General features: G+C 43.0%; 8 protein-coding genes and 1 non-coding gene across 16 annotated transcripts; 5 read left to right on the top strand and 4 right to left on the bottom strand.

Moving 5' to 3' along the window:
- Positions 1-4634: 4634 nt before the first annotated feature.
- Positions 4635-10530, top strand: LOC120640204 (GDT1-like protein 2, chloroplastic). 6 transcript variants are annotated; one of them, XR_005661755.1, is made up of 12 exons: positions 4635-4897; positions 5807-5963; positions 6054-6228; positions 6739-6786; positions 7756-7852; positions 8041-8201; positions 8383-8448; positions 8562-8612; positions 8702-8806; positions 9561-9681; positions 9863-9945; positions 10037-10530. XR_005661755.1 is itself a non-coding variant. In XM_039916067.1 (10 exons), exons 1-10 carry the CDS (start codon positions 4768-4770, stop codon positions 9624-9626), a joined length of 1041 nt encoding a protein of 346 aa, XP_039772001.1. In that variant the 5' UTR covers positions 4635-4767; the 3' UTR covers positions 9627-9841. The 6 variants fall into 6 exon arrangements, 2 of the variants coding, with proteins under 2 accessions (XP_039772001.1, XP_039772000.1); XR_005661754.1 differs by having other exon boundaries at positions 9854-9945; XR_005661753.1 differs by having other exon boundaries at positions 9847-9945.
- Positions 10531-13978: 3448 nt separating this feature from the next.
- LOC120640202 (vacuolar protein sorting-associated protein 54, chloroplastic-like) lies at positions 13979-27276 on the top strand. 2 transcript variants are annotated; one of them, XM_039916064.1, is made up of 19 exons: positions 13979-14916; positions 15509-15571; positions 15762-15841; positions 17168-17285; positions 17816-17890; positions 19409-19565; positions 19660-19748; positions 20025-20278; positions 20494-20665; positions 20757-20840; positions 21259-21596; positions 21872-22025; positions 23926-24007; positions 24586-24665; positions 24788-24949; positions 25169-25236; positions 25555-25635; positions 25763-26011; positions 26822-27276. In XM_039916064.1, the coding sequence occupies exons 1-18, from the start codon at positions 14143-14145 to the stop codon at positions 25899-25901; spliced, it is 2970 nt and encodes a 989-aa protein (XP_039771998.1). In that variant the 5' UTR covers positions 13979-14142; the 3' UTR covers positions 25902-26011; positions 26822-27276. The 2 variants fall into 2 exon arrangements, with proteins under 2 accessions (XP_039771998.1, XP_039771999.1); XM_039916065.1 differs by lacking the exons at positions 23926-24007; positions 24586-24665; positions 24788-24949; ... (2 more) ...; positions 25763-26011; positions 26822-27276 and adding an exon at positions 22567-22920 and having other exon boundaries at positions 14011-14916.
- Positions 27277-28196: 920 nt separating this feature from the next.
- On the top strand, positions 28197-31401 carry LOC120640199 (thylakoid lumenal 15.0 kDa protein 2, chloroplastic-like). 2 transcript variants are annotated; one of them, XM_039916062.1, is made up of 6 exons: positions 28197-28493; positions 28691-28794; positions 29230-29320; positions 29996-30064; positions 30433-30542; positions 31172-31401. In XM_039916062.1, the coding sequence occupies exons 1-6, from the start codon at positions 28229-28231 to the stop codon at positions 31262-31264; spliced, it is 732 nt and encodes a 243-aa protein (XP_039771996.1). In that variant the 5' UTR covers positions 28197-28228; the 3' UTR covers positions 31265-31401. The 2 variants fall into 2 exon arrangements, 1 of the variants encoding a protein (XP_039771996.1); XR_005661752.1 differs by having other exon boundaries at positions 28246-28493; positions 28985-29320.
- Positions 31402-31503: 102 nt separating this feature from the next.
- Positions 31504-32580, bottom strand: LOC120639967 (putative cyclin-dependent kinase F-2). The gene has a single exon (XM_039915875.1). It carries the CDS (start codon positions 32578-32580, stop codon positions 31504-31506), a length of 1077 nt encoding a protein of 358 aa, XP_039771809.1.
- A 4132-nt stretch (positions 32581-36712) lies between these two features.
- LOC120639966 lies at positions 36713-37570 on the bottom strand. Its single transcript, XM_039915874.1, has 2 exons — positions 37346-37570; positions 36713-37225 (listed from the first exon to the last, which is right to left on the bottom strand). Exons 1-2 carry the CDS (start codon positions 37568-37570, stop codon positions 36713-36715), a joined length of 738 nt encoding a protein of 245 aa, XP_039771808.1.
- Positions 37571-41400: 3830 nt separating this feature from the next.
- Positions 41401-41506, bottom strand: LOC120643300. Its single transcript, XR_005662980.1, has one exon. It is a non-coding gene; the product is annotated as a small nucleolar RNA R71 (small nucleolar RNA).
- A 1374-nt stretch (positions 41507-42880) lies between these two features.
- LOC120642924 (two-component response regulator ORR42-like) lies at positions 42881-43457 on the top strand. The gene is made up of 2 exons (XM_039919499.1): positions 42881-43093; positions 43203-43457. The coding sequence occupies exons 1-2, from the start codon at positions 42881-42883 to the stop codon at positions 43386-43388; spliced, it is 399 nt and encodes a 132-aa protein (XP_039775433.1). The 3' UTR covers positions 43389-43457.
- Positions 43458-55872: 12415 nt separating this feature from the next.
- LOC120640179 (putative UPF0481 protein At3g02645) lies at positions 55873-58041 on the top strand. The gene has a single exon (XM_039916043.1). The coding sequence runs from the start codon at positions 55922-55924 to the stop codon at positions 57629-57631; it is 1710 nt and encodes a 569-aa protein (XP_039771977.1). The 5' UTR covers positions 55873-55921; the 3' UTR covers positions 57632-58041.
- A 4103-nt stretch (positions 58042-62144) lies between these two features.
- LOC120640175 (probable L-ascorbate peroxidase 3, peroxisomal) lies at positions 62145-64819 on the bottom strand. Its single transcript, XM_039916042.1, has 9 exons — positions 64312-64819; positions 64067-64191; positions 63898-63947; positions 63766-63831; positions 63632-63680; positions 63315-63397; positions 63095-63174; positions 62877-62979; positions 62145-62556 (listed from the first exon to the last, which is right to left on the bottom strand). The coding sequence occupies exons 1-9, from the start codon at positions 64737-64739 to the stop codon at positions 62353-62355; spliced, it is 1188 nt and encodes a 395-aa protein (XP_039771976.1). The 5' UTR covers positions 64740-64819; the 3' UTR covers positions 62145-62352.
- Positions 64820-68996: the final 4177 nt, after the last annotated feature.

The raw sequence follows: 68996 nt of genomic DNA, 5'->3' as shown, positions 1-68996 counted from the left end.
ATCAGGCCAGTCTGAAGAAGTCCCCCTTCGAGGCATTGTATGGCAGAAAGTGCAGGACTCCTCTCTATTGGGATCAGATTGGTGAGAAGCAGCTCTTTGGCCCTGAGATCATAGATGATGCAGAGCAGATGGTTCAGGCTGTGCTAGAAAATCTGAGGATTGCACAGAGCCGACAGAAGAGCTATGCTGATGGCAAACGGAGAGACCTGACTTTCAGTGTCGGTGATTATGTGTATCTGAAGGTGTCTCCGATGAGAGGAATCCGCAGATTTAATGTCAAGGGGAAGTTAGCACCTCGGTATGTGGGGCCATTCAAGGTGCTAGAGCGGAAAGGCAAAGTTGCTTATCGCCTGGAGTTACCTCTCAGCCTCTCAGGAGTTTATGATGTCTTCCATATATCTCAACTGAAGAGGTGTTTGCGAGTACCCGAGGAGCAGGCACCACTAGATGGAGTAGATGTGCAGGAAGATCTGACTTATACTGAGCATCCGGTGAAGATTCTGGAGATAACAGAGAGGGTTATCCGGAACAAGCGCATCAAGATGTGCAGAGTTCAGTGGAGTCACCATAGTGAAGCTGAGGCTATTTGGGAGCGAGAAGATGAGTTGAAGAAGACATATCCAGATCTCTTTGCTAGCCAGCCCAGCTAAATCTCGGGGACGAGATTTCTTTAAGGGGGTAGGGTCTGTAACACCCTAGTTTAAATTTCAGCATTTTATAATAAATTTAATTGGCTTTATTTAAATTTCTAAGGTTTAATGTGTTTAGCCTTGCATTTAATTTATTTTTTGTTTCACAAAGTAATTAAAATTGTCTAAGTTTAAAATTTTGATGTTGCATTCATGCTGGTGCATGGTTTTGTTTTGTTTGTTTGTGTAGGAGTTTGAATTCAAATAATTTTGAGTTGAGAGGAAAGGAAAAAGAAATAGAAAAAGAAAGCAAACCCAGCCCAACCCGAAACCAAAACTCAACCCGGCCGGCTCATCCCTCTTTTCCCTTTCCCCCGCGGCCCAGCCAGCAGTGCCACCCCCCCCCCCCAGCCCAGTCCGCTCGGCCCAAGCGCGCGGCCCAGCGCTCAGCGCCCCGCTCGCCCGCACCCCGCTCGGCCCGCGTCGCCCGCTCTCGCTCGCCCTTTCGCTACCAGGCCGGACCCGCCTGTCATCCCCCACCTCCCGCTTACCCCGCGCAACGCCCGGCCGAGTCCTCGCCGTGATCTCCGCGCCGCGTCAGCCCCTGGACCTGCACGCCGAGGCCGGCCTTCCCTTCTTAAACACGCCCTGGCTCTCCCCAGCGCCCCATCTCCCCACGCAGCCGCCATCCCTAACCCTAGCACGCCGCCACCGCCCGCTCCGCCGCGCTAAATCCTCTGCGCCGCCGCAGCCACGCCGCCCCGCCGCACCCCAAACCCTAAAGGTCCCCGCTACGGTTTCTCCTTGGCACCAGGAAGCGCCCCGGAGCCATCCCCTCCGACCCCGACCCGTGTGCGCACCGGATTTCGGCCGAAACCGCCGGAGCAGGTAACTGGCCTTTGAGCAATTGCTCACCGGCATTGGGTCTCCGACCTCTCTGACTTCTGTAGAACCTCTGCAGGAGCCCCGCGAGACCACCCGTGGGGATCAGACGCACGGAAAGTGGCCCTAGCCCCGGACCACGCGAGCTCCGCCACGACCCGCCGCTCGGACCCCGCCGACGCCCACTCTGCGCGACATCCCCGACCCAATCCAAACCTCGGTGAGCCTCAGTACCCCCTTCTCCTCCTTTTGAGCTAGCTGCCATGACTAGTAGGTCCTTCCCGAGCCCCGAACACCGTGCTCCGGCTTTCCCCGCCGCCCAGTCCCGCCATTACCGTCGCGCAGCCACGCCCGGTCCCCATCACACCTCGCAGAGCCCACCAATGGATCACGCGCCCCGCGTAGACCCTCCCCGGCCAAACCGCATGCCAAACCGAGCCCTGGGCGCCGTTTCGGCCTGCTCCGGCGAGCCCTAAGCTGCGCCACCGCGGAACAGGGCACGCCGGCGCGTTCCGCCGCCGCCCGCGCACCCAGAAACCCTTGGCCGTTCGATCTTAGATCGGCGCCCAAGATTAGATCTTGCGTACCCCTTCGCCCAGAGCCGACGGATCGCAATCCAACGGCTCAGATCTAACCATACCGCTTCAGCCTGTAACATTTTTTAAAGAGCCCCTGCATTTTAGTAGATTCAACCCGCAGTCCACCGCCTTTCAAAAATAATTACGCAGAGGTCCTGTTTTTAGCGTTTGACCCCCTGAGCTTCTTTAAAATTGAACCCGCCGTCCAGCACCTGGTCTTTTCCATGCTAGCCCTTAGATTTAATGGTTAATTAAGTCTAGGCCCTCGGTTTTAGCAGAAAAGTCCCTGGAACCCTGTTTTTATCACAAATAAGCCCCCGAACCTTGTTTTTGCCCTAGATTAAGCGTTTTAGCTCCGTTTTAGGCGTTCTTTATGTCCACGCGATCGTTGTAACACGTAGAATAATTTTGGACTAGTTTTATGTGCTGTTTTTATGTATTGATGTACTATTTTTTAGTTTTTATTAGTGTTTGCTTGTATGCTTATTATTGTGCATTGTTTTGGCCATGTGTTCGTGAGTAGACATTGATCCATCTGAGGAGCCCCAGTACCAGTACCCGGATCAGCCGTCTTCCGAGCACTTTGAGCAGCAGCAGGAGCAGTACGAGGAAGGCAAGTATAACATGAACAACCTATCACTTTTAAATATAATTTCATACTGTATTTTAATACTGTATGCCTATAAGGACCTTCCTAGCCACTTTATATCCTTTATATATATCCTTTGGGTTGCATTTTTATTAGTTGTGCTAGGTTGCTGCGCTATAACACATTCTGGTCCTTTTTAATTAATTTGATTAATGGTTTACTTGAACTTAATTCTGAGAGTGGCCCTCTGTGTGGATGAGTGGCTCACGTCTCATTAAAAGATGGTTTTTGTAGAAACATGGTTTAGGGGGCCAGCACGGTGCTTAGTGCTTGGTTGGCCACTCTCCATAAGGACCGGTTCATAGAGCGACAACCTGGGACAACAGCGCTACCACAAGGCTAGAATGGGATAGACTTGGCTTACTAATTAGGTCTTTTTGATTTGGAGTAACTTACCTGTGGGGCAAGAGTAGTAAGCTTCAATGGTCCCTGCTCCTCCGGCTTGGTCTGTGCTTGGATTGCGCTCCTGTGCTTGTACCCCCGGAGGTGGGACCCATCGTCGCCGATCTAACTCTTCGCGGTTACGCCTTACCAACGAGATTCTTTGTAATGGCCTCGTAGTGAGTCGCTAGTCATCTCACCTAAGGAAGTGTGATGAACAACTGGCGTAGCTCACGACTTGTGGATAAAGATGTGCAACATCTGCAGAGTGTAAAACTGGTATACTAGCTGTGCTCACGGTTATGAGCGGCCCAGATCCTCCTTTTGATTAGTGGGGTTGTCTCCTTCCGACGAGGGAGGTGCCTCTCGGGGTTACCTTGGTATCTTGGTTTCGGTTTGGTTCTCAGTAGTATCATGATTAAATTTGACTAATTACTATGTAACTGGGTTAATGGTAATTCATCAACTCGTAGTAAATAGCTTTAATAAAATTTTGCCAAGACTTAAAAGCTAATGCAGTTGAGTCAGCCAACCTTAGAGCCTCATAGTTTGTGTTATACTTGTTGAGTACAAGTTGTGTACTCACTCTTGCCTCTTCTCTACTTTTCCTCTTGGCTACGCTACTGCTGCTCAGTTCCTGCCGACACGAGGGAGTTCGTCCAGCGCTACCAGGACTATGAGGACTTCTAGGTGTTCGTCTCCCAGTCGACGTCCCTGTGGCGCCCTGCTCAGCTTCGGAGAGCTTTTACCGTATTTTGTACTTCGCTTCCGCTGTATCAGACATTTTTTGTCATTAATGTAATAAATAACATTCGTATTCGCTTTATTATGCCTTTTTACGTGATATGTGCTATGATATACTGTTCATTCTGTTGTATATACGTGTGACTTGATCCTGGCATGTATATGATTGCTCAGTTTATGTTTTTTTATAAACCGGGTGTTACAGCAGTCCATGGCGGGTAGGCCAACGGCGGCGGCGGCGGCTACAGAAACTAAACCCTAAATCCTAGAACGTGAGAAAAACCAAAAGAATTAAACTGGACCCATGGCGCGAAGGAATGATGGCGTGAGGAAGAAGAAGGCGCCAGAAAAAAGTCGTGAGGGAGGGGCGATGGGGAGCGACGGAGGCGTGCATATTTTTACGCACAAGGGAATCTAATTTGCTAATTGTTAGAAGATAGGGAATTAGGATGGAGAACTATTAGAAAGTGTTTTATTGTCTTTTAAAAAAAATAAAAATAAAGAAGAGAAATATGATACTCTTGGAGATGCTCTAAGCCTGCTATACAGATATACATTTGCAAAACTGGTTCGAGGTGATTTTTTTAAATAAACGAAAAATGTTAAATATAAAAATGGAGAAAAATCCAAATGGCAGGGCAGAGTTTTGGGCCCCGACGAAGCTCCCCTCCAGGGCCTGGCCCAGCTCGCAAACTAGAGCCCAGATGAACCTTCCCGTCCGTGTCGACGACGACAAAGCGCACGAAACGGAAGGAACAAAAAAAACACAGCTGCGGCTATCCACTCTTGAGACCTCGACTCCTCGAGTGCTCTCTCCGGTCTCCGCTCCTCCTCTCCCCCACCCCACCCAGCTCCCCAGCTACGCCGGCGGACGGCAGCCCAGCGGCGCCGAGCGTCTACGGGGATGGTGGTGGCAGTGGCGGTGGCTACTGCCGCGCGGTGGCCCGGCGGAGCCACGGCGCGCCCGCAGGCAGCGAGGGGCTCCTGCCGCGTCGCCGCCGAGCCCGAGCACAAGGCGGACACGGCCAGGTTTGGTACGCGCCTTTTGGATTCTGTGTGTTTCGATTCGGCCGTTTGACCTCTAGGCTAGATCAACGGCTGCCTCCATGGGTGTGACGGGTTCATGTCTCTGCCTCTCTGGACCTCCATTTTGACCTGAGACGACCTTAAGCGATTCAAATTGTATCCGGACAGACCAATTCCAGGCGGAGCGTGTAATATTGAATTGAAATGTTCGAGGTATAGCGCGCGAGTCAGGAAAATTACGGCAGCCGTTAAGAATACTGAACGCTAGTGCTGCAGATCCTTTATTTGTAGCAGTGCCTTGTTGGAGCACAACCTTTCAAGAGTCTTGTGGAAATGAATCCGCCAAATTATCCATCCTACCCGTATAACCTAAGAAGATCTTTACAGCCCTGTTACTTTTAAGCTGATGTCACTGCCTTTGTTTTGCACATGATTAGTAGCACAGATTGGAATGCAATATATTCACTGTTGGCAAATCAACAACATTTTATACGTTCCTTTTGTGAAACGGTTTTATCAAGTTGATCATGTTTTTTTTAAGAACAGAAACTTTACATGGTATGCACACCAAAATTGTATTTCTGCCGAAGGAGCCTCAGGTTCAATTTGTCATCACGGTGACCTCTTAGAAAGCAAACCTTTCTTTCCTACTTCTTGATTCTTGATGTAGCAGTAAGTGAAAGCATCCTTTCTGGATCCATAATAGAAAGTCTTATTGAAGTTACTAAGGATTTACAAAACTAATTAAATTCCAGAAAACAGAATTGTAGCCGCAAAATCGGCCCTTCGATTCATAATACTGCCTACACGTTCCTATATTGACAAAAGGCTTCCCTTGTTTCTTTAGGTGTCTTCTTCAATCTTGCTCAGGCTACATGTGATTTTGATTACGTATTCGGTATTTTTATTTTTAACAGTAAAATATAGGTTGTTACCATGGATGAAACCAATAAGACATGACGTTAGGGTGCAAATGTCCAATGTAAATATTGGTGCTGGGAGCTATGAAGAAGATGGAGCAAATAGCCATGGAGAACATTTGGATAATTCTGCTACCAGAGATTCCAATAAACCGTGAGTACTAGTCCTCCCCTTCTTTTCCCACGATTTTCATGCCAGCGTCTTGTACACTGAACTTCTTCTATCTTTGACAATGCATCACAGAACAAAACCACTTTCAGGATCTAGTTTCCAATCTATTGGTGCCGCGCTACTTCTCTGCGCCCTGGCAGCTGGTTTTTTCTTTAAAGGACAACCATCTGCAGTTGTATCTATGCTGGCAAAATCAGGTTTCACGGCAGCATTTACACTGATTTTTGTATCTGAGATTGGAGATAAGGTACATTTCAAGTGACCTCTCTCCCTCCCTCCCTCTGATCTTGAGCTTCCAGATACACTGCAACATGTCTGTTCATCTTCTTTCCAGTAACATAAGACATACTCCACCATTTCCTAAAACTTATTTGTAGTGTAACAGAAACATTCACAACATACTTTGAGTTTCTAATTGTACATTAAGGTTACCAGCATGCAGCTTAACTACAGTTATTATATTTCGATAATTGAGGACTTATTGTCAGCTCAATAAGATGGGACTTGCATCTCCTCAGTAGTGAATTGCCTACTATAATGTAGTTTCAATCTTACATGTATTGGAGTTCTTATTTTGTCTTTTCATTGCTATCAGTTCTAGCTACATGTTGTTCAGTTGTTCTGCAATGCTCTCTTTTGTAAGCTCAGCAGATATCATATGTTTACTTTTCTTCCATTGGGAGATCATGTTATATGTTTAAAGCACTTTTAAGTAGGCCAAAGGAATTTTATTGGGTTGACATTTCTGTCATCGCAGACATTTTTCATTGCCGCACTACTCGCAATGCAATATCAAAAAGCATTGGTAAGTTGTGAACCTGTAAATTTAGTGTCTGTCTCACTTTATTGTTTAACTATTTGATTTTTTTCGTTTTACTCATCTCTAGATATCACTTTTTTTTTTACTTTGATATAGAAATATGTGTATATCTCACTCCAAAGTACCTGCCATTTAATAATAAAAACTGCTAGCCATAAGCAGTGGCTCTTGCATATATGCCACCTTTCCATTTTATATACACGTAGGCAAAAGACTGTTTTATCCTTTATTGGAATCTTTTAATGGACTAAAGCCCAGAACTATTGCAAGATTAGCAGGGCTAACTGCTTGATGACTTGATCAGTTGAGCAGAGATCTCCATGTAAATGATAAACATATCCTAGATCCTTCTGGAATCCAAAGAGCTAAAAAGACTAGTTTCAACTATAATTCAGGCATCATCAAACTGTTCCATTTGCCTGCACTAGAAGGAATAAGAACCAAGTGATCACAACATTCTCTTAATGGTGTTGCAATCCTGTTAGATTGGACATCACTCACATGTTTAGTGTGTTCCACTGGCCACTGGCTAGAGTATAGATTATAGCACCATCTTATAGCATGGCTTCCTTTTAAACATGGCCAGTGATGGCATGGAAACAGTCTGAGCTCAGGTGGAAGTAGCCTGTTGATGAAGAATGTAGGTGTAACAAGGCCAGTACAAATGAATACATGTGTCTGAAATTTTGCAATGCATATTAGTTTTTGAGTTGAAGCCGTTACTGGACTTATGATAAATACGCATATTTTCCGTAACTTAGTACTACAAAATTCTTACTGGCATATATATGAGGGTTGTTGTTTCGTAGAAGTGATTTCATGGTTTAGGAGTAATGTGTATTCAAATATTTTCCTATACATGATATTGACTTGCCTTTTTTTTCTATAGCACAATATGTAGTTTTTTCTGCAAATGTTTGAGCATTTATATCATTCTGTGAATTTTATGAGCAGGTTTTACTTGGGTCAACGGCTGCCCTTTCCCTGATGACTATTGTGAGTGTTATAATTGGACGGGTTTTCCAGTCTGTACCAACACAGTTTCAAACAAGTTAGTATAATTACTTACTTTACTAAACAATCCATTATGTTTTGGAAAGAAATGCTCACGCTTTTATGGTACTATGCATTGTAATTTGTGATGTACAATTTGTCATTCTTTCTCCAATTGTATTTAGTGTGGTATGTTTGTTCCATTATGCTTAACAACATAATTGTGAAACCATGGTTTGCCTTCAGCATTACCGATAGGAGAGTATGCTGCAGTTGTTCTGCTGGCATTCTTTGGTTTTAAGTCAATAAAAGATGCATTGGCACTTCCTGATAGTGCCAATGGGAACATTGAGGGAAACTCTGAGAGTGGGGAACTGGCTGAGGCTGAGGAGCTTGTCAAAGAAAAGGTTGTCCTTGTCCATACTATTGTTTATGTTCAGAATTCTTGTGAAAAACTACAATTCTTTGATTGTACACTTATTACCTGAAAGCCGGTGCAAGTATGTCTTCCTGACAAAATTGAAATACTGAAAGAAGTTTCCAGCCTTTTCTATGTCCTTTACTGAAAGTTCTTCTACTTCATTACAGGTTTCTAAGAAGCTCACCAGCCCTCTTGAGGTCCTTTGGAAGTCCTTCAGTCTTGTTTTCCTTGCGGTAAGTTGTTTCTCATTGACTGTGAAATTGTTTGTCAAGAATATTTGGGAGCTTTGTGCTTAAATCCTGTCAAATAACCATCTTATTGTTTCCTAAATGTTCTGCACCTGTAGGAGTGGGGAGATCGGTCTATGCTGGCTACAATTGCTTTGGGTGCTGCACAGGTGTGTTTGCAAGTTGTTTTACAGTATTTACTTGTGAATTATTTGGTTTAGCTGGTTTAAGCATTGACCAAATGCCTTTTTTTTTGTAGTCTCCTTTGGGCGTTGCTAGTGGAGCCATAGCTGGACACTTGATTGCAACTGTCCTTGCTATTCTTGGGGGAGGATTCCTGGCCAACTACCTATCCGAGAAGCTGGTAAGACAACTAAATGTTGTTCGGTCATATTTGTATCTGCTGTTTAACTATTATTAGTAATTTATCAGCATGTTTGTAAACTCAAAAGCGTCTGGACCCAAATAATTTGGTGCTGGCATTCTCATGAACTCAAAGTGAATTGTAAGTTCTAGGCCTACAGAAATATCAAATTAAAAAATGAAACTTGAAATTATTGTGTGAGAATCTTTTTTCATCACAGAAATTTACTGTGAACAATAGTTAGCTCGTTCTGGATGTGATGTGTGGACATGAGGCTGTCTATGAAAGAAAGCAGCTGGGGTAAAATTGTGTATGTGTGGCCATTATGCTCCAGATCTGCCCAAACTGTTTACTTAAACAATACAAAGAACAGATTGGGTTTTAAAGCAGCAGTTTCTTAAGGGGCTGTTTGAAAGATCTCCAGCTCATGGATTCTTGCAGTAGCGGGTCCAAGGAAAAAATTGGTTCTTGCACTAGAGCTTGTGAGCTATTAGAATGGTTTAAGGATGTGGTTTTATACTAACATAGGAGCAAGGTTCTCACACAAACACTCCCAGTCCACCCCACTTGAGCTCCAAGAATTATCGGAGTTAGAGCTCTCTCTGACAGGCTTCTGTTGGAGAACATACCGTTTGTTTTAGTCACTTATTCTTGTCTCATTATGAATACTTTACCCTATTGTTGTCAGCTTGTTCAGCATGTCCTTTTGAGAGTTCGTCAAAAGATTATGACTCCTGGAAATACATTTTTGCAGGTTGGCCTGCTAGGAGGAGTATTATTTTTGCTCTTTGCTGCAGCAACTCTATTTGGTGTATTCTAACCCATCTGAAGAATCTGTGACTAGGGAAAACCAAGTCGGCTTGTTGGCAGGCGTGGTATGTAGATAGGTGTTATCCTTTCCATGAGATTATTTCAATGTGCGTACATTTCTATCAGACTGGAAAACGTACCATAATATAGGGGCAATTGAAACACGTTACCATGCGATGATTTAATTACATCTGTTTAATTGGAATTATTACTTTGGTCTTTGAATCTAGCTTTCAGTTTTGTCAGCCATGTGCTTATTATTCCTTTATGGGAGACGATTACAAAAGGAAATTTCAGAAGGAACTGTGTTAAAAAAAAACTCAAAGAAGGTAATGTACAAAATTAAGCACTAGGGTTTTTTTTTTGAACTAGAGACATCCTGCTTTTATAGAAAGCTATAAAGCTTCGGCACATACACAGGCTAGGGATGCCATCTACGGCAACGAACAGAGAGGTGCAGAGGACGACGCAGCCTTCGCCAAACCTCAACAAGAGAAGTACTACACGGAGAGAAGACAAGGACAGAAAGCCAAACGGAGGCCTGTAAAGCTAAAGATAGGCAACTAACGCCAATGATTTACATAAAGTCTTGAAAAGGATCACGTTCCTTCTCCCGTTTTCACTGCTCATCCACGCCGCAACCTGGTCTTTTTGCTCTTCGGTCAGAAACTCGCAAAAGAATGCGCCACCTCTGCATCGATCAAAGAAGAAATGGCAAATTATTTTGTACATGTCACATGGAGATCTCCGGAATTTCGCCTCGATCCTCATTTCGTTTCCATGATTCATCTTAAAACTACAAGATCACTTATGCTCAAAGCTTGTTAATTGTACACGCACAGCCTAACCCAACATGACAAGGGATCGATTGGATTGTCGGATCAAATTCTTGTGGGAATTGCAGTATTGCACTATGAGTTTGGTTGAAACATCCTTGCTAGTCCATCATTACTTGAAAACATTCGATATTGATATGTCTAAGCCTATTCCATTGTAGAACTACTCTTTTTACATATGATCTTGTTTCTATTACAAGAGATTAGAGTTAATTCTTTTGGATTATCATTAATGAAACAATGAACCAACATGCCCCTATAATCCTACTTGACTTGGTTTAATCTACTCATTTGTGTCACCGTCAATTCATCGACCCATCTGATTAGATGCATGGAGGGAATCTTTTAGCAAAGTCTGCCTATACAAGATTGGAATACTTCTAACGCTCTCACCATCCGACTTTTACAACCGCTCCATGCACCTCAAGTGATTTGCGTGTGTTTTCTACCTTAATATCGCGAAAGAGAACTTATACATGATATGATCACCTCCTCCTCTCTCTCTTCATTCATGGCCCAATACAATTGTTGTGTCTGTCGTTGTATTCTACCAGCACTTTCTATGATCCAGCGTTGTCCTCCACTATCTAGGCCAGTAGCGTCATCGCCACCTTGCCTCCCTACCCTCTCGTCCATTACCACCATAGCTCAAGTCTACTGCTAGTGACCTTCCTTTGAGCCTATTGTTTTCAATGAAACCCCAATGCTAAAGACCCAAACTCGATTTGAGAAAGACGATGAGGGCTCAAATATGATGCCACAAGTTGGTTGGTGGAAAATTAAGGGTTCTTTCAGTGGTAGGCGACGTGTCCGTCGACAGCGAGGCATTTGTGGTGATTTCGTCGTTCTTATGCATCTTCCAGTTAAGTCTATCGGAGGTGCTCATAGGGGCAGGGTTGCATGCTCATATTCATACGAGTGAGTGTGCGTGCGTGTATATGAGTGTCTGTGTGTTGTACTGTGTTTCAAAAAAATGTAGACGTTTGAATATTGATAAAACAATTGGCTGTGGGTTAGATTTATGGTTAAAACATTGAGAATATTTTTTAGTAAATTAAATCCATCGTAACATCTTGTAAGTTTGTATCACTTTGGTCCAACAAGTAGCAAACTGTGTGATACACGAAATTATCAACTGTGTATATATGGTCACATGCACTCCACATAATGCATTTTACTACATTCTCATCTAATTAAGTCTTAACTATATATTTCCTGTATCTTTGATGTAAGTGAAAATATTAAAGAAAAAGTATATTTTCCATCCCTTAAATATTACAATAATGTGACACTGATCCCTCATGATTTATTTGATGCAAATCAACCACTTAACTAACTAAACCGATTCATTTATCACCACCATCTTAGTTTAACAATTATGTAGTGCCATCTAATGGCGATTTATGCCATAGAATCATCTAACTAATCCCTGCTTATCAATGTAATATGCTGAGTTGAAGATATAAAACCTGAAAAGTTCAGTAAATCCTTTGAATTGGGTACCCATAAAAACTTTATTGAAAAAATCAACGGAACCAATTCATACTGAACTATTATAGCAATTGACTCAACACTAGACGTGGCTAACCAATGAATAATAAGATATTTACATGGCCTAAACCAATATTGTATGGCACTAAACTGTTGTTAAACTAAGCTGGGATGATAAATACACTGGTTTGATTTAGTTAGTCAAGGGGTTGATTTGCACCCAATGAAACGCGAGGAATGAATGTCACACTTCTTGCAATACTTGAGGGATGAAAAAACCACTTTTTCCAAAGATTAGAAAACTTTAACAATAGGTGACAGGGTGTATTAGTTTTTGCTAATCCAAATTATGTGTTAATCTAACTTTGTCACATAAATTATTCGTGCATGATAACCGTGAAGCCTAGGAATTTTAAAATTTATCTCGCTTTACATGGTTGATTATTGCAATTAGATAAACCTAGTACTAGTATATTAGTAGTATGGTATTGTTTTTATTTCATGAAATGCATAGTAAATCATTGGAAAAGGACTACTTAAAGTAGCAAGGTTTCTTTTAATCATTTCACTTCAAAACAAGCACTAATGAAGTGTACATGAGAAATAAAGTGGCCGGCGTTCTCTTGTCGTCGAACTTTGATTAAAGAAATGTACACATGGTCCACTAAATTTTTCTAATCTTTTCACCAATGTCAAAGATATAATAGTTGCATGTAGGTAAAGACCAAGATGAGAAGGGAGAACAATATAGAGGGTTACATACATAAAACCATCTACATTATGTGCCAAGGTGGCAGAATACTTCATGGAGTATATGTGACGTACATGCATATATTTGACAAGTTTGTGTATTGATTTGTGTGTTCTGCTATTTGGTGGACTAAAGTGATTGATTCATACAACTGTTGTATGATGGTGCAATTTATTTATTGTTTGATTGTCCAAATAGGCAATTTGCATGTGAATAACAAGTTCCTAAAGTTTTCCGTTTTGATATAGGTTTTTGCATGGTAAATTGAGGAAGGATATAGAAAAATTAAATTTTACTTTTTTCTAGCTATATACTCCCTCCGTTTCACCTTATAATCTGTTTGACTTTTTTAATCTCAATTTTGGCCACTCATCTTATTAAAAAATTTATGCCAAAATAGTTTAATTTAAGTCAATTTTGAAAAACCTGTATTGATAAAACAAGCCATAACAAAAAAATAATATTTTGTACAATTTTTTAAATAAGACGAATGATCAAACTTAAAAAAATCGAAAGAACTATAATTTGAAACGGAAAGAGTAATATTTTAGATGGATATCAATACATGGGTACTATGGGGACACATCTTACTACTTAGGTAAAGTCGCAAACTTCTACTACATTTAAAAAAAAATTAATGTTGCTGAATTTATAATTTTTTCTAATTCTATATTTCTAATTCTATATACACATTTAAGATATATCAAGGGAGAATGGATTCGTGGATTCTAAAGATCAACTGTTTTTTTGTTAAATGTTTTTCTTTAAAAATAACAAGTAATTAACTTAAATGAAGTTTAGGTCAAAATATGGGATCGAAACAATGCTGTATGCTGTTACAGACTCATACTTCTATAAAAATATAGTTTTGAGTAAGATCTCGTTTGATATTTTAAGTAGCAGTTACATCGAATATTCGGATGCCAACTTAATATAAAACTAACCGCATAAGTTGCAATTAGAGCTCTAAATGAATTTATTAAGTGTAATTGATGCACAATTAGCAAATGGTTAATATAGCAATTAGTGATAGAATTATGAGCTAATTAGGCTTAATAATTCCTCTCGTGTTTAAGTCACGAGTTATGAAATTAATTTTATGATAAGTTTATGTTTAGTACTTCTAATTGGTGTTTAAATCGGAATTTATGACTTAACTGAAAAAAAATCAAACCAGACCTAATATTACTAACTTCAAACTGAGATGATTTCTTGTTTCTAACTGAAAATGAATGGAACATATTGCTAATTTGTGTCAAAATATAAGAGCGAAGAACAAACCGGGATAGAAAGAAAACCCAGGAGACTTGCTGGTTCCCTCTCTTCTCCCCTTGTCGAGGCACCAGATCTGACATCCCACACGAGCTCGCCTTCGCTGCCGCGCCTCCCAGATCCCGATCTCCCCATGCCTCCTCCCATCCGCTGACTCCGCCGCCGCCGCCGCGGCGATGGCGTCGCGCCCGCCCCTCCGCACCACCTCCGTCGCCTCCGTCTCCTCCTCCACCGACTCCCCCACCTCCGCGGGGCCTCCCGGCGGCGTCCCGCAGTCCATCACCGCGCTCCTCAACAACCCGCTCCCCTCCGCCGCCGCCTCCTCCTACTCCTGGCTGCCCTGGCCGCCCCCCACCATCCCTCTCCCCGACGCGGCTGCCACGCCGCCGTCGCACCCCTGCGAGGTCACCCGCGCCGACTTCGCGCCATACCTTGCCGCCGTCTCCGACCCATACGCTCGCTTCGCCGACATCCGCCTCCACGCCACCGCCGAGCTCGCCGCCTCCTCGGACGCCGAGGGCGCCCCGGCTGCCTCCTCCGGCCTCGCCGCTTGCCTCCGCGAGGTGCCCGCGCTCTTCTTCAAGGAAGACTTCGCGCTCGAGGACGGGCCCACCTTCCAGGCCGCCTGTCCGCTTGGCGACGACGGGCTGCAGGAGCGCCTTGGCCACCACCTCGATGTCGTGGAGGCGCACCTCGTGCGGGAGATCGCGCTCCGGTCTGAGTCCTTCTACGAGGCGCAGGGCCGGCTCCGCGGGCTCGACGGAGAGATTGTTACGGCAGTAGGGAGGATCCGCGAGCTCAGGGAGGTGGTCCGAGTGCTCACGGGGGACCTTGTCGGGTCAGCAAGGCAGGTGCAGGAGCTCAATGCCATGCGGGGTAACCTTGTGGCACTGCAGCAGAAGCTTACTGTCATCCTCTACGTCAGCCAGGCCCTTGCCGCACTCAAGTTGGTGAGTGCATTTGCCAGAATGTTTTTTTTTGCCTTGCATCTCGCGTTGATCAGTAATGTAGCTGTATGGAATGGTAGCGATCATCTTATATTTCTGTGTCTATTAAAAATGTGAAACGACAAATGTAGCTTGCCATGGAAATACAATATGGTATCCCGTTGCTGTTTGAGTGTTATAGTGAGAAAAATGCGGAGATGAAAATGAACTGTTATTGATAGAAATGGACCATTATGACTCCTCCTAGCTGACAAATAAATGGAAAGAACAATTCCATTCCATCAGTTGTTGCTTATTGAAAAGTTATGAAGGTTCTGTTTGTCGGAGCTGATCTTGTGAGTGGCACTATCTCTTGCTAGTGAACTGAACATCACCATTTTCATCCATGTCAGCTAGATCACCTGTATTTGAATGCTGTATTGGTAAGTCCCAGCATACCTGGCCAGTGGCCATAATTGTTTAGATTTGGGGTGACAGCAAGGAAAGTTGTACTAAATCTAGCAACTACGGCTACAATCCTATTCCAAATTTTTCATTTTGGTAGTGCCTTCTTCTCTGCATTCATTCATTTATTCATCTTGTTGCACATTTGCAGCTTGTTGCAGCAGCAGATTGTGCTGGTGCCCTTGATGTCATCGATGACTTGCAAAATTTACTAGTAAGTTACGGAACTTGTTTAGCTTGATCTCATACAATGCACTGGTGATACATCATATGGATTTTCAATTATACAATGACCATATGCATACAAATAATCATTTTATTTTTTTTACTTAGCTATCATAGAAATATGCTGCATAAATCGCTTATGCTATGACAATCCATAAACATTTTGTCTTGTCAATCAGGATACTGATGAACTTGCTGGGCTTTATTGCTTTCGCCATATTCGAGATCAGCTGGGGACATCATTAGATTCAGTGAACAGGTATGTTGTGATGAAGTATCATATATTCAGATACTCAGCAGGATGCACATGTTTACCATAGAGAGACCTTTAGATTGCATGAATATTTGCAGGCTACTGCTGACATGCAAACATATGTGTTTTAGATAAACTGACTTGTTTTAGAAATAGCCAAGAGGTGTATTTTATTCACATTTTATTTATTCCAATGCATGGTTTCTAAGTAGTTGTCCAGGCGGAAAAACGCGTTCAGGGTGCCAGGAACCCTGTGCGTATGGCGGCCAAAGTCGTAAGTCGGGCGCCGTGCTGCAATATGACCGCGGGGGGGGGGGGGGGTGGCGCAGGGGGAATCCGCGCACCTAACTTCCCGCCGCGACATATCTGGTTGAGGGCGCGGATTCAGAACGCTGAGGGAAAGAGAGAGGGTGCCGGCCGCCGGCACCTGGAACAGAGAGGAGGGCAGATTCAGAGAGAGTGAAGGAGAAGAGGGCGGTGGCACTTGGAATCCTCACCGGTGGCGGGGGGCCTCAGCCCCGGTGTGCCCGCACCTTGGTCCAGCGGCTCTGATCCCTTCTGCTGCAGCCAATCCAGTCCGCCCACCAGGGTTTTTAAGGCGTCGCCTAGGCGACAAGGCGGTTCCCCATCGCCTTGCTTAAGGCTCGCCTTAGCCCGCCTAGGCGACTGAGCGGCTCCCCATCGCCTTGCCTTACCGCTTTAAAAACCTTGCCGCCCACATCTACATCCAGGCGCTCATCGGCTCGTGCCCCTTCTGCTCCGTCCTCCGCTCCGCCTCGTCCTCCCGGTCTGCTTGCAGTGCATGTACCTCTTCCTCACCCTTCCTCTGCTCTATTGCTTATGCTTGGTTATCTTGGACATGGATATACTCTGCTCTGCTGTGCTTCCTGCGGTATGAGGCACACAACATTGGCTGCTCTGCTCCACTGCACGTATTATATAACAAGGTAGCTTTGTGTGAATGTGTGCCTGACGACTGATTCATGTGATTGCACCTTACTGCATTTTGCTTAGTTTTGCTACTTGCTACTCTCGGCTTCAGAATTGACAGCAACAAGGTATGTTTATGCTTCTTCATCCTGGATTAGGATATGAGTATGGCGTAGCCTCATCGCGCGCCTTACTTGCGTAGGTATCCGAAAGGGGGTGGGTCGCCACGCCTCGCCTTACCGCCTTGAAAACCATGTTCCAATGTGAAAAAATGGATTCCATCCTTTCCTACTGTTGTGGTTCTTTTGAGTGAACTTTTATATGTTGAACCATTAAATAGACTTAGCATTGTTAATAGTATCAGTTCACTGCTGTTTAACTTGGTAATATTCATCCTTGTAGCATTCTTTCAGCAGAGTTTGTGCACGCTGCTGTTCCTGATGGAAAAGCTGTAGATGCTATGATTGCATCAAATGTGAAAAGAAAAGCTTCCAGCCCATTGAATGGGACAGAATATGAGGTGTGTGCATTTTGAATCTTGCAGTTGTATGTAGCTCTAAATTGGCCTATAGCTCAGATGTACTGATATCTTGTATTTGGCACAATCGTTTGTCCGACATCTATTCTGTACATAGCCTGTTTGATACTTCTTTTCAAAACAAAGGATTCATGTTCTGGCATGTTTTGACTGTCTGTGACATTTTGTAAAAAAGGAAACTGGATTATCAATGACAAGGGAACAACAATGTTGACAAATTAGAAACTGGGCTAACCAAAAATTCTTTCATTCTTGCAAGTACTTTTAATGAATACTGTTTTTTTATTAAACATAACATTGGGATTGTTTAATCACCTGACTATTATATGCAAAATTATTACTTCGTGTTTAAGGGTTCTACCCTTTTCTCGCGTTTAAGGGGTGTGTGTGTGTGTGTGTTTTGTACTTCATGTTTTTTGAGAGAAAAATATTGACTTCACATTTAATCTACCGCACTATTTAAGTGACAGATTTTCAGCACCTTTCTTTCAATATTCACCATCTTACTGCAGGGTAATGTACATGAGGAGGAAAGCATTATTCTCAGAGATCGACTCCTCCCTCTTATTATTTGCCTGCTGAGAACGGTTAGTTCTGTCTATCTCTTAAATTAATTAAGCATCTGTTATCAGCTGGGTTTGGTTGCACTTGTAGATGAATTTTTGTCTAATGTTTTACACAACTTCAATGTTCCTTTCCTCTGTATGGCATATTGCTACTTCTTGTCAGTTTACTCCGGTTTACATAATTTCTTTTCCTTGTTACATGGCAAACTTATCTTTTTCCTAGAGCTAACAACATATTGTTTGACAAAAGAATAGCTTTCCTATGATTAAGAAAGTTATGTCAACACTTTTGTAAGTTACATTATAAAAGCAGCCTGCTCATTCCAGTAAAAAATAAAGCTGCAGATTGAGAAAAAAGTATGAATCTTATGGAAAATATTTAGGAAGTAAATTATTCAAATATAACGAATGACAAATGATAATACTCGCGTTTCATTACATACTTTTGTATTGACTAGCATAGTGCCGTGCGTTGCAACAGGTAATATAATAGACCTACGTAATACCATCAATTTTGTGTTCGTTCACTTCATGTACAGGCCGTGCCGTGATTGTGCGAGATATTGATTGTCCGTGTTCCAATTGGGATTTCGATTGATTTGTCCGGGTTCTGATTAGAATTCGGATTGATTTGTCCGGACTCCGATTAAGATTCCGATTGATGGACCAAGGAAACATTGCTTGCTTTAGAAATAGTAGAGATAGAGATTTAGAGATTTAGATGGAGAGTTGGTGTGCACAATTTGGGTGTTGATACACCTCCATTTGATTCAATACTTCAAAACCTAACAAGATGGGTTGTAGGGTCACATCAGTATATACAAATTATACACTTTGCTAATCAACGTTTCGACCTGTTTGGATTACTATCATAATTTGCCACAATGTTTTCTGGCTGTGGGAAGCACAGTTTTTGTGGTCGACAAAACACTGTCAACAACTGTAGCAAAGTTTTGCGTGAACATGATTCAATGATAGCTAGGCCCAGTGAAGAAGACATTTAGCATACCAGAAGTGCGGCGGTGAATCAAACACTTTCAACAACTGTTGAGACTTTCATACCTAAAGTTTGCCAAACTGCGGTGACAAATGAAACATGCCTGATTTTATTATTTGTAACTTGTGATAGACTAAAATCCTGCCATGTAAATAGGAGTCGTCCCAATATTTCACCCTCGCAAAAGAATTATTTGGATAGAAATTGAAGCTCTCTCTCTTCAAAAGTTTATGTTTACATTTTGTCAATATTGTAATTAAAGAAAGGAAGGAGTCTAGATGGAAGTCACATGAAAGATTTTTTTTGTTTGGCTATATAGGACTTGAGAGGTGTACTAATTGCTAAATTGGCTTGCTAAACCTTGAATCTAACTGCTGTGAGTGTATCTCAAAGTGGACCTACACCTACACCTATTGCTAGTTGCTACATCTGTAACAACCGTTTATCAAGGCCACTAAGACTGCTATAGTTTGTTCCCATAAAGTGCTATAGTCAATGTTTATGTGGAAACGAAAATGATATGTTGTTTTTGGTATTTTCAGGACAAACTTCCTGCAGTTCTCAGAATCTACCGGGACACACTTATTACTGTTATGAAAGCTTCAATCAAAGCCACAGTCGCAGAGTTGCTTCCAGTTTTAACTGCCAGACCAATAGATTCTGATTCAGTAACCGGAGACAGGGCCGCTGATGCTGACGGTAGTATTTCCACCCATTCAGTATCTCTTTTCAGAGTTTTCTATTTCTTACCTCAACTTTCCCATGTCCTTTTGACATTAACATTTAACTGCAGCTGGAGGCCAGTCCTTAGCAAATAAATTGCGAAGTTTGTCATCTGAAGGGTTTGTTCAACTTTTATCTGCTATTTTCAGGATAGTACAGGTAAAACAATCCTTACATAAGAATTCCATTTTCCTATTCTCGGGATGAAGATCCTGTGTAAAATTTAGTTTTAATGACTTTACCCACTTCTTGTGGTCAGTGGTAGTCTACTTGTAGCCATACGTTTTAGCATTTAATTTGCTTCTATGGCGTGAGCAGATATACTTATGTTAAAGGAGGGGCATATCTGATGCAAACTCCCTGCTAGATATTATCATATGTTTGTAAAAAGAAAACAAAAAAATAATCATGGGATCAACATCTTTATAATTTCAGGTACATTTACAGCAAGCAGCTGAAGTGAAAAGAATAGTCGAGTGGATCATGGGAAACCTTGCTGGAACCTTAAGTATTGATGCCAGCAATCCTACAGTACAACATGGTGGTTCAGTTTCTGATGTTTCCCAAGAGAATGATTACAGTGTTTCTGCACGGGTATCTAATACTCTTACACGGAGTAATTCCAAAATCCCCTTTGTCCAGGGAAAAGCAAATGATTTGTCCATTATAAATTCAATAAAGAATGTCCGGTAAGTTTTGTTTTAGTTGCAATGTGCCCTCTATTTTGTCTATTCCATACAGACATGGAAACTAAGTTTATTTTTGGTGTCACGGTACGTCTGTGGTCAGTTCTCATAACATAATAGCACATAATGTGACTCTGAAGCATTTTTTCATTGCATATGTGAACTATTTATATTTTACCATACAAAATAAAGGTGCATGACCATTTACATTGACACAGGGCTGATGTATTGAGAGAAAACACTGAAGCAGTTTTCGCTGCATGTGATGCTGCTCATGGGCGATGGGCTAAACTCCTAGGTGTCCGTGCTGCTCTACATCCCAGGTTAAGGCTTCAGGAATTCTTGATCATCTACAATATAACAGAAGAATTTATAGCTGCTACTGAAAAGGTTATTTCTTTTCCTGTTTGAAATACACACACAAAACCGTTCGTGTTGAATGCATAGGTCTTGACGTTATCTTAGCTTCTTATTCTTGTAGGTTGGAGGCAGGTTGGGTTACAACATTCGTGGAATTCTACAGCAACAGTCGAAGCAGTTTGTTGATTATCAGCATAGCATTCGGGTCAGTATTACAACGTACTTGATCATTGAAGTCTAAACCCTATTCTTCAAATTTCATCTATTTTTTAGAAACTTATTAAATAATTATCAACGATCATTAGGTCTGAAACTTGAATCAATACTATTGGAAGGAACATAAACACCCAATGGCTGATTGGTTGTCTATCAAATTACATCATATACACTTAATTTGTTATAATGTTTGTTTGTAAGGGAGAGTTGATTTTTCTGTCAAATACTTTTGAGAGTAAAATGCTGGTGGAATAAAAGATACTAAAGCTTAATGAAGTTCATTATCTCGAGCCAATCAAATAATGTGGATTTTTAATTGTATAAAAGTCTGATGGTTAATGCTAGCAGAACTAAATTGTCTTTCATCTGCTTTTGTAAACTGAACACTAACATTGTTCTTTTTAAAGATGACAAAAATCAAGGCTGTTCTTGACCAAGAGACATGGGTTGCTGTTGATGTTCCTGAAGAGTTCCAAGCAATTGTTCTATCGCTTTCATCCACGTATTCTTCTGTTAATGGCATGGATATGCCTAGCGCAGATGATAACTCAAAGTTCACTGATCCAACAAGTCAAGAAACAACATATTCAGCTGAAAATAATACTGATAATGGCAAGTTAACATCTGCGGCAGGTGAAATCAAGATTGAGTCCACTTATCAGACTGAAAATAATGTCACTGGGAATCAGAGGTCAACCTTGCAAACTATTGTACATGGAGGTGTTGGCTATCATATGGTAAACTGGTTAGTCATCTGTATTCCCCTTTTAATTGTTCAATTCCATATTCTATCTCTACTTATGAACTTCGGACTTCTGAAATGAAACAAGAGCCATATTTAAATTTCTCGTTTTGCTGTTCAAAAAAAATATATATAACGTATGCAATGGGTAGTATGTCATACAGTTCCCCATCTTGTACTTGTTATTTTCATTCTTGTGAGATATATCTTTGACGTAAAGCATATTTTCTCTTTTCTAAACCTTGCCTCTCGATAACAATACTCTATTGTTTGTGCAGTGGTTTGATATTGTTGAAGATGTTATCAGAATATGTTGACATCAGTAAATGTTTGCCATCGTTATCTTTTGAGGTGGTCCAACGTGTTGTGGAAATATTAAAGCTTTTCAACACAAGGACTTGCCAACTTGTTCTCGGTGCAGGTGCCATGCAGGTACTGTAGTACAGACATTCCAGTTATTAACAATGGATCTCTGTTTCATTGACAATAGTATGCCAATATGTACTGAGATTTTCACTTGGTAGCAATGTGTGTCTACATTTTCAAATAATATGTGGTGTTGTATAATGAACCACATGCTTCCCTGCACAGGGAAAAACCATTTGCAAAAAGAGAAAATTCCCTATTTGACACTACTAAAGTTACTAGTTCCTTCCCCGGCCCTCTGAAGTTCAAAATTCCCTATTTGACACTAGTTCAACGTTTTGTTCCTAAAATGACACTACCGTCGATTTGAAGCAGTAACGGTGTTATAAATGGCATATGAAAAGACTATTTTGCCCATGAATCTAATTAATGGGTTTTGCTGTTAGTAAATTATATTTGTACAGTAGGGGTGTTATTTCAGCTTTATTGTTGTTGTCACATGGTTTTTAAATGTATTGTCACGTGTTATTATGTAAGGTAATATCGTTTTTTATGCAAGTATACAGCAAAAATATTGTAACATTCATGAGGGCATAACAACATGCAGATGTCAAGACCACTGATTTATATCAAAAGCTGGACTTTTGTACAGGATTACAAAATTATGAATAGATCAGCAAACTGGAGTTTTCACAATATATAAGCTGTAAACAACAGAAGAAATTGGACAGGAAAGATGCAGAACGATTCTGCGAGATCCTGATGGAGATGATGAAAATTCAATCCAGCTAGACAAAATCGATACCGAATTATAGGACAAATTGAATCAGTAATACAACAACGCTATCCCTCTAACAAATATGTGCAGCTCCAACCTGCTCTGAACTGAGCCAGTCAAGCATCAGCGGCACCAAGAATCAAGACGCTCGTCGAGAACCAGCGGCCTGACGGGGCTCTCCTCGGCGGAGGACGCGAGCACGGCTGCCACGGCGGCAGCGGTGAAGGCGACATTGCAGGCAATTTCAAGCGCGACAATGGGGCGGGAGTGTGCCCAGTTCGTGTGCCTACACACGCGTGGCCGGCCCCGTGCGTGCCCGTGTTGCTGCGCATGGCTGGAGCCTCCACGTCGCCTTGCACGGCCACCGCCCCGCTACACGTGGCTGCGAGTGAGCCGTGCACCCCCTCGTGGCCCGCCTTGCATGGCTGCTGTCTGGAGCCGTCGCAGCACCTGATCTAGGGTTTGCAATGGGATAAGAACGGGGGTGAGGGTGGTAACGGTAACGATAAGAGATTGAGGAGAGAGCACGGGACTCCTTTTCCTCTTTCATAACTGGGGCCAATTTAGTCCATTCACATAAAATCTGACATGGTTCACTCACGGGTTAACGGAATATACTAACAGAGTAGACGGTAGTGTCGATTTAGGAATGAACCTTTGAACTAGTGTCAAACAAGGAATTTTAAACTTTTGAGGGCCAAGGAAGAAATTAGTAACTTTCGCAGTGTCAAATAGGAAATTCTCTTTGCAAAATACGCACACCAGTCACAAATAAATGACCATTTTGCTGTTGTCTTAGGTCAATAATTTCAAACTTTGTTTGCAAATTACTTTTTATGTGTTGAGTTTGGATATCTGAAAATGATATGGTTGATTTCTCTTGAAAATAGTTTCATAAAAGTACACTTTCACCATATTTTATGAATATTCTGTAGGAAAAAGTACTAGTCAAACTTGTGTTTTGGAGGCTGTGCACAAATCCGAAATGTCACTTATGTGTTGGAGTAGGTAGTTCCTATATGGACACTACTTTAACCAATTTTCTTTAATTTGTTTTGTTATATCTGTCAGTACTTGAGTACATGATTTACTGTCATGAATCTCAGGAACTTATTTGATGCGCAGCTCAACTTTCTTCAGTTGCAATAATTCTAATGCGTTGTCTTGCTTTGTCTATTTGCTTCTCAGGTGTCTGGTCTTAAATCAATTACGTCTAAGCATTTAGCTTTGGCGAGTCAAATAATCAGTTTTATACATTCCTTAATTCCAGGTAAACATTATTCTAAATCTTCTAACAGATTTTCATTTCTAATATCTTTAAGTGCTTCAAGATCAAGATGTTTTGTTACTGGACTTAGACTAAATATATTTTCATAGAAGTCTTTATCACAGCATGTCTAAGTTGATACCATAAATGTTGGATACGACAAACATATAAATTACTACATGATCATGTCATGGTTTTGCTCTACCCAAATGGTCATACTGGCTTGCTGGGAACACAATGTGCACGATATTGGCATGCTCTTCTAGAATCGCCGTTTTATAAAATCATAAAATTTTGAAATACTGCTGTTTCACAATTTGCATCGTTGGCCATACACAGACCATGAAATAACTTAGTATGCCAAAAAAGTTAATGAAAAATGGCAGTGCATACCATACCATATTAAATCACACAATACAATTGCTTAACCTAGTGGAAACATGGTAATAACTAAGAACTATAATCTTAATTCTGTAATGCTGGCACACTGACTCTTCAGTGATGGGATATACATCGTGAAACATAGTGAGCATGTGGTATTCTGGCTTTCCAATGTTTATATTTGTTACTTGAAACTGCAGATATCCGGCGCGTTCTTTTCCTGAAAATACCTGAAGCACGCAAACATCTTTTGATGTCTGAATTGGATAGAGTCACTCAGGTGCGATTCTAATTTGTATATTTGTGTTTCATGTGTTAAGGTGACTCATGTGTCCTGAGTGCAATTATCCTTTATTTGTCCTTTTATGAATCCCTTTCTTACAAGTGCATAAAAAATGGCAGGACTACAAGGTTCATCGAGATGAAATTCACAGCAAGCTAGTCCAGATAATGAGAGAGAGATTGCTTGCAAATCTTAGAAAATTACCCCAAATTGTTGAAGGCTGGAATGGCCCAGAGGATAATGATTTGCAGCCTAGTCAATTTGCTAAAGCTGTTACAAAGGTATTGCATTTTAGCTGATTATCATTGGAAATTTCTGTTGTTATAATTTAGTTGCAAGTTTCTATCTACATCTATATGAAGTTATGAAAAGTGGTCTTTGTTGTTTTAAGATTAGTATTACTAAGTACAAAATGGCAGCAGCGATTTCTCTCAGAACTGAAGCAATGGATATGCTCTCCAGTTAATTTACTGAGATTTTGTTTGCAAAATATTTTGCAGGAAGTAACCTATTTGCATCGTATCCTTTCTCAATCATTGCTTGAGGTCGATGTGCAAACAATATTCAGGTAAAAGTTTCACTTCTTACCATTCCTTCCCATTTGTTTGTCTGCTAACTTATGTGTACTGCCTCTTTATCACTTGGCTGGAAATTGTTACCCACAATATATCAGTTGGTCTGATCCTTTCTTCCCCTTTTTAGAAGATTAGCTAGTTGTTTGTACGGGGTGGGTTACAGGCCCAAATTCTCTGACACGGGGATTCTCCCCCTCTTTCTTCCTTCTTAATATATTGATATGCAGATCTCCTGCGTGTTCGAGAAAAAAATGGTTTATTACTAGTTGTTTCCAGGCTGCTATTTATATATATATTTTTTTGCAATGCAGGCAAGTTGTTCAAATTTTCCATTCACACATTATCGAAGCATTTAGAAAATTGGAAGTCAGTACTCCTCAAGTGAAGAACAGGTACACTGCTTAATCTTGTGTTATTCCTTTCTCCCCAAGGGAAAACCGGCGGGACATTCCATTTTTAGCATTTATCATTCACTACATCTCTCTCTCTCTAAACTATGTATTGATTATTGCAACCCAGATTATGCCGAGATGTTCAGCATATTCTTACATGTATCCGGAAGTTGCCAGCTGAGAACTTCAGTTCAGAAACCATTCCAAATTATGGTCTTCTTGATGAATTCTTGGCTGAGAACTTTGGGACAAAAGTTGGTGAGTGATTGACTGTACATTAGGAACTGACTCATTTCCGCAAATGTTCAATGGCGGAAAATATGTTAAATGGGAAGTGCTCCAAGACATTGCCATGTTTGGCATAAATTCTGTGCAGGTACTGTTTTGGCTATTCCTTCTGATTGTTTCCTTCTGCCTTAGTAGGCAATTTTAAGCATTTGCTTTTGTCACTGATGTCAGTATCTGCAATTATATTGTGCTTCTGATTTTTCATAGTTGGGACTTGATAGGGTAATTTAAGAAAATTGTGAATCTGGCTTGTCATCTATGTTTCGCAGCAATAGCCAACTAATCCCTAGCGCCAACTGTTTAAAACCAATGGAAGTGTGTATTCTGTTGCTATATCAAGCTGGTAGCAATGTTTTGCACCCTGCTCCATATATCAATGGGTTTGTGGAGTCAGTCAAACTGCATATGTTCAATTGAACGATTGTGGATTGTGCCCAACCTCAAGCCTGGGTTTAGATGAGGAACTCTCCTTATAATTTCCTGCTCGCCTTCAGTTGATACATCCCCTCTCTTTATATTTAGGTTTTGCTTCCTGCAACTTTTAACTTTTTATTGGATCATTCAGACAACCAATTCGCAGTAAAAAGAATTTGAAAATGTTACAACAGTCGATGTTTCCACTAAAAGATCCACATGCTTTAGAACATCTGACTACAGGGGCATCTTATATGCATAGGTTGCCTACTTTTCAGAGTATCTTGGTGGTTTAGTGTCATGTGTCTCGCGAAGAATTACTAATGTGCCTTGTTTTTGGGAAATATATAACTACAAATGTAGGGTAATGAGATATTGTTTATCCGGAAATTTAGAAAAATGATGCTGGAGGTGTTATTTACTTAGAAATTCTGTCATCTAGGTGTAGTAGGTATCTAACATGGAAGCATCAACCACCATGCAGGTATTGCGGTGCGGGTTAGTGAAAGAGCTCCCGTGATGACATAATCACTGATTTTCTAGCACTTCCCAAGATTAAAGTTTTGGCTCAATAGCTTTTCAATGTCAGACCATATTTCTTTGTTTTTTCCAATAGTATTTTAGCTGATGTTGGTTAGACGCTGGTATAGAGGAAATCGAGAGTTTTGGCAGCACGATCTATTCTCGGCATGGTGCATCATGCTATTAGGTCCATTGTATCGAATAGGCCGTCGAGACGGCAGCCCATGTATTTTATCCCTGTAAGGTCTGTAATTATTATTCTTGGTGCGAAATACAATTCTATATGTTAGTCCAGGCAAAGGTTCAAGCTGCAGTGCTATATACAGGAAATCTCCGATTCATTTGTAGGCATGTCTCTTTTATTTATCTCTGTCCGCTTGACCAGGGAAAAATATTCAGGTCTTATTGTGTTAATCAGAACCTGTACTTTGTTCTGGGTGCCTATGCAACTATACAAGATACTCACGGTTTTGCATGGGCAACTAAAGACAAACGTAAATTTGGAATACGTAACGTACAACTGTTTGTTGGTATAATTGATTTGATTGTTTTAATTCGTAAGTGAGGATCCACCAAAGTGATCTGAACTTCGGTTAGTGTGACTGACCGATTATCTGCAAGGCTGCAACCATGAATGGCGATGCCTTTGACGATGAGAGCTAGAACAGGAATACGACCGTTGCGTGCCTCTGAATAGTTACCGTGGGTCGAATTCTGGGACCGAGTTGGTTCGATCTGTAGTTCAACTGTTGCTGACGTGGCATGAATCTACCTAGCTTAATATTTTTAGAAATGTAGATTTCGTCCTATAGTTAATAAAGATTGGTAGTATTAAAATTTACATTTTTTTTAGTATGCTTCAAGGATAAGGTTTAATCAAGTTATTTTTTTACCTGCTATTGGTTTCGAAAACGTCTAATAATGACAGGTCACTCAATTAAATTGTGTAATTGCTACAAAACATTTTATGATGTGAGTTTTTATTGGTTTAGAGAACTAAGATTTTATTTGGGCTCTAGTATGTTGAGGCTTCTATAAAAGTTGTAAATAAAATTAGTAAGTTAAAAAAATTTGAGTTCTGAAACAATTTTTTATTTTTCTAAAATAAATTACTGAATCCAATGTTTACATACGCAAAGGACGCTCATGCATATAAATTACATGCACACGTCTTACGTCAATGATATGATTCAAATTATCTCTTTTTAGCATAGTTGAGGATAAATAGTTTTAATGAAATTTTAGTAAAACGTCGTTTAAAAAAAAGAAATTTTAGTAAAATGTGCTAATAAAAGTAAAAGATATCTTCTACTCCCTTCCTCTATAACTTCAAAAGAAAAGCAAAAGCAAAACAAAACAAGAAAAAAGCATGGCTCTTGCGCTCCCATCCGTTCGTCTTCTTCCACTAGCACCCTCGAGAGCAACCGCACCAACCTCGTCGCCATTATCCGTTACCCGGACACGGCCGAGAGCCCTTCCCCTCCCTCGCGTCCGCTGCTGCGCCAGTCGGATCTCACACCGCGCCGCCGCTGCTAGCGAGGCTACTCCTTCCTGGGCCGGCGAGCTCGCCAGCTCTGTGCCATGGAAGGCCGCGGTCTCCGGCGCGCTCGCCCTCGCCGTTTGCTTCACTTGCTGTAAGCTCGCTTCGTTCTCAAGTTTGCGATGCTTGGTGGAACAGTCCTGAGTAGAGGATGGCTGGAGGATATTGGTGCTTATATCTTTTCTTGCTAGCATGTCTAGTGAAAAAAGAAGCATAAATATATTTTTTATCAGTAAAATTGCCTTCTATTTATCATATAGTGTCATGTCATGTAACATATGGCACTTGCAGTCGTTGGTTCGGCCAATGCTAGGACTGGGGTAAACAAACCAGAACTGCTTCCTAAAGAATTTACTACCGTCATTGATGTTGCTGGTTTTCTTTCCTCAGGCCAGGTAATTTCAAATTTTCAATCGATCCATGGCATTGCAACCAACTATTTCTTCGCAGACACTTAAGAAATTTAGGAACAATATGGATTACTAAATGATGGAAAGCTAAATCTGAGAGCACTTATGAAAACATAATATTATTTATTAGTCTAGGATTTGATATCCTGAGTGATCTGCATTTTTTTTTTCTCAGGAACAAGCAGAACATTCTGGCTTATATAGGATAAAATTGTCTGATGGAGGCACTTTACATTCTACTGATTTAATTTCTTTATGACCCGTTCGTATAATCTTGCAATATATATTTGATGAATAGTCATGCCAACTCTTATATTATAATGAAGACGGATACTTGTCTGGCTTACTTTTGTTCCACCTGAAAAACGCACCATCTTGTTATTTCCACATCAATTATAGATGTGGATTGTTTGTTCTTAGGAAAACCGTTTGCGCCAAGAGATAGAAGACCTGGAGAAGGATACAGGGTACAAACTGCGAGTTCTTGCACAAAATTATCCCGATACCCCTGGTGAGTTTGTTTTAGCCTATATATGGTAGGGCCTTTGGCTTGCTTTCCATTCAAATACTTGTAAGCATGGTATGCTTCCACTGAAATACTTGTAATCATGGTATGCTTGGTCACATATTCCTAACTTGGACAGCCTATTTCTTTTACAATGTCTTGATTAACCATGTGAAAATGATCAAATTGTTTCTCGTACGTTCATATGGTTTACTACAACTAAAATTACTAAAAGTACCCTTTTGGAGCTTGTTTCATGTTCGAACTATAACATAGCATGTCTTTTTAGTATTCATGAGATGTTTAGGTTGTGTATGTTTGCTGTTCATATGGTAAAGTTCCAATAGAAAATTCTGCAATATCATTGCCAACTCCCAAGAACGGCAACACTATGATGTTCCTGATTGTTTTTTCTTTATATGGTTTCTCTTTATTTTACAGTTCCAAATTTGATTTATGACATCAGCTCAGTGGGCATCCTGTATTTCAATGAAATTTTCAAATATATATCGTGTATGGTTATAATACTCCATATGATCCTTCTTTCTGTCTAAGGGAAACCATTTGATTGGGACCATAATCCAATGACTGAACTCGGGTAGCAGGATGCAAATCCCTATCTTGTCATGACTCTGCGTGACATCATATTTTAGATCGTTTGTTTTTGCCCTATATTTTCAGGATTGGCTATCAAAGATTTTTGGCAGGTTGATGAGCGTACTATTGTTTTTGTTGCTGATCCAACCTTTGGTAAGATACTTAAAATGCAGCATAATTGTTGAGTTTTTTTTTCTCTAAATGTTGTAGTTATTTTGTCACTGGTTAATTCAAGTCACATATGATGTTACTAGCAGCAATCTTATAACTGTGTCTATTTGAAGATTTAACTGAGTAGAGGGTCGTTCCCTGCTAGTTTCATGTAATAGTATTCTTTTTGGGTCAACACCCCCACCTGTGTGGTCCTAGGTGGTGTTTTTTTTTGTACTGGACCTTTTATCTCTTGTTTGTCCCATTGTTGTGGCATCTTGTGTGTACTACAAAAATACCTGAAATTTGTTCACCGTGATATTTGTTGGTGGGATGTATGTACTGAATCTAATCTGAAAATCTTTGGGCAGGCAACATAATAAATTTCAACGTTGGCCCATTAGTTGATTTAGATGTCCCTCGGAGCTTTTGGAGTCAGGTTTCAGGGAAGTATGGGAACATGTTCTACTGGAAAGAAAAGGTTACATTCTATCGTTTGACCTATTAATTATCTGGTGTATTCATATCGGAATGCGTTAATTATTCCTTGCATTTTGATAGTCCTGATTAAATGATCGACAGAGATATGTTTTGTATGTGAGAATTTAACTTGAAAGTCATACCAAGTCTTGAATATTTGTCATGGGGACAATTTATACCTTGTGCCCCCCATTATTGTAGTAAACTCTACTAAAGGACAGACACCCTAATTTCAAATAGTAAAGTCATTGATATATTTAGGAAAATGTAGGTCTCTACTAAAGGACTGACACCCTAATTTCAAATAGTAAAGTCATAGATATGTTTAGGAAAATGTAGGTCATTAACAATAGTGAGGGAGATATATATCATGTGGGAAGTGTGGTTAGCAATAAAAAAGAGCTAAGCTATTCTTCTCTAGAACTTGGTGGTTTGTGCCACTGGTATCTATAGCAAAACAACTGCGCACCATATTTGCAGTTTCCTAAGTTGATTTACTAGTAAACTTTTAGAACTCTTATAGAAAAGGATAGTTTTTTTTCTGTTCTTTTTTGTTCTTTTTTCACTTTCATGTATGGATGGATTTGTAGGAATTTACTAACATCTTTTGTTCATCTTGAACATGGTCAGGGAGAGGATGCATCGATTGAAGCTGCCGTGACGGCAATTTCACGCTGTCTAAGAGACCCCAGCGGGACAAATAATTGTTCGGAGGTGCTATAGGAAGCAAGTTATCGTTGCCCAAAGAAACATGGAAAGTCTTCTGAACACGATATCCAGTATACCAAAAAACTATTAACAAATTACTTCTGTGAAAAAATAATAAAATCATGGCGCAATGACACATACTACTATGACTAGATCACTAAAAAACTGTCAACTAATTGATTAACTTAAATCTCCGAAAACAAACGCAAGAATGTGTCGATTTGTGCAAGCAATCTTCTTCCGCGGCCAGCCGGTTACGGCACGAAGCAGCATCCGCCGAAGCTGAAGCGCCGGAACCATGGCTTCCGGAGCGCGGCCTTGGCGGTGAGCCTGCGCTCCGGGTTGGCGTCGAGCAGGCCGCTCAGAACCTCGAAGCCAGCCTCCGAGAGCACCTCTTCCGGGAACACCTCCCGCAGGCAGCCGGTGTACGTGGCGCAGCCCGTCTCCCGCAGCTCGGCCACCAGATCACGATTCGCCAGCTTCTGCAGCCCCGGCCACTCGACGATGCCCTGTGTCCCGACCGCGCGCTGCATCTTCTCGAAGACCTTGGCGTCCAGGTCGGCGCCGAAGAAAGGCTCGCCGCTGCCCGCGATGAGCTCGGCCATGATGCACCCGAGCCCCCACGTGTCGACCCGGTCATCGTAGTCCTGGGAGCCGAGGAAGATCTCCGGCGCGCGGTACGGGCTCGGCGACGCCAGCGGCGCGGAGCCGTCCCTGCTCGGCCGCGCCGCCGGCTCGGACATGCCGAAGCCGCAGATCCTGTAGACCACCTTCTTGCCGTCCCGCCTCCCGTCGACGATCACGTTCTCCGGCACCATGTCCCTGTGCAGGACGCCGGCGCCGTGCACGCGCCTGGCGCCGGAGAGGAGCTGGCGCATGGCGTCGCGCACCTCGGCCTCCTGGAACGGCCGCCCCTCGGCGGAGCGGAGCCTCGTGTACTGGCGCAGGTTCAGCGGGCCGGCGTACTTGGTGACGAGGAAGCAGTCGCCGTTGCTGCGGGCGCTGTCGGCGTGCGTGGCCACGAGCTTGACGACGGAGGGGTGGCCGCGGCAGGCGCCGAGGGACATGGCCTCCCGGGCGAAGTAGCGCAGGCTCGTCTCCACGAAGCGCTCGTCGGTCCTGCCGCTGAGGCGCTTCACGGCGACGAGGCGCCTGCCGACGCGGTCCCAGGCTTTGTAGACGTCGCCGAACATGCCCTCGCCCAGCTTCTCGAGGGGCTCGTACCGCTCCGCCACGGCGGACGGCCAGGTGACGCAGGACGCCGGCACGATCAGCTCTTTCTTCTTCGCCGCCTCGGGCGGCTCCTCCTCCTCGGCTGAGACGGCCGCCATGGATGACCCTGCCGTGTTGGGGCGCCGCCGGGTGCTGGGAGGGAGAAGGAAGGCGCGACGCGACACGGCTGTAGCCTGTAGCGGCTGCGCGGTGCTGCTGCTGGTTGAAACGGGGATCAATGTGGGGCGTTCCCAGTTATATGGAGGCGTGGCGAGCCTGCTGGGCTCCGACTCGGAGGACACGCGGTGACCCCCGGGCGGATCGGAATTCGGATAGTTTTTTTTTTGACTTGCGGAATTCGGATAGTTGGGAGGACAACAAGATCAAGAGATTCGTGTGAACTTCTGTCGATCACCTCTAGATCAGAGCTAAATAGAAAAAAAAGATAAACGTAAGGTATCTCCAGCGGTCTCCCTTTTCCTAATAAACTTCTAGTATTGGGAAGAAGATGTATTCTAAGACCCTCCACAGTGTGTGCCAAGAGTTTTGCCCAAAAAGGACAAAGAAGATTTGAGCATCACTCCACACACTGTGGCTAGTGATGCTAACATAGAGTGGTGCTAGAAAAATAGAAAGCGGTGAATGTAGATGCACCAATGCCTAAACAATAAACAAGTATAAAACTACTTTAGCAACAAGAGGCAGTTGAAATTTGATTGGAACCGTGGCAATACAGTTCGCCAACCATCCTCGATATTTTATTTCTCATGGGCCCGACCTTGGGAATAGCATCACTGCTAAATTTTGCTCATGCTGCAGCTCTCCCATAGTGATGCTTGTTTTCTTCTTGTGGGGTCCAGTATGTATACTGACATCACTCCACATTTTGAAGGGCCTAACCGTTCCCCAAAACCTCTCCTTTTTCCAATAATTATTGGGTTGTCCTAATAATTCACTCCAACTCCCCTCAAATAAAAGGAAAATTTTGGCTCTCCCAATATAATAGTTGATTGGGATAAAGTTATAAGGGAACTGCAAATGCATATTTTCAAATAATCAATGAAAGTGGTATCGAGACATCCCAATACTATCTTGTTGGGAGATGTTTATATTGGGAAATTGCTGGAGATTCTCTTAAAAATTCTATCTAAGCCGGTCTGTGCTTGCGTTAGGGAAAATAGATGCACTAGCCACAGAAGGGGATGGGGGTGGTATTGGCGCATATCAACGTCACCATTGAATGTCAACGATGACGCCCGCGGATGCCAAAGGGGTGGCAAGTATTTCATGAATCAAAAATAAATCCGCAAGCGCACGGAATACCACTGTAGCATTTTACCCGGGAGTATACGAATATTGGAGCAGTTGATAGAGTTCCAAGACCAATATGTTAACTATCGCAAGCACAGGGCGATCATGCAATGCAAGCATCCAATTATAACACAACCAGATCACAAAGCATATATCCGGTAACTCAGAACAAACTTCAAGTAGATATCGGTAACTATAGTCTAATTCTATTACAAACGACCAAATATTACAAGAGAGAACTAGAGATGAACCCATACTAGAACTCCCGAGCAACTTCGGGGACTCGATGACTCCTAGACTTCTCCTAAACTCCGCTAAGCCTATAGAGTAAGCAAGAATGCATTTGAGGTAATAAGAGGTGTGTGTGTTCTAATCTCTACCCCCTTGTATTTATAGGAGGGAGCCACAGCCTCTTCCTCCAAGAACTGACATGGGGAGCCAATGGGAGACCTCCATGTGGCTGAGCTAAGGCGGTGGGGCCCATGGGCTAGTTGGCCGACCAGGGTGGTCAGCCGACGGCCCATGGCCACTAACCGCCCCCAGTTTCGGTTGGTGGGTTGTCCTGGACCTCCCCTTGTCTGACCACTGAGGTAGAGCCTGTCCTAAGTCAGTTTGGGATGGTCTTTGGGCTTCACTTTGTCCATTTGAGAGTGAATCTGCACTTTGATATTTTCTGTGATTTTCTGTCGGGCCAAAGTGTGCAACCTGCATATTAGCTCAAAAACACATCTTGCATGTTCTAAAAGTAAAGTGTGGTTTAGGGATTTATTTGGATAAAGATGTGTACAAGAAATGCAAACTCTCATGAAAAAAGGTGCGTATAAAAAATACAAACTCTCATGATTTTTTGATCAAGTTGACGCTTAGAAATGATTGTTAGTGAATGTCAACAAGACCCCCCAAAGCTGTTCTTTGCTCGTCCCGAGCCGAGCAAAGCAGGGCAAATCAGGTTGTTGATCAGAAAATCATTTTAGCTCTTACCCACCTGCCATGTCATAGTCTAAAGCAAAGATATTCATCTATAAGTTCAAATGAGTTGGCTCTCATACCTTTGCTCTAGTACCTTACTCCTCTATGGGGCTTTTTAGCTGTCTCCTCGTCTTGGGCTGTTGAGAGTTAGAACGGTTCGCAAAGCAATACTCACTTGTTCATAAATCTGCAATCCATCTAGAGATATTTTTGAAGAGGATTTTCGAAAACACGGCTAACTTCCCCAAAATGATTCTCTCGAAGCACTCAACTTTTATTGTCCTCACCAGGGTAGTATCGGCCTTCGATCTTCCCTATTGCAAATAAAGCTTTTGTGGAGCTCAAGGTAGGGTAAGAACATGGTATACTTGCATTCCATTGTAAAGTCAAAGAGAGAATCCATGGAGAAAATATGTCATGCAATCTCGATCAAAAGGTACAAGTGTGTGGATGGATGGATAAATGAATGGTGGTATGACTTACTCCTTAAAGCATTGGTTCTCTCTATTGTATCATCCCTTTGTTTTTTCTCCGACATGGTTACCCCTCTCTTTCTTTCTCTTTCTCTTTTTTGGGTCATGCTTCTTTGGCATGCCATCTTTTCTCTTTTTTTTTGAGAATAATGTGTTTCCGCCCCTACTCCAAACCTCAATGGTGATTTTACCCCTTATTTTTTAACTTTGTGACTTTGCCCTCATCATTTTCAAATGAAGTTGCCGTTTGCCCTTGGTCAATGCATTTTTGCCCCTGTTTTGACCATTTTCTTAGTTGATTTTGCCCCTGTTTTGTGAAGAGTAAGGGTAAAATCACAAAGTTTCAAAAATGAGGGCAAAATCACCATTTTGCTTCAAAACAGGGGTAGAAACACTTTTGCCCTTTTGGGGGGGGGGCAACCATAATCTAACACTGTATTTTATTTTAGGGATGTTCTACGAGAGAATTTGCCAAAACATGGAGCATTTATTGGTGGATGGGGGTGATGCTAATTCCCAATGTAGGAATGTCACAAGTGGATGGGGATGTGTACATGCTTATGATCGAGAAAGCATGAAAAGATTCTCGCTAGGGTCACAAAATTTGACAAAACTCAACAGAACATCAAGCAGTATATGTATAAGGTTTCTCAAGGTGTATGACATATGGCTCTGGTAGGACTTGCTTATCATTGCGGAACTTGTCTTTTTGAATTTTTTGAAAATAAAAACTCCAGATTTCAAGCATCACTAGAATGAGGTTGTACGACTTTATTTAACATATCTATACTCACAACAACTTAGACTTAGATCAAGCATATGCAACCCACAAAACTTTCAGGTTCATGGCAAAACATTTATATAGCCAACAGACTTAAACTTAAGAGAACTCTTATAGCAAAAAACTAGACACAACAGACAAGGTAGAACAAAGCAAAACTCATCCTTTCAACTTTCATAAGAAGTTAAAACATTCTTACTGCGCATGATAAAAGAAAATAAAGCAGTCAATATTTATTTTGTTTCGAAAGTTTTTTTTATCAAATTTATTCAATAGCAAATAAAGGGATACAATTGACTTTGGCGAGAGGACCTCCCCCAAGCTAACTCTTGGTTTAGGGTCCGAAAAGTAGACCTTACTCCATGCCTGATCAGGTTGAGTTCATTTCGTCCGTACCTAGAGAAGTAGTAGCGGGCGATGACGTCTTCTTCTTCTTGCGCCACACCTTCTTGGTCTTCTTTGGTGGCATAGATGGTGCATGAGTAGGATCCTTGGTCTTCGCGAACTTTGAATTACCCTTCTTCTTAGATCTTTTTGATCTTGTCTGATCATCCTTTATGAACGTCTTCATGAAAGAGATAAGGCTGTCTTTCTGAGAATGTGTAACTTAGACTTTTTGATCTTCTGAGGATTTGGCCCAAATTTGACCCGAATCATTAAGCAGTGCTCCTTTTTAGGTTGGAAGTCAAATTTCTCCTCTTTACCATTGATATGGAGTCAGATTTCTCCCACCCCAACATCGATGTGCGCATCTGCTGTATTGAGGAATGGCCATCCTAGAATGAGGGTGGTTTCCTTCTGATTATCCATATCAAGTACCACAAAGTCAACTAGGACAAAACAATTCTGCACCCTCAGTGGAACATCCTTAGCAATTCCCTCTGGATGTCGTAGCGAGGAGTCAACCAACTGCAACTGCATATGTGTTGGAGTTAACACTGAGTAGTTGAGCTGATCAAAGACTGTCTTAGGCATCACACTGACACTGGCATCCAGATCACATAAGGCTTTGTCGAAGCTCTGTGCCCCTATCGAACATCTGATAGTGGGGCACCCTGTATCCTTTTTCTTCTCGGGCAATTGTTGAAGTATAGCTGCACTGCATGCCTCAGTAAGCTTGATTACTTCAGTAATTGGCAATGACCGCTTGTTGTTGATTATGTCCTTGAGGTAGCGAGTGTAGGTTGGGACCTCCATCGCATCCATCAAAGGCACATTGATGTTCACTTGCTGGATCATTTCAACAAAGCAGTTGAACTGCTCATATGTAGTTGTTTTTTTTGTCCTCATAGGGAACAACAATACTTGGGTATCATAGATTTCGTGTGGAGTTATTTTCCCTTCATGAACCTTCTCGGGTTCATCCTCTCGAGATGGTTCTTCTGCCACCGGGCTTGCCTTCTTCCTGTCGTCATGGTTAGGAGAAGGCGGATCTTGAGTGGTTTTACCTCCTCTTGTTATTATCGCCTTAATGTTCTCCATAGCAGGGGGCATGGCGGCAGCCACTTGAGTGAGTTGAGTCTCAATCATCTTGGCAGTGGAGAAGCCGTCCATCTTAGCATGGATGGTCTCCATGGATTTGTCATTAACGGCCAACTTCTTCATATGTCCCGTCGGCTAAAGTAGTCGTATCTATTTGAAATGCAGATGCATGAGTTGTACCTAACTATAGCCTAGAACCAGATTTGATTAAAAACTTAGTTCTAGTTGATTTTAGTTTGAGAACAAACATGCAAGACTCTATTTATGACCATGCGGAGATTACTTTCAATTTATGCACAGAACTACTAGAACATTTATATTTCAGTTAGCTCAAGTTTTAAACTTAGAACAGAAAACACAGAAACCGAGCATGCATGTGAGATTAAGGTACATATTCCAAACCAAGGATTTCAAAACATGCTAGTTGACATTTTTAGGATTTTTCTGTGGTTTACTGAGTATTTTGCAAGTTCACAGTTTAAGATTCACAAAGTCAGGTTCAGGTTCTCAAACAGGCTCTAGAAAACTTCTACTTTAGACCCTAACAAGATTTGAATTCTAGCAAAAGGTCCTTGACTGGGTCTGGGACAAAAGAACAAAGAAGACATGGCTGAGTTCTAGAGGGCAGAGGAGCTTCATGGATTCAAGGCTCACCTACACAAGGACTTGAGGTGAAGGAAGATAATCAGAGGTGGCCGGTCGGCGTGAGGATGAGCACGGTAGTGAGTCGGCTCGGCTCGATGGCGCTCCGGCGTAGGGGAAAGATCAAGCTTAGACTCGACGGTTTTGGAGAAAGGTGAGGAAGGTCTGGGACTACTAATTTTAGGCAATGTGGGGCGGAGAGAGTGGATTCCTTAGCAAGCTCGAGCTTGCCGCGTCATTGGCGGCGGATAGAGGAGGAAGAATGGCTCGGCAAAGGAGATCAGCTGGGGTTTATAACAGGCACGAGTGCGAGGGCAGCGAGCATGCAGACAAACACTAGTTGCCTAAGCTCTGAAAATTGGTGGAGAGGGCGAGAGTTGGCAATGGTGACTCAGCTAGGCTGCCAGCGTCGTGGCGCTTGCGTAGGAACGCTCGGCTGCATGGCATGTTCAAGTCAGACCGAGATATGTAATAGATTTATACTATGGTTACCGATATCTGCTTGATGTATACTCTGAGTTATCGGATTTATATTTCATGATCTGGTTACATTATCATTCAATGCTTGCATTGTATAATCGCCCTGTGCTTGCAATGGTTAACATATTGGCTTTAGAACTCTGGCAACTGCTCCAGTATTTGTATGTTTGCTCTAGTGTGATGTCTGTCCATCCGGAGGGTGGGGGCTCCGTGCGGGACACTAGAGTATAGCTTCCTAATGTAGATGTGGTGTCTAGACTAGTTAAGTGTTGTTGGATGTCGCCCTTTCACACGATTGGGAGGTGGTGATAGCCCTGTCCGTGCCCAGTAATCCTCCACGTTCGGATTGGGAGGTAGGAGGTGCATAAAGCCGCATGGTTGGCCGGGCTTCTCCCGTCAGCTATAGGGCGGTCTCCCTATTGTACCAGTTTAATCATCTATTGATCTAACCATATAAGATAGCATAGATATAGCTAGCCTAGGGCCTTTGACTCGAGCTCTGACTTCTGGCTATAGAATATATTCTTTTATTGTTGAGGGTAGTTTGTGTGCGTGTCACACTACCTCCTACTAGTTATGTATTTTACCCCTATTTATGCAATTGAATATACAATCTAGATCGGTTCATTAACTAGCCTATGTACTTCCATTCGCTGCATTCTGTGCGGAAATATAAATGACACTCCGATATACTCCCGGGTAAAATGCTGTAGCAGTATTCTATGCACTTGCGGATTTATTCGTGGTTCATGAAATACTGTTGATGACTCTTAAGTATCAAATTTAGGTCGTCTACTCCTGCACAAATACATAGAATGTGAGCATCAACCTAGTGGTAGGGGTTTATTACTAACTATTTCTACAAGTGTTGGTAAATATTTGTATGCAGATGAAAAAAGAGTGAAAACACACTTCATTAGCAGGGAAACACACTCCACACATCAAGGCAAAAGGCGCAACCAATCAGAGCATGAGAATCAGGCTCAAATGTATCAAAACAGGCCCAAGTACCAAAGTAAACCAGTTTAGGACAGGACCTTACACAGGTGTTTAAGACAAGAGACACCAGGACAACCCAAGGACCAGAGTTGGGCCGGTTGGAGCCTCGGGCCAACCGGCCGACTACCATGGTCGGCCGACCAAGCCCATGGGCCCCACCGCCTCAATTTTGATGCGTGGCAGCTCCTCACTATCTCGCAAGGTCGGTTCCAAGAGGCATATATAGCTGCATTCCTTGGCCGAGGAGAGGGTGGCTCCCTCCTATATATATAATGGGAGGGGCTCCAATTCAACACATCCACCAAGTGTGAGCTTCACACCTTTTCTTGCTTTAGAGTTGTCTTAGAATAGGGAGAGGGTAGAGGTACTCAGGAGGGGCGCCGATCTTCGGCGTTCTTCTCCATTTTGTACCTCTATGAGAGTGAGAGAGTAGTTCGAAAGAAGTGCCAGGATGTCGGCACTCTGCCCCAGCTTGTACCTCTACGGATGCTGCTACATTCTTTGAGTTTTAGTAAGTATTCATAATTCCTATCTCTAGTATTTTACTTGGTATAGTAGATGCTAGTATTGCTTGTAGTTGAGCGAGATCAGTTCTCTTACTCGCGGGTTTGTCGCTCCGTATTTATACGGAGTGCCAGGATGTCAAACATAGTTAGACTGCATTAGTAATCAGTAGCATAGACGTGGTGTCTAGGCTAAGGGTTATCCTTCGTTTGCCTTATATCCCACAGTTTGTTAGAGGTAGGCCGTAGGTGGTGACAGCCTTATTGGTCCTTCGTAATCCTCCACGTTCGGATATAGCGTAGAGCTATTGGCCGGAGTCGACTGGCAGATCAGTTGTAAGCCGGTGCCCGAAGTGAGTATTGTGCCCAAGAGATCGACCTTTAACTCAGCAGTAGCACTATCTTAAGAATTCTCTCTACCCTTCTACCTATCTTGGTGTGTCCTTGGACCGATTAGAATAGAAGAGAGTGCACACACATTCCCTGTGTATTCGATAACCCTTGGAATACTCTGAGGTGAAAGCTACAATTGTATCCATGTGCTTGCGGAGTTATTTGTGATGCTAAAATACCCAATAAATACCTGCCACCCCCTTGGCGTCTGCGGGCTTCATCGCTGGTCAATCAGTGGTGATGTTGGTTGGCGCCAACAAGCATTTTTGGCGCCGTTGCCAGCTAGGTATAAATTGAAGATACATAGGCAAAATTTATAAACAAAATTGAAATTGGTATTCACTTGCTAAACAGGCTAACTTGGCTTTGTTTTGTCTTTCGTTGATATGAAAATAGGGTAGTGTATGACCGGTTTCGACTTGCCGCAAAATTTCATGCATAGTCCAGAGTCACTTTTGATAAGAGCTCATCCTCGTGTCGTGCCTCCTCAGATCTAACTCTCGGTAGCCGAACCAGTCATTCAAGCTCCGTCAGCTTCTCAAGCTATGGCCTAGATGACACTCCATGATTACTCTGCTCCTTCTGCTAACCAGATTCCCGCCGAGGTTAACACTAGGGGAGAAAATTTTGAGATCAAGATGGGTCTTGTCACGATGGTGCAGGACAACCCTTTCTGTGGCAAGACTAATGAGGATGCCAGTGCTCATCTCCAGCAGTTCTTGGAGCTCTGCAGTACTTTTGTTATCAAGGGTGTATCTCAGGATGCGATCTGGCTCCGTTTGTTTCAGTTCTCTCTTCTGGGGAGAGCGAAGCAGTGGTTCTATGCTAACAAGATCATTGTGGACACCTGGGACAAATGTGCCAAGGCATTCCTCGCGAAGTTCTTTCTAACAGGAAAAACCAATGCTCTTCATGGAAGGATTTCGAGTTTCCAGCAGGCATCTAATGAGTTAATTCTTGAGTCTTGGGAGAGTCTTCAGGAGTACATCCTTGCATGTCTACATCATGAGATGGATAATTGGCTCATTCTTCAGAACTTGTACAATGAGTTGATTCAAACATCCCGTGATCATTTGGATGCCGCTGCGGGTGGAGCTTTCTTCTCGCTGGCCATTGAACAAGCAATAGCTTTAATCAAGAAGAAGGTGTCCAACCAAGGTTGGAGCGATGATCGTCTCCAACCACGTCAGCGAGGCATGCACTCCGTCAAGGAGGCCGACATGCTCACTATGAAAATTGATCTCCTCCTCAAGAAGTTTGACGTGTAGACACTTCAAGCCTTAGAAGCTCGCATGACGTGCGAGGTCCGCGGAAATCGACTCACACCCTATAATTCTACTAAGACTCATACCTTGTAATCGACTAGTGATCTGCCCCCTAGAGTATATAAAGGAAGGTAGGGTTACATATATCGGCAGAACAACCTCAACGCTAAATAGGCGAATCATCAACCTCATGGGATACAAACCACCAAACATGATGTAAGATATTATGTTATTCAGTGTCTGAACCTATCTAAATCTTGTGTTGTGTGCACCATTGAGTTCCTAATCTTGGTGACAGCCTGCCAACAAATTACTACCTCGGGTTTCCCTCGGTAGCTTGATGGTATCCGACAAACAATTCCTGAGTGACATTGATGATGTATTTCTAGAATCCCTTGTGATATCCTTGAAATCCCAGGGGATATTTTTTTTCACAAATATGGTGATATATTTAATGGCAAATCTCACTAGATTCTTCCGGAATTCAAATGGGAATCCAAGGAGGATAGCTATAGCTTAATGATAGGCCAACTTAAAAATGGAAGATTTTGATGTGGAGGATCCCATGGCGGATTCACATGCAATGGCCAACAGTGAAGTCATAAACAATTCAATACCACACATACACGTGTCAGAGCCTAGAGATATGATATCTCATTTTGATCTGCAAGGAGAATTGAATTAAATGACCATATCAGATTTTGGATTCGCATTTAGTTTGAAGCACATATAGAAAATCTTTTAGATACGGTGATGCAAGATTCTGCCCTTGGCTTCGCCTATAAAATGGCATGTTGTGCAGAACTCAAATAGGCAGCGGAGTAGCAAGAAATAGAGACGGAGTAGCAAGAAAAAGAGACTTGCATCATCTCAAGTAAAGGTTGGTCCAGACTTCTCTCTCTATGTGCATCTAACATGTTTAATTTTTTTTGTTGTAGAATATGTTTCAGGAACTTACAGTTCATATAAGTCATAGCTACTGCAGCATTATTAATCCATATCTATTATTCATCTAACCTACATTTCTTTGTTGTAATCAACTAGAAAATATTATGATTTGCTTCATCTTGAGATGCTGCAAGGCGATGAAGAATCTTTGTTTTGGTTGCAGCAGTTTCTTCATGGCATCCAAGAAGCAAGGGTCTGCTACAAGGGCACTACTCGTGGAGGATATCAAAGTTGACTGTGTAATTCTCTTGCGTATGTTGCGCAAACTTAACTGCGAAGCTACTGTTGCTCATAATGGCAAAGAAGCTGTTGACCTTTTCCTTGAAGGGAAAACATTTGACATTGTTTTCTTTGATAAGGATATGCCATTGATGACTGGTCCTGAGGTACTTAAATTTCTTAGTTGATTTAAATTTATTTACCACTCTACTAGTTTAATCTTATAAGCAATAAAATTTACACTTTATTGAGGATTAATTCCTGGTGATTTTCTAGGCTGTGACCAAGATTCGTTCCATGGGAGCTACTGATGTGAAGATGGTTGGAGTCTCAGCAGATTACGGTGGCATGGAGGCATTCATGCGTGCTGGTGCTGATATGTTTGTCCCCAAACCCATGAAGCTTGAGACCCTCGATTCTATGCTCCAGGAGGTCATTGGCAAGAAGAACACGAGTGGCTAGCTTGTAGCATCGACAGATGAAGTGCAACTCATAATATATATGCAGTTTTCCTTATGTGCTTATGTGGGGTCATAGTCGTATAACTAGATCTAAGGAGTTGCACTTATATACGCTTTGTTAGGGGCGAGAACCCAAGTTATATTTTTTCCAATATAAATTTGGATATTTTCAATGATAATTTATGTTTGGGTCAATCTGATATAATTTATCTTTCTCGCATATACTCAAATTCAAAGAATCATGCTAAACAACAGTATTTTATTCTTCAATTCATTATGCCTCTAGTATATAATGCATCAATAACAATTTGCATACACCCATCCATGCCTCAAAGGATCACATCAAAGCTTCTAAGATTCTCTACAAGATTCTCCAGAAGTCCATCTCATTAGATCACATTTTGAGTTCCGGATAAATGCCCATAGTCTGACACTATGGTCACCTTTTGTCTGCCATTGTATTTTGATGATAGCGTTTTATTTGGGACTTCGATTTGGATGATCTTAGACTCTATGAAAAGCTTGTGAGATTCTCTGGAAGATTCTCTCAAAATATAACCCATTTGATCAATCAAAATATTCATAGGACACTTCCAATTCATTCCCAGCTTTGGTGGTTTTCTTTGTGTTGCATCTTTGAAACATATAAAATCCTACAAATATTTGTTCTTGACACACATGTTAGTGCCATTAATTATGTTGTCACTCGATCACCAAAATCACAATAATGGTCTAATTGGACCTTTTTTCTTACACAATGCAAGGTTGTAATTGTTAGACCTGGGGCCACGGGATAGCCTACATGGCACAGATCTAAATGATAAAAGGGATGGGGCATGTCCCATACCCTCTTGTCATGTAAGTACTCATATTAGAGTAGGACAAGTCGGTACATAAGAAAACTACTCATATTAGACTAAGTTTACATGTAACACTATCCCCAAGACTATAAGGACGGGCAGTGACCCCCTCAAAATTATCTATAACCTCAGGCAATACAAACCACCAAATAGGATGTAGGATATTACGCAACTTGCAGCCCAAACCTGTCCAAACCTTATGTTGCTTGCACCATCCTATTTTGATCTTGATGACTCCCTGCCTAGCTACAATCTAGTACCTTAGGGTGTTCCTATATAGGTTTGGCGGTAAAAACCGATAGCTGGCATGCTAAGTAGGGGACCTCATCGACCATCCACCGGTGAACTTGATGGCAGCATTCAACATCCCCATGGTGCTCAAAGAGGGTACAACTTTTGTCTTCAGCTCTTGGGTTTGTGTCACTAATGGATAGGACAGTTTCAGCAACCACCTAGCCAACCCCAGTGAGCCGGAGAGACTAGCACCAAGCTCCGGCCGCGTTATCGATGACTTAATTAATAATCTCAGCAAAATCAAAATTTCCAATCTCATCGGAAATCACAAAAGCAACTATACATGGTGAGTTCAAACTCAACTTCTCGTTTGGACAACGCAACAATGCTAACGTCCATCGGGAGGCAATTCAATCTAAGTCTATTTCCAACCTGAGATGGATTTGGGAAAAACTAATTCAACTTGCTTGGCGCCAACAAGATAGAAGGCCTCACTGCCAATGATCAACTCGCCGCCCTCTAGTTAGCGCCGACGACCTTATCTCCAGGATAGACTGAGTCAATCATTCCATCACTGCGTGCATTGAGCTTGCGGAGGCTGCTCTCCAATGCCCAAGCCATTTGGTCCCCCAGGCTTAGAATCACCTTAGGTCTCCACACCGTCCCCTCATCGGCTCTGGCAACATCATATCCAGAATAAATTGAGTCAGTCGTTCCATCGTTGAGTGCCTCGAGCTCTCGGAGGCCGCTCTCCAACATCCAAACTGCTCGATCCCCCGTACAACATAGCACCATTACCACCTTGCCGACCCCGAGGAGTCAGAAGCACTTGCAGCAGCTTCATCAACAATTCAGTGAGGTGTTGCTTCCTGACCTGGTTCGAGAACTCGTGCATTGGTCAGAATCTGACCTGATGTCTACTCATGTTACTCTGGGACTCCTCAGACCGGACCTGACTTAGCTTGAGAATTGGTGTACCTAACTCCCTTTTTGGGTTATGGAACTCCACCACTTCCTATCAGGAGGCTGTGCGCTCCAAGTCCCTCTCTGCATTGGATGAGGACTTGGCTCACCTACTTTGACATGGAAAAGGGGAAGCCACTGCATAATAGGAGGTTCCCGTGTATGATAACTATGTCTCGGACCCAGATGATAGCACCACGCCCTTATCAGGCAGTGACCAGGGCCTGACGATCACATCAACCCCCAGGGCCAGATTGTGTATTCAAAAGGCTCAAAATGCTCCAACTGCATTTGATCATGCCCCCTACTGCCAGCTCCGACAAACTCTCATTCCAAGAAAGCAGGCCTCTTACGCCTTCAGAAGGAGAAGAAAACTCAGCAGCTAAGGACAACTTGCCAGAACGAGAAGTATTCATGGTTCGCATTGCAGAAATCAAGGACACAGAAGCGGAAACTTTAGCACTCATCGATCTAGATGACTACTACATCAATGATGACAAGTACCTCCCCGATGCGCCCAACCAAAGCATGAACGTGGAGGGTGAGAGGAGTCGTTTACCATGAACTACTAGAGGACATCCTCGACACCACAAACACTCTGAAGATGGAAGAGGAATATGATGTCCAGAAGAAATACCACAGGCTTAGGAATGCTAAGTGCGCCAAATGTAGACAAAGCATAGCAGAGGAATAGGAACATGAATATTGGACATGAAGCCCGCAATATCATCATCTCTAGGCAGTAGGAACATGAAGGAGTCAAAGCCTACAACCTTACCAACAATTGTCGCAACCATCAAAGCTACTCGGATTCACTCAGAAACGCAAGTAAGAATCACGGTTAAGGAGCAATCACCATGAGGAAAAAGCCACTTAGTTCATAGGAGCACTTCCAAAAGATCGTCTGCAAATATTGCCCCTGGCATCCAACTGCCAAGCACTCTGCATTTGTTGACATTTTGTACCCTCACGAATAGAATTCGCACACACATGGACATCATCGTAGCTTTCACTCAGGAGTATTTCAGGGTATCATTTCCATTGAGGAATGTGAGTATATTTTCTATGTTTTTATTCCATCGAAGGACACCACATAACCCAAGAAAAAAGGGATAGAGAGGATTTCTAAGGCCAAGAATCATAGGTAAGGGAGAGCAAACTAGTTGTTTACTTCGAGCTACTGGCTTCCCCTGGATAAGACCAGCGGGCTCTGGTAAAATAGCTACTGCAATAATACGTATACATGGAGGGTTTCGCTGGCACAAAATAGGTCTGTCACCACCTGCAGGCTACCTCTACAAATCGCGGGGCTATACCGCAACCAAAGGTGGAGTCTAGTCTAGACATCACATCTACACCATCTTCTACTAACTTTAGAGTTGTATAGAACATCTATCCCTATCAAGAGTCTTACTCTAGAGGCATCCACTAAACTAGCGAATGATGGTCCCATAAACAACCAGGGGACTAGCACTACTTAAATAATAAACTAAAGCACAAAGAAGATCATGAATACTTACTATGATCATAAGCACCCGTCGAGGTACAAGCTGGAGGAGCGTGCTGGTAGCACAAACCCGGCCCCTCGCCGACTATCCCTCACTCTCTCCCTATTTTCCTAGCACTAGCTAGCCAGCACTAAGCCTATAGTCAAGGCAAACTCAGAATTCCAAAGTGAGTGAAGAGTTGAAGATCATGTGTCCTCATTTGCACCCTCTCCTCTACTATTTATAGGAGGGGTATAGGGGTGTTTCGCCAGTGAGAAGACCTAGGGCACCCGGAACCACCTTCTACAACCAATAAGGGAGCATCATGTGGAAGCTAGAGGCGAGAGGGCCCATTAGCAATTGGCTGACCAAGGTGCTTGGCCGACCGCCACATGGCGCCAACCGACTTCAGGCTTCTCTGGGTGACTGTTAAGCGGGCCCTCATGCCGGTTGTCCATGCTCGGGCTGTCCTAAGCCGCTTTAGCTACTATGGTGGGCTCATGGATCTTTGTGCTCACGCCTGATTAGTTGAGAAGGTGTTGCCTTGGATTGATGATGTCTTTATGCTCATGGACGATGTTTCCTTCTCATTCCCAACCATAAGCAACCTACACACAGATATTCCCCAACACTTTTATGCGCTCATGAAGGAGATGATGGCCTGCTCTGATTCATGGGAGGATAACTAGCGTGCTCTGAGCCTAGAGCATGTTTTACGTGCATTTCTGCCCAAATTCCGATATAGCAATATTTTCACGGGGAAACATGGAAATGATCCTTTTTGGATAAAATATGCAGGCATGAGATTTTCATTATCATGATTTTTAGCCTAAATTGACGCTTAAAATAGGTCGTCATCGAGCATCAACAAGCTCCCCACACTTAGTCCTTTGCTCATCCTCGAGTAAAGTCTAGGACTAAGGCGGACCTGACTTCCTTTCGATATGAAACATGCATATAGATTATTCTAAACTTCACCTTTAGCTTTGAATTTTGATGTGTTTACCATAATGGTTTGAGAAGTTGAAGAGTGGAACGGTGCTGACTTTATCTCCTCCACTTTCCTGCTATATGTCTGGGTGCTTTAAAAAGAATTTGAAAAGAGCAACCATATTTTTACTTCTCCATATCTCTCATTTTGCTCAGCGTGTATGTATCTATTGACGCTCACCAACAACCATTTCTAGGCGTCAACTTGATCGGAAAATCATGAGAGTTTGCATTTTTTACACGCATCTTTATTCAAATAAACTCCTAAACCACACTGCACTCTTAGAAAATGCAAGATATGCTTTTGAGCTAATATACAGGTTGCAAGCACACTTTGGTCCGACATAAAATCACAGATAAAATCAAAGAGCAAATTCAGGCTCAAACAGAACAAGTGTAGCCTAAGAACCACGCGTTCAGACCACTCAAGGCAGGCAATGCCCCATGGGGTTCGGACAAGGTGGCCCAGGACAGCCCCCTAGATGAAGCTGGGGGTGGTTGGTGGCCATGGGCTGTCGGCCGACCAGCCCGGTCGGACGACCAGCCCGTGGGCCTCACCGCCTTAGCTCAGCCACATGGAGGCTTGGCATTGGATCACAAGGTCAGTTCACCGAGGCATAGCTGCAGAAGAGGCTCCCCTCGGCCGTGGCTCCCTCCTATAAATATAAGGGAGGGGGTGAAGATTTGGAACACACACACCACACCTTTCACTTACCTCAAGAGCTTTCTTGCTTAGTCTATAGGATTAGTGGAGTTTAGGAGAAGTCTTGGAGTCAACGAGTCCCCGAAGTTTCTCGAGAGTTCTTGTATGGGCTCATCTCTAGTTCTCTCTTGTAATTCTCGGACGTTTGTAATCGAGTTAGACTATGATTACCGATATCTGCTTGAAGTATGTTCTGAGTATTTAGATATATACTTCGTGATTTGGTTGCGTCATCATTCCATGCTTGCATTGCATGACCGCCCTATGCTTGCGATGGTTAACATATTAACCTTAGAACTCTAGCAACTGTTCCAGCATTCGTACGTTTGCTCTAGTGTGATGTCCGTCCATCCGGAGGGTGGGGGCTCCGCGTGGGATGCTAGCATAACGCTTACTAATGTAGACACGGTGTCTATACTACCTAAGTGTTGCTGGATGTTGCTCTTTCCCACAAATTGAGAGGTATCCGGCAGGTGGTGATAGTCCTGTCCGAGGCCTAGTAACCCTCCACGTTCGGATTGGGGGGTAGGAGGCACATAAAGCCGTATAGGTGAACGGGTTTCTCCTGTCAGCTATAGGAGTGGTCTCCTTGTTGTACTAGTTTAATCTTTTGTCGATCTAACCATAAGATAGCATAGATATAGCTAGCCTAGCACATCTGACTCGAGCTCTAACTTTTGCCTTTCTCTCTGCATATAGCATCTTTTATTTATTTATCTCTGAGGGTACACTACAAAAAATCTGTTAATCCATGACGATTAAATTTCGTCATAGATCACTAAAAAACTGTCATAAAACAGCATCTATGACGATCTCAAATTGCGTCATATATTGAGCGTCATAGATCACACCTCGTGACGTTCCTTAAAATTTCGTCATGGATTGCTTGATCCATGACGTTTTGAAACCGTCATACAATGTCCCCGGACCCCCAAAGCCCAACCCAAACCCGTTTTTCATGACGAAAATAAATGTCACAAATAGTATAATTTTCATCACAGATTCAATTGCCATGTCACACATTGATGACATGGAAGATGACGTGGCTGATGATATGGTGATGACATAGATGGCAATGATGACATGGTGACGTGGCTAGTGACGTCAGCCTCACAGCCCATTTTTGAATGGGCCCAATTGAGATGGGCCTGATTTCAACCCAACATTTATTATTAGCTAACCAAATTTAACTTATACACAGCCCATTTACCAAAACAAAAGTTCCTGCCCAAAAGTCACAATAAGCAATTACAGTCCAAATTATAACCTCATATCAATAATATTTCCATCAAGCATCATGACACCAGAATAATGGATCACATACAGTATTTTCCATGAATCAGAACTAGCAATCTAACATTGCAGGACCAAAGACAACAAAATGGACCAGAAAAAAACAAAAGATAGGTTTCACCAAGAGTATGAACCAGCAGCAACCAAGCAAAGAATTCTTTTTCACCACTCAGTTTTGATGACTGTTGTGGCAGCACATTTGGCTACAATGATTTCTTCTCTGTGAGGCTTCTCTTCTATTCTAACCGCCAGTTCTTTAACCCTTTAAATAACCTGCAGAAATTAATGTCAATGCGTAGTTAACTTTTGAGAATTGTAGGGAATCAAAATGAAGGAAACATAATCAAATAAAAATGCAGGACATATGAACTCAAAGAGACAAAGTTGAGATATCAAACAGGCACACACACAGCTGAGACATAGCTGTACATTTATCCACAATTTTGATGGCGTTGAAAAGAATAACTAGAACTACCTTCTATCATATTATTTATCTTACCCATGTTTATGCAATTGCATATCCAATCTATATCAGTTCATTAACTAGCCTATGTACTTTCAATCGCCGACTTCCCTGCGGAAATATAAATGACACCCCGGTATACTCCCAGGTAAAATGCTGCAACGATATTCCGTGCGCTTGCGGATTTATTCGTGGTTCATGTAATACCTGCCACCCCATTGGCATCAGCAGGCGTCATCGTTGTTCGCTCAGTGGTGACATTGGTAGGCGCTAACAGTATCCTTACCAAAGCATTTTTACCTTTATGTGGACTTCTTATTTATACCATTATGTTGTTCTCTGTAGACCACACGTTTAGGGTAGTGAGATCAGATCACCGCATCATATCCTTGTGCCCATTGCCTATTGTCCAATGTTCTTTTGATCATGTGTTTGCTACACATAATCACTTGTACTTTCCCTTTCTCTTTAAATAGTCCTTGCTTAAATTTGTTTGTTAGATTCAAAAGATAGTTTCATAAATTCTAACATGATTGGATGTTCTACCTTTCTGCAGTTCGTGGATTATGACTTGGGTGGGACTCGTTAAAAGAATAAGAAATGCCACTCACTTGATCAGTCTTCGACTTGGCGAATTCATTGTGGACCCATATATCAACTGCCCCAACTGCGAATGTGGCATTGACACTAGTAATGAAAAGTTCATTTTCAGAGGAGTGATTAGTCATTGGTTCACTATCACACCTGCACTTTCATAGCCATATGACTTGCCTAACCTTAGCTCTAACAAAATTTTGCTTCAAACAGAATATAAGTTTCTTTTTGTTTGATTCATTAATATTGACTGGCATGTTTCACATTCTGGACGTGCTTGTTTTTGTTTGATACTTGCAGGGTTCTCTAGTGTGGCCAGCACTTCCTGCTGGTGTCAGATTTGATCCGTTAGATTTAAAACTCCTTAGTTTTCAAAACAAAAAAAAAGATTTAGATCTCCTTCAACATTTGCAAGGAAAATCCAGGTTGCGGAATTGGAATTCACATGCACTTAATGTCAATGATGAATTTATACCTAGTGTAGAAGAGTTGGAGGGAGGAGTGTGCTATACACATCCCAGAAATCTTCCAAGCCTACAGTCCTACTTTTTCTTTGATACCTCACATCTTGATTCACAGGTTTCTTTAGAGTGGCCAACATTTCCTGCTGCTGTCAGATTTAGAACTCCTTCAACATTTACAAGGAAAATCCAGCCTGCCAAATTCTAATTCACGTGCACTTATTGATGAATTTATGTTTTGAAATGGTATTGATGAATTTATACCTACAATAGAAGATATGGAGGGAATGTGCAATACACACACCCCAGAAATCTCCCTGGTACATTATTCTTACTTTCGAATTGATTAGTTAATGCCTTTGTTGAGTAGATTAGCAGTTATCTTAACTTGATGAATCCATGCATTTCTTTTATTCTTGTAGGTGTAAAGATGGATGGTAGCAGCCTCCATTTCTTCCATACAGTATCAAACACATATGGTTGTGGTCACCACAAGCAACACAAGATTAGTAACAGCGATGACGTTTCTGATTAGCACATCAGATGGCACAAGATTGGAAGATCCAAAGTCATATGTGAAGAGAATGGTGTCGAGAAAGGCTGGAAGAAGGGAAGAGGATCCTTTGCAGTACTGCAGAGTGTAGTTGGGTCACTGATGTGTGGCTCCAGCCCAACACGTCAGTGACCACGCACTACTGCTGAGGAGTCCCGTTGGTTCTAAGAGAAGTGGTGGCAATGTTCATGGACATTGTTGGGTAATGCATCAGTATCATCTTGGTTTAGATGAAGACGAAATGGATGGGGAATTTGTGATCTCTAAGTTATTCTACCAATTGCCTTAGAACTTAGAAGAAAAATGGCAAGTCTGAAACTTGTGACCCTCTAATAGAATCTGATGCATCTACTGCAAAAATCGATCCTAGAACACTGAGGTTCGATCTTCCCCAGCCTAGTCACTCAAATAATAGCTCATGTTTAACCCAGCAATATACCCATGTTGTCGTGTATTGCTGTTGATTTGTAGCCTATCAAAAAAAAGGAAGCAAATTCAGATGTGTGTGTAGTGCACTAGTGCTATTAACATTCGAGCCATGGGTGCTTGGAGCACTGTCGAGTCATGAAGCTGAACTCACCAAAGAGGATGCTCAGAGCCAAGAAGCCCAGTGTACGTTTCAGTGGGCTGGAATGGGCTAAGTAGATTACAATTGAGCCCATGTAACGGGCAGCTGCCGATGCAGCTTGTAACGTGCTTAAATGGTTAACCGTGAGAACAGGGGAGAACTCGACTTGGACTTGTTGGCTGTGGCGGCGGCTATCGCCGGCCAGAGAGCCTGCAAGGTTCCTCGTCCTGGTATCAGGCGATAATCTGATATCGTACACCGAATTCGAGTTCCCGTGCGTTACATGTCGTTACCTGTGTGGTTGTGTGTCCGAGCGTGGGCTTCACATTTGTTTGCCCAGCATTGTGTCATTTCCATTCAGGGATGTGAGAAGCCGTGCACAAACACTCAAAGCAGACACACACGGGCCACAGGTCCAGCTAGGAAGATGAACACCAGCGCATGCACGCGGCACGCGTACAGAGCTGCGACCTCTCCCAGCAGCACCACTAGCAGCCTCGAGCCACAGCCCGCCCACAGGACAGGAGCCCCGTGGTCTGAAACTCTCTAAATCTTGAGCTCTGAAGACACGCCCATGGAGCTCGAGTGTACGGTCAGGGAGCGTGGGGCAACGATTGTTGCGTCCCTCCCGCTTGGGGTTCAAAAGTCTCCGCCGTGAGGTCGTCGCCGGGGCCGTGCAGGGATGAAACCGATCAGATTGGGATCAAGAGACGCAATCGTAGTGCCTGCTATCTAATCCGACCTCGTAGCCACCTAGCCCTCCCTCGCGTAGGCACGGCTTCAGTGCCACAGATCCGCCTGAGGAGGCAACAGAGCGTCACGGATCCGGCCAATGGGGCACAGAGCACCCCTTAGAAGCCACTAGAGAAGAATGCCGCCACTAGCGGCACAACGCGCCCGCTTCCTGGCCGAGACACCCCGCTGCCACCCTCCTTGCTGGTGCCGGGCTTCCGGTCCTCAACTCGGGCAGCAGCGAGGAGGAGGCGGAGGATGGAGGGAAACCTAGTGATGAGCCCTTGGCTCTTCAGAATATTGCAGCCAATGTCATTGTTAATAATGGGAAGGACTCAATTATTTCAGACAGCAATAGTCCAACAAATCCTTTGTTAATTAAAATTGGTGAATTATGCTTTGATGTTAAGCATGACGAGGAGGAGAAATTTCTAGCTGCTGTAAGTAGTGTCCAGCCGCACATGTTAATTTTCAAAGGAATTAATCTATGCAAGCAAGAGAAGAAATTCCTACAGATTGGCTCCATGCAAGTCGAGATCAATCATGCAGACACCAGGTTAAGAGGGCTTGACGTGAAGGACCTAGTGGTGCTACTTAATAAATATTTGGTAAAGCTACCCATTTATATTATTGACTTGTATTCTTGCCGGAGTATATTATATTATTTCCATATTAGTTTCCTACGCCCGTACATGGTGTTGATCTAGTATTTTTTTAGTAACATGTCTAGGGAGTCAGGTTATGTGCCTGCGTGTGCACAAGTATTTGCCGAACCAGGCTGTGGCTTGTCGCCCGGTCCAAAGTAGAGTCCATGCCTGCGTGCATATATATCAGGGGCCGTTGCTCCTTGTAAGGGGATTAGTTTTGATCGTGTGTTCTTCCCCTGTTGAGCGTCGCTCCCAAGAGAACATGGCGATACTACCTGCTACTCCTAATTGAAGCCAGACCTTCAAGGGTTTTGGAAGAGCCACCATCAGATCATCTCGGCCTGAGCACGTCTCGGATCCTTGCGTGGATTCTCTTTTTCTGATCGTGTTCTTAGGGCACGGGTGGAAGTTTCTATCTAGGGTTTGGATTGCATCTACTGTGTAAGCCGATCCCTCTATTATTGCTACTATTTGAGTTTTGATTTATCAAACGGGGTCATATTGTCCTTTCTGAATCATATCAACATCTTGTTTGGAACATTGATATTGTCGTGAGATTTATCAACTCTATTGCTGCTGCTGCTATAATTGTTGGGAGAATAAATCAATTTCAGTTGATCACATGGAAGGTTATTGGCTACTAGCTGCATCCTGTACTGACGTGTTGAGGAACAAGAAATAGGATACCAATCTTATCATTCAAGTGTTTCCTGAGTTGTTTTATTTGCTTAAGAAATATCTAGTTTCTTGATTCGAATACCATGAAAGTTTGGGCCAAATATCCGGGCATCGTAGCCATGTCCTTATCATTTGGTATCAGAGCTGAGCCCTTGTTTAAGAGGGTGGAAATGATGAGGACATCCTCCACTATTATCCGCTGGCAAAGACGCAATAAAAAAATAGGCCAGGCCCAGTTGTAGTTGGACGGTGACCGTGTGAGCCTCTGAATAATCCCACCTTACTTAGCTTGGGAGGAGGAAGCCACCTTAAAAGAGAGAGCCACTCTTCCGCTATCAGACTAGTCTTTTAGGAAGATTGGGACTTTCTTCGAGTGGGTGCGCCGGAGTGCGGTGCTAAGATTGCCGAGGCACAACAAGAGGCCCTAGTGGCATTGTAGGTCGGATCGGTGTGTCGTAATTTCGGATGCCAGGAATAAGATCGGTGTGTGGGCTTTTCATCCAACCCCACCTGGGCCAGACTCATCACTTCTTCACCCAGCGGCCCGCATGCAGCCACCTGGCTGTCTCCACCAGGCCGTACTCCATCCTGCCTCTCAACTGCGGGCCCACCCTTGCGCCAGCCCAACCCTCATTACCGCAGATCCGCCTGAGATGGCAACAGATCCGCTCCTCAGTACCGCAGATTTCTCCAAGAAGGCAACAGATCCGCTCCTAGGATTGCAAAATCTATATGGTTGCATTCTGTAATGTGAGACTATTTTTTAGTTGGTTTCTATAACTAATATGAGATCAAACGGCTCTGGCTCAAATGGTGGCTTCTCATCTAAGGTATGTAAAGTTAGCTTAGTTGTTGAGCTGGCTAGAATAAAGGTCTCAAGAACATATTGAGCTAGAAAAGAATATCAGTGGAAGTCGAAGTCGGAGAATAAAACGAAATTAAGTCCCCATTGAGATGTTGTGGGGAATTTTCTCGATCGGTTCATGTGAGTCTGAACAGGCAAAAATCGTTGCATTCCAAGCTTGCATTGTGGCACAACCATGGCTATAGTCTGAACAGGCATGACCCTGCTCCCTGGTTTCGAATAATGTAGCTTGCAATGGAATAAGAAAAATGTGGAGGACTCATTATTGGCACACCGCATCCGAATTCTAAGCTAGTGGAGCATCCTAAGCTGTTCTTTCCTAAACGCGACTGAAATGTGCCCCAAAAATGAACGGTGACATTTTTCTTTCTATATATAACCTTGCCCGAGGAATGCAAAGCACCAGTAGCAAGGTTTAACGTTACAAGGGGTAGTCTAGCTAAATGGCGCAGGCGGCAGCGGCAGCGAACACCGGCGTGCAGCCCGCGGACGAGGAGATGCGCTGGCTGTGCCGGGTGCGGGAGACCCTTGAGCAGGCGTCGCCCGAGGAGCTCGGCGCGGCGGCCAGGGTGTTCGACGTCCCGCGCACCCTGCGCGACACCAAGCCCGAGGCGTACGCGCCGCAGCACTTCGCGCTGGGGCCCTACCACCACCAGGCCCGCCCCGAGCTCAAGGACATGGAGCGCTACAAGCTCGCGGCGGCCAAGCGCGCGGAGCGGCTCTTCGCCGGCGGCCGCAAGGTCGGGCACCTCGTGCAGCGCCTCATGGGCCTCCAGGCCGAGATGCGGCGGCCGTACCACCGGGTACTCGATCTCGGCGACGAGACCCTGGCGTGGCTGATGGCCATCGACACCTGCTTCCTGCTCGACTTCCTCGAGAGCTACCACCGCGACGAGGCCCCGGACATGGTGTCCTCGGCGGCCAACTGGATCCACGCCACGGTGCGCGACGCCATGATGATCGAGAACCAGCTCCCGCTCCGACTCTTTGCCGAGGCCCTTGAGCTCCGCCATGAGGCCACCGAGCAGGCCGCCGCCGCCCGTGCCATGCTGTCCCTGTGCTCCATCTTCGACCGGTTTGTCAAGAACGTGTCCCCCATCAAGATGCGTGCCGAGGTGACCATCGCCAACGACGTCACCGCGGAAGCCCACCTACTGGAGCTCCTCTACCACTTCCTCGTCCCGCCCGACGCCGTCTTCGACGAGAACGGCCACGGAGGCAGTAAGGATCCAGCGGTCCAGGCCCAGGACCGCTCCCTCGACGACCTCGAGGAGCAGCTCCTGGACGTGGTTCCAGAGCTTGCCGGCGTGCAGCTGCCTCAACGTGACGAGAACGCGGTGAAGAAGACGTTCTTGCAGGTGTCTCGGAGCCTCAACTTGGGGAGCCTTGTCTCCCGGCCCATGGGCTCCTTAACGAAGCTCTACGGGAAGATGACGCGCAGGCTGCCAGCGCTCCCAGGGGTGGTGTCCGTCGTTCGGAAGCTGGCGGCATCCGTGGACGTGGAGGCAGTTCTCAGCGGCATGAACATGGACGGCGTCGCCAGCAGCGCGCCGCTTGCCAAGGAGATCAAGATCCCGTCGGTGGCGCAGCTGGCCAAGTGTGGCGTCCGGTTCGCGCCGACGCCGGAGGGCATCCACGGCATCGCCTTCGACGCCGCAACGGCCACGCTGCGCCTCCCCGTGATCACGCTGGACGGCAACACGGAGGTGGTCCTGCGCAACCTGGTGGCCTACGAGACCGTGGCCGTGCGCGGGCCGTTGGTGCTCTCGCGCTACACGGAGATGATGAACGGCATCATCGACACGACCAGGGACGTGAGGATCCTCCGGCAGAGCGGCGTGCTGGTGAACCGCATGAAGAGCAACCGGGAGGCGGCGGCCATGTGGAATGGGATGTGCCGCGCGGCGCGGGTGAGCAGGGTGTCGCGGCTGGACGGCGTGATACGGGCGGTGAACGCGCACCGGGACCGGACGGCGGCGGTGAGGGTGCAGAAGATGCTCAAGAGGTACGTGTTCGGATCGTGGAAGATTCTGACGCTGCTCGCCTCCGTCGGGCTGCTGGTCATGACGGCGCTCGAGGCCTTCTGCTCGGCCTACCCATGCCATGACTCCTGGTTCGGCAACGTCCTGCAGCTCGGCAGCCCTGACCCCTGACGAGCACACTAGCTGCGCTGCTCCTCAATTCAACCGAACCCAGATCACAACACAAATGCTTTACATATATATGCAGCCACCTAAAAAATTACTTATAGTGTTTATTATTTATAATCCTAAGATTGCAGTAATAATGTTGTAACTTCCACAATACCGCACATTAACAATAAAGAAATATTAAGAAATAAATGAGATGTAAGGACACAAGCTATATTGTAGCAAGTCATGTAAACATGTACGAACCTACCACAACGGCACAACATCAGCATATTTGTAATTTCATTACTTTTTGGTATAATCTTCAAATAAATAGTGTTTGTCAAAGTCGCATATTGGAGATAGCGCGTGATAATACGCAAATGCCATTCTATATGGACCACAATATATATGAAGAAATACACATGTGTTCAGTTGGGTGTTTAGTTGTTGTTTACTCCAACAAATGATAGGAATACGAAAGTGATTGAACATTTTTCTGTAACAGAATGTTCAGAGCAAATCACTCCCTAGAGAAAATTAGTATACAAGAAGCCTATCAATGGTGTGAGCCGATATCATTCTAAAATTATAGATGCAACACATAGTTACTAATTGACCAGCATCCAACAATCACAAAATCTAGGGCTTATTTTATGCTCACCCCGCCTCTCCTTTGTTTGCACTGCATTCATATTGAAAAGAAGGGAGCATCCATACATCACATTGAACTAGATACAGGTTTTGACCATGCATACACATGATGTGCTTTAAACACACACGTGTGCCCCCTCTATGCCGCAAAAAGCATTTGACTTGGTGTGCAAATGGCATTGCTAGCTAGAAAACTTGACACTAGTACGGGTCAGAAACCCCGTTTAGTACCAGTTTTTCAACTGGTGCCATCTGGTCGGTACTAAATGCATTTGCATTTAATACAGATTGGGCTGACCGGTACTAAATAGTGAATTTATGATACACTCTCATTTTCAATTTAGGGACCTAAATAAAATTTGCTAGATTTTTGTAGGCTAGATAAAGTTTGATTTAAGTTATCTTGAATTGAGCATTTATCATGAATATAAAGTAATTACATAGCTATAAAAATAAATATAAGGTTACAAATGTTTTACCATCTAGGCAGATTGCATTATTTTATTGTTTGAGGTTCAGTTTGAATTTGAATTCTTTAAGTTTGAATTCAAATTGAATGTGCTTGCTTTTCTTTTTCCAAAAAGACTTTATTTTTTTTCTTCCTTCTCCCTTTTCCTTTTCCCTTTTCCCCACTCCCTTCCTAGCCTGCCCAGTTCCTCTCTTTCTTTCCCTTCCTCTTTTCCTCCCTATTTGTCCCATTCCTGGCTCAACTCCCTCTCCCTGCCTGCCCCGCCTCCTCTCCCTATCCAGTGCCGACTCAAACCGATGTTGGTAGGACTTCAACTTCATTTGGCAGTTAAGTAATGAGATTGCATTATGAAAAATCTCTAAAGACTTGTGGCATGCTGTGCTAGTTGGAATGGTAAAATCCATAGGCCATAGCCAAATTCATGTGATCCTAGACCATAAACAAAGTTATTGTGTCATATTAATAAAAGTTTCCCTTTCCTGCATGCTCGGTCAGCGTCCAGGGCACGCGAGGAGCGGAACGACTATATATCGTGCGTGTGATGATTTAAGGATCCATCGCCTAAAGTTGCTTAGTGAGCCGACGAGATTGATTTCAGCCCAATAACACTTTCATTGGTAGCATGTAGTAAGCAGATTTGCTGTCCATATCTATATATATGCACATATGTGTTACAGACTTATAACTTTTATATACGGACGCATGCATCCATGCACGATGCAAATTTACAATGAAGCATTTATTTTTATTCTTTCTTTTTCCTTCACTTTTCTTTCTTATTATTACTAATTTACACACTGTTTTTTATTTTCTTTACTTTTTGCATGTGCATGCATGCAGACGATGATTGGGGTCATGTGAGTAGTTTTTTCTTCTTTTTTCTTGTCTTATTTTTTTATCTTTTTTCTACATTCTTTTCCTTTTCTTTTCATATTTTTATTGTACGCATGCGTATACAAAATATTTTCCTTTCTCCTTTTGTTTTACTTCTTTTCCTTTTTTATTTGTATCTTGACTTTTTTATATTTTTAAACTTGTTTCTACTCCCTTTCATCATTCTATGATTGTATATTATTAAATATATCTTTAATTAGATTATCTACTATACAAACTATATATTCGTGATGAAAAATTATGCTTATAAAAATATATTTTTACAATATAGATGCATTTGTCCTCATGTAAAACTATTTATCATCATATTACTAATTTGTTCACAACACCATATTATTTATTCGCTTTGTAGATTAAATTGTTCCGTGATGTTGACTAATTTATTCACGATGTCTATTTTTTATTATTATCCTATGCAATCAAATGTTGGTGATGTATAATATTTTATTCATTGTGTATTATTATTATTTGTTCGTTATGCTTAACTTTTTTGTTCGTATAAAATAATTAGTTTTTTGTGTGGTTAAAATATTTGTTTCCGGTATTTGAAATTCTTTATTAAGTATTTAAAAAATACTTTTTAAAAATTATCGTGCAAACATAGACAAGTGTGATCTTGTTTTGAAGATCTTGTTACAAGAAAGATAATGGTGCAATCCAAATTTTATTTTGATGCTCAGTTTAATACTTATAGCTTTTTTAGTTATGAAAGCATGTGGGTGACATCATCAGTTGCATGGGCAGAATCTTTTCTCTAGATGAAAGCATAATGCGTAGTGTTAATGGGCTTAATTGCGGCCCAAATTACTATCCAGATATGCGCTTAAGATGATAGTTTGAGAAAACATCGCCTCTAGCGATATATAATCACACCCCACGAGGAGCCGAGCTCGGGGATCCCTATATAACTTCTGGAAGATGAATAATCAATATATCTATAAAGCACATTAGGCCCAAATTAGATTCAACATTTTTTGAAGAATACTTTAATATTTTGAAATACTAGATTCAACATCTTTTACAAAATATTTCAAAATTTGAATATAGTTGATTCAACATTTATCAACTTGCATCAACATTTTTTGAGAAAAAAAATCTCCGGTCGCCCCCTTCCTCTCCGGCTCCGGCGCCGGCGCTCCCGCACAGGCGGGCAGGCGCGGCGGAGCAGCGGCCGCGCGCCCCGGTAGACCACGGCGGCCGGGAGCGGCGCGCAGCGGCACCACGCGCAGCGGGGCGCAGCAGCCATGCGCACAGCAGCAGTAGGCGGCGCAGGCAGCATGCTGCACGCGGAGCGGGGCACAGCTCCCATGCGCGCAGCAGCAGTAGGCAGCCGCGCGCGGCAGGCGGGGCGGCGGCACCGCACGGAGGAAGAAGAAATGAGGAAGAAGGATAGGGTTGAGAAGATCTAACGGGTGGAATAGTTTGTACGAATCTCAAATACTAGAAGGTGGGGAAGAAAAAAATCTTATGGAAGATGTATAGAATTTCAGGCCGAGCTCGCGCAGCATTCCATTCGCTGGCCCGCGAGCGGACGGGCAGGAGGCCCAGTCTGCGCTCGACGCGGCCTGCTTGCTGCAAGCCGAGAGCGCACAGCCCAAGAAGCCGCTAGCTCGAGCTGCCAGCATACGGCAGGTAGCCCACGAGTTCAGCACATCAGTGAGCCTTTGTTTTTGTTATAACAAAATTAGAATTAGTGATCAAATAGTTAATTAGATTAGTGAATAGGCGGTTACCTTGTATGAAAGAGCCATCACGAAAGGGCTAATTCACGAAAGGGCAAACCCACAAAGAGACCATCCCAAAGGGACCATACCGAAGGGGCATGTCTCTTCGGCCTCCGTTAGTCTTGTATATAAAACAGTGATCTCTATCAATCATGGAATCCAACCATTCCATTCACTTTTACTCCTAACAAATTTTAACTTATCGTTTATCTTCTAAGCTCATGAATTAATTCATGCTCACATGTTTAGCCTAGTTGATTAGCTTTTGCTCATGCTAATGACTCTGAAGTAATTTGCCTGCTCAGTGAAGTGCTTGTTCTTGATAGTCTATGCAAGTCTTTGCTGCTTAATTGAGAGGACTCTTTTATGGCGATCAGTGTTAATCATTTTGGTGAGACTCTTGATCAGCTTTTTGTTAAGCTTTGCTTCCGTTTGTTTTTGAGCTTTGCTAATTTTTGTTGAATCTATGCGTGCCTAATGAAGTAAGCTCTTTTTTGCAAGTCTTCTTGGAAAAACTTTTCAGCACTTCGTAATCGTTGCTTCCTGCTTTGAGTTGTGATTTACTTAAGTGAATCGCTTTTCGCTTGCTTCCACTTTGCATCGAGTTTTTCTTAACCATTTTTAGAATGAGCACGTCACGAGTTGGCTTGTGTCATCCTAACGATTAGATGAGAAGTATGTCTCATTGAGGAGAATTTTTTTAGGGCTCTCATTCACTCTCCCTCTCCCTCTCCGTCTCTGGTCACCTGTCCCGGTCCTTCAGATACCTGATACGCGAGCAAGTTCAACCAGTTAATTTAGTCATCAAGTCAATCAGAGCATTGATCATATTATATTATTTTACATTGGTACACTGCTCTCTTCTTTTTATACCAATCCTTATTTCATTCACAACTCACAACATAACATGCATGGTAGCACAACTAGATGCAGTACAAGTACACATCATCCAAATGTTTTCAGTTTCAACTCCCCCGCCAGTATTGCTGCACGATGTGCTGAAGTTAGCCAATCTTCTTGTTGGATTCACAGATGTATGCCCATGCGACAACTGCAGCAGCAACTGCAACCCCAGTTGCAGCTTGTACCAGCAAGGACTTCTGTTTATTTCTGTATTTGCACGAGAAGGCAGAGCGAGGGGGCGTGAAGCCCAGCTCGGAGAGCTTCTTGTGTGATTCTGCATAGTCCCTGAAGAAGGCTTCTTCATCCTGCAAGAGAAGATTGACAAATTAAGTTCAGTGATCAAACAATGATCAATATGAAGTGGAATACAAAGGAGCTTAGACGCCTAGTGCATAGCATGTTGGCAAGGTTTCTACATTTCTTCTGTCTTTTAGAATTGAACCATGAGATTCCAGGAATTCTGTTATTCATTGGGCAGAAAACTAAAAGTAAATAAAATGGAGAAAGTATCACTGTGAACCTGACAGATGCTTTGTTAAACAATTCAGGCCCATGGGAAAACTGCTGCTTTTGTTTCAGGAGCCGTTGGAGTATGAATGGAAGATGGCAACTGAATTGTATGTACCTTGGCATATATTTCCACATAGCGACGGAATTCATGATCTTCAACAAGAGCTTTGTCAGTAGGGAGCTTCAGGAGCCCATCAGAGTCTCCTTTTAGCAGCTCGCTGTACCATTATTTGCAGGTAAAGGGATGAACAAGGGTGTAACATTACTACACGATCTTAAAGAAATGGTAACGCAATCTCTCTCATTTGTTGAGCAAGTGAGATTTAGGCTTACACGAAATAGGAATTGTCAAATTTCAGTGGATCTTTAGTCCATGCACCATCGAATCCTGACCTCTCTGGACGGGCCCTGCCCTGAAATTCATACCGGTGCGAGGCACATGTTTAGAACAACTTATTTGAAATCTGAACAAATTTGCTTGTCCAAAACGTCATATATTTTATTAGAACGGAAGGAGTACATGTATATTATAATGTGTAATTATGTTACTTACCAGAGTATGGCCACCAGAAAGTACCACTATGTCCTTGTCAGACAATCCCATCCGGTAAAAGACATCTCGAAGATGTGAAGCACCTTATCACCAACACCATGAGCAAGAAACAGAAAAATAAACATTGTCAGTAACTTTATCGGAAGCATCCACTTATTTGCAGTAGATCAGCAGAATTCTTCTGCACAGCAGATTTCCAATTGCGAGGTTGTTGCCCTTGTTTCGTTTGAAAAGAGCTAGCACATGCCAAAAGATCATATGGAAAGTTATTGGGCAGCACAATACAAGATAGTGCCAGTGATGTGCTGTGAAGCTACCTTGCTTCGCATCCGGCAAGCGTCCTTCCTCTGGACAAACCGAAGAATCCTGGTTTGAAAAACGGAAAACTAGATAAGAAACCCTGACTTGGTATACTCCCTTTCCATGATTAGTTGCAGATGTACTGACTCACCTTCCTGCCAGGAACGAAATCGATGGATGGTCCACCAGTAACTTCGACGGCAACAACTCCGGCGAGCTGGTCGACCAAACAGTATTAAACATGGTCCGATATAATCATTAGTTGCAGATGTAGCTGTGTTACCTGATAAAGGTCTGCATATGTGATTTTGGGGTGCTTCTGTTTTATTGGCTCTGCACAGGAGGAAGCAGGACTGGGGTGTCAAAACTTGCTCCATTTGATGAGAGAAGTTTCCAGAGCACCAGGTGGCTATCAGGTGCAAGGTGGTGTATCTGACGGAAGAAATACTGACCTAGAAGGTCAATGGCAATCTTGATCCCTGAATTAGCGCTGTGGCTGTGCTCCTGTGGGAACCGGATGGATCCGTTGGGGCCTCCGGTCTTGGTCTTGGCGTCGTAAGTGCCAGCGTCATGCCATCTGCAAGGTCGATCGGCGATCGCCATTGGAGGGTTTGCAAGAAAATGTAAGGAAACAAGTACAGGACAGCAGTCCAAAGATGGGGCACATGGGTATGAACGGAAGAGGCTGAGAACGTACGCGAGGCGGAGCATGATGGGTGCGCAGTTCTTGCTGGCGATGAGGGCACGGAGGTCCCGCCGCGCCCTCTCGATCTCTGCCATGTACTCTGCGTCCACCACGGGTGCTACCTCTGACATTGCTGCTGAACTGGAAGCAGAAAAACTGAAGAAGAAACTGTTGTCCAGGAAACAGGGGATCTCTGCTCTGGTTTGGACTTTTGGAGCAGGGGATAGAGAAGCAGGGGAGCTGTGGTTTTGTAGGGAAGGGAGGGAGGGAGAAAAGGGAGGGAAAAGAGGAATCGAATGGAGTGGAGGCGTGGAGAAAGCAAGGGATGTCTCTAGAGGAGAGCAACGTGTTTTTGGAGGGGAGGATCGAGGTTGAATCGATTTCATTGGATTCTCGCAGAGCTTTCTACCACTTTCACCCCTTCTCATCTGATGGGTCATTGTCAAATCACCTGCTGTAAAATCAGCGACAGGTAAAGACTTTACCAGCTCAAAAATAGGATGCACGTTGAAAATTTGTGACTTCATTATAACTCGTCGATAGGTTTAATAATTATTATTCTTCATTGAAATTTCAATTTTAAATTGGATCACATTGGCGACAGTCATAAATAACTAATTTGTAGTGTGTTAGAAATATAGACAAATTCATGCTTAATTTATTCCATAAATATGACGTAAGTAAGAAATGCATGAACATTGTATCATATATGTGCTTATCAAAGGAATATATCATCAAAGTCATCATGGATATAAAACTAGTACTAACCAGCATGACAAGACATGTGGAATTTCTCAAACGAACTATGTCGATCATATTGTTTATGCTAATCATAAGGATTGCAATTTTGACAATAAGATTAGCATACCCAAGGCAGAGCCGGAAGCACCCGAAAGCGACATGGTGCTTTGCTGTTGTAGTCGTCCGCTCGATGTAGTGCAGCGATGATAACGCTCGTTCCCCTAGCGCCGGGAAAAAGTCGTGCCGCGCCGTCGCCCGAGCAGGAAGGAGTCGTCGCCGCCGGGAACAAGGAACAGAAGCGAGTAGTCATGCCGCCGCCGACACTCCCCAAAAACGTGATTGTCATCCTCACCCGAGCAGGTGAACCCAGCGGACGGAAACGTTCCCAAGGCCTACTCTTCCATCTCGTGTGCGCATAGGAGACGGAACGGGAAGCTCAAAGTGCTACTGGATTTGTGTTCGCGTGAGAGACTACCGAAAGGCTCCTTTCGTATTATATCAATGATGTGCTGCAGGAGACGGAAAGCCACGAGTCTCCAGCGGCATAGGAAGGAACGGGGAGATGGGAAGACAGAAACTTTGGTAACTCCAACATGAATGGAGGAAACATGAAACTCCAGTAACTTCCAACTCAGGTTGAATGAGTTACAAAAGTGGAGCCATGCCCGTCCGACCGCTCACTCGCCGCCGCCTGCCTGGCTGCCTCGCCACGCCACGCCACGCCACGCCCACGGGCACGGGCCGGGCCGGGCCGCCGGCGGCGGCGCGCGCATGGCAGCCAGCTATTCTTTTCTCAACTTCTCAAAATAATCAATCCAAGACCAATCATTTAAGTTGAGTCAACCTTCAGTAAATATCCATACAGTACTAAACCATTTATTGGACCATAGAGTTTTATTTGATTTATTAAATATTAATGGTCCAAGCCCATTATATCTAACAATCCCCACCAAACTCTAGGGTACAAAATAAGAAAATTCTCAAAACCACAATTCTTTTATATACCAGTATTTCAATGGAGACTATTAAGTTGAACATCCATCTAGAATGATAGCTGCACTCGGCCATAACTGATCAATGGACAAAGCCTTGAATTGACAGTTTTGTGTGAAATGCGTTTCGCTAGAATCCTTAACCGATACTAGACTGCAAAGAGCATTCCCTCTGTTAGAAGCTTATAAGTCAAACTTTCTGGTCTTTTCATGAGTATCTATTGATTACCCACATCTCATAGATTGTGACTAGCAATCGAACTCATATAGGTGTGTTCCTTTTAGGATTTCCTATAGGACAACATCCCTGCTTTTCCAAGCCACTCGGATCACATTAAGAATTTAATCAACCTCCCTAGCAGTATTGGAGAGATGGTGCATCTCAACTGAGTTAGACATTATTCTAAGGAGTCTCTCCCTTAGCCATTCACTAGCTTGTTTCACCATCCTAATTCACGGGATCTCCAATCACAAAGGATAGATTACCACTATGAAATGGCTTCAAGTGGGTCTCAAGCCCAACTCCCTTGATGCACTTTCTATCACATTGCGTGATAGACCTTTAGTAAACTGATCTGCCAGATTATTAGATGTATGGACATAATCCAATGATATTACTCCGGAGTTTCTCAATTTTCTGACAATCTTCAGGCGCCTTTTCACATGCCTTGTAGATTTCATATTGTTCTTAGAACTGTTCACCTTTGTTATCACAGTTTGTTTGTCACAATTTATGGATATAGCCGGTATAGGTTTCTCAACAATCGGCAAATCTATAAGGAGCTCACGTAGCCACTCGGCTTCAGCGCCAGCAGTATTCAATACTGTCAGTTCTGCTTTCATTATAGACTTTGTTAAGATAGTCTGCTTGCAAGTCTTCCAGGAAACAGCACCACCTCCAAGTAGGAACGCATATCCGCTTATGGCATACAGCTCAACAGCATCAGAAATCCAATTAGCATCGCAATAACCTTCTAGTATCCTTGGATACCCGGTAAAGCGAATGCCATAACTCATTGTGCCTTTTAGATAGTGTAGTACTCTCTCAAGAGCACCCTAGTGAATATCTCCCAGATTTGACACAAATCGTCTTAGCTTGCTCACAGCAAACGAGATATCAGACCTGATTGCACTAGCCAAATACATGAGAGAACCAATTAATTGTGAATATCTCAATTGGTCTCTTACAATTTTCTGATTTTTCCTCAAAATCACGCTTGGGTCATAAGGAGTTGGAGCTGGTACACAGTCATCGTACCCAAAACGATTTAGTACATTTTCCACATAGTGGGACTGCACAAGAGTAATCCCACCATTTCCTTCTCTCAAAAGCTTAATGTTAAGAACAACATCAGCCTCACCTAAATCTTTCATCTCAAAATTATTAGACAGAAAATTCTTCACTTCTTTGATTACTTCCACACTATTCCTGAATATTAAAATATCATCCACCATTTCCTTCTCTCAAAAGCTTAATGTTAAGAACAACATCAGCCTCACCTAAATCTTTCATCTCAAAATTATTAGACAGAAAATTCTTCACTTCTTTGATTACTTCCACACTATTCCCGAATATTAAAATATCATCCACATATAAGCACAAAATGACACAATTGCCTCCACCAAACCGATAATATACATATTTATCAGCTTCATTCACCACAAAGCCGGCTGATGTTAAAGTTTTATCAAATTTCTCATGCTACTGCTTTGGTTCTTTCTTTAGGCCGTACAAAGATTTTAGCAGCTTACACACCTTACCCTCTTGTCCTTTTGCTACAAATCCATCAGGCTGATCCATATAGATCTCTTTTTCAAGCTCTCCATTCAAGAAAGCTGTTTTAACATCCATCTGATGAATGAGAAGACCGTGTGAGGCAGTCAAGGATATTAGCACACGCATGGTCGTCAGTCGGGCAACTGGTGAATGAGTGTCAAAATAGTCTTCTCCTTCTTTTTGTGTATAGCCTTTAGCAACTAGTCTTGCCTTGTACTTCTCAACTGTACCATCAGGCCTCATTTTCTTTTTGAACACCCATTTACACCCCACCGGTTTACATCCACAAGGACGATCAACCACTTTCCATGTTCCATTAGACATAACAAAATCCATCTCACTTTGCACTGCTTTCTTCCATAACTCAGCATCAATGGATGAATATGCCTCAGTAATGGTGGTAGGAGTGTCTTCCGCGAGGTATATAATAAAGTTCTTACCAAAAGATTTTGCAACCCTTTGTCTCTTGCTCTTTCGAGTGACTGTATTATTATCCTCCTCAGGAGTTTCCACATGAGTTTCAAAATCATCATTGTTTATCGGTTCATGGACATCCTCAAAAGAAATAGAATCATGACTAGAAGTGCTAGGTGTATTTTTTTATGGGAAATTCATCTTCAAAAAATGTTGCGTCTCTCGATTCTATGATAGTACCCTCAAACAGATCCGGTACTTTGGAATTTATTATTAAAAATCTATAACCCACGCTGTGTATAGGATAACCAAGACAGACACAATCAATGGTTTTGGGTCCAAGCTTTCGCTTCTTGTTAATTGGCATATGCACCTTTGCCAAACAACCCAATGTTCGCAGATAAGAGAAATTTAATCTCTTTTTCTCCCATTCCTCGAATGGTGTAATTTCTTTGTTCTTTGTGGACACCCTATTCAAGACATGACACGCTGTCAAAATCGCCTCATCCCACCATTCATTAAATAGTCCCGCAGTTTCTAACATGGCGTTAACCAAATCAGTTAGAGTACGGTTCTTCCTCTCAGAAATCCTATTGGATTGTGGTGAGTATGGCGGTGTCCTCTCATGAATACTTCCATGCTCCGTGCAAAACTCAGAAAACTCATTTGAGAAATATTCTCCACCGCGATCAGAACACACCCGTTTAATTTTCTTTTCAAGTTGCTTTTCTACCTCGGCCTTATAGATTTTAAAATAATGCAACCCGTCATCC

Source organism: Panicum virgatum, chromosome 7K, assembly GCF_016808335.1.
Source record: "Panicum virgatum strain AP13 chromosome 7K, P.virgatum_v5, whole genome shotgun sequence".
NCBI lineage: Eukaryota > Viridiplantae > Streptophyta > Magnoliopsida > Poales > Poaceae > Panicum > Panicum virgatum.
Note: the sequence above shows the minus strand (reverse complement) of the source record. Positions and strands in the feature narration are given on the sequence as shown.

Excerpts from the sequence above, each read along its gene's own strand:
- LOC120640204 (XM_039916066.1), top strand. The coding sequence starts at position 4,768 with ATGGTGGTGGCAGTGGCGGTGGCTACTGCCGCGCGGTGGCCCGGCGGA. Across the intron at positions 5,964-6,053 it reads ACCAGAGATTCCAATAAACC|AACAAAACCACTTTCAGGAT; the intron begins GTGAGTACTAGT and ends AATGCATCACAG. Across the intron at positions 8,613-8,701 it reads TTGCTTTGGGTGCTGCACAG|TCTCCTTTGGGCGTTGCTAG; the intron begins GTGTGTTTGCAA and ends TTTTTTTTGTAG.
- LOC120640202 (XM_039916064.1), top strand. The coding sequence starts at position 14,143 with ATGGCGTCGCGCCCGCCCCTCCGCACCACCTCCGTCGCCTCCGTCTCC. Across the intron at positions 19,566-19,659 it reads CAGGGCCGCTGATGCTGACG|CTGGAGGCCAGTCCTTAGCA; the intron begins GTAGTATTTCCA and ends ATTTAACTGCAG. Across the intron at positions 20,841-21,258 it reads ATTATCAGCATAGCATTCGG|ATGACAAAAATCAAGGCTGT; the intron begins GTCAGTATTACA and ends TTCTTTTTAAAG.
- LOC120640199 (XM_039916062.1), top strand. The coding sequence starts at position 28,229 with ATGGCTCTTGCGCTCCCATCCGTTCGTCTTCTTCCACTAGCACCCTCG. Across the intron at positions 28,494-28,690 it reads CGCCGTTTGCTTCACTTGCT|TCGTTGGTTCGGCCAATGCT; the intron begins GTAAGCTCGCTT and ends TGGCACTTGCAG. Across the intron at positions 30,065-30,432 it reads TGTTGCTGATCCAACCTTTG|GCAACATAATAAATTTCAAC; the intron begins GTAAGATACTTA and ends ATCTTTGGGCAG.
- LOC120639967 (XM_039915875.1), bottom strand. The coding sequence starts at position 32,580 with ATGGCGGCCGTCTCAGCCGAGGAGGAGGAGCCGCCCGAGGCGGCGAAG.
- LOC120639966 (XM_039915874.1), bottom strand. The coding sequence starts at position 37,570 with ATGGAGACCATCCATGCTAAGATGGACGGCTTCTCCACTGCCAAGATG. Across the intron at positions 37,226-37,345 it reads GAGAGGATGAACCCGAGAAG|CAAGTGAACATCAATGTGCC; the intron begins GTTCATGAAGGG and ends GAAATGATCCAG.
- LOC120642924 (XM_039919499.1), top strand. The coding sequence starts at position 42,881 with ATGGCATCCAAGAAGCAAGGGTCTGCTACAAGGGCACTACTCGTGGAG. Across the intron at positions 43,094-43,202 it reads CATTGATGACTGGTCCTGAG|GCTGTGACCAAGATTCGTTC; the intron begins GTACTTAAATTT and ends GTGATTTTCTAG.
- LOC120640179 (XM_039916043.1), top strand. The coding sequence starts at position 55,922 with ATGGCGCAGGCGGCAGCGGCAGCGAACACCGGCGTGCAGCCCGCGGAC.
- LOC120640175 (XM_039916042.1), bottom strand. The coding sequence starts at position 64,739 with ATGACCCATCAGATGAGAAGGGGTGAAAGTGGTAGAAAGCTCTGCGAG. Across the intron at positions 63,948-64,066 it reads GATTGCCATTGACCTTCTAG|AGCCAATAAAACAGAAGCAC; the intron begins GTCAGTATTTCT and ends CCTCCTGTGCAG. Across the intron at positions 63,398-63,631 it reads CTTGCCGGATGCGAAGCAAG|GTGCTTCACATCTTCGAGAT; the intron begins GTAGCTTCACAG and ends GTTGGTGATAAG.